Here is a 71,079-nt window from a genome sequence, read left to right on the forward strand (position 1 = left end):
TGCTTTTTTTCTTCTAATCTGCTCACAGTAGATCTGCTACCTACAAATCTAGTTGCTTTGAGAACAATACACAGAGCTCCTAAATGGAAATGAATATGAACGCAAAGTTACATGCTCAACATCAAGACGCCATGCATTCAGATGAGTGAGCATAAAATATAATGGTTATACACTGGGACAATGCTTCAGAACTCAATTCAGATACTCTCTCCCTCAGCTGGTCAAACAGGTGCCTAATACAAAGAGATATTGCTGCCTACTGATCAGGCTATACATTCAGATTACTGTCTCCTTCACATTTTTACATGCTCAGAGTAAAGTAGATCTCCTAACTGTTTGCTTGGAGAACAAACCATTGAGCTCATACAGGAAATGCAATTACCAGCCACCAATTGTACAGAACAACTGAATTTGGAACATGATTACAATGAAGTGTCTTCCCTAAAATGTAGTTCAAATGACAATCACATTTTACAAGGGCTATTGTAGTTCAGAACCAACTTGAATAGTTTGGAGTGAGTGAGTTGGGACTCATTATGTAAATGGTGCAGTGGTTAATCATTATCACCTGAAGACAAGACACACCTGTTGACTGATGTGTGCCACCATGACTGAGATCCACCTGATGCAGAAGAAGGTATTTAAGTGTTTCCCCTCCTATATCTGCACCTGTGGGAGAAGCTCATTGTAGAGGTGACTAGCTGAGTGCCCTGTCACTCCACTCTACACCTTGGGGAAGGTCTGAGACAAGAGCCACTGAATGCCCTTGCAGAGCATCTCCTGCCAAAGGAGAGTGGGTGAACAGACACTTGGGCCACAGTGAGATGCAATCACAAGAGAAGTCTGCTAGTGTGACTTACTAGCACTGCTGATGGATGTGATCTCACAGGCTTGGAAGAGCTCACGGCTGGCAAATGAGTGCAATGGATGAGGTGGGACAATGCTCCAGAACCCAATTCAGACTACTCTCTCCCACAACTTTTCTATTCTACTGATGTTCCAATACAAAGATATCTGCCTACTGATCAGACTGTGAATTTAGATCACTCTCTTTTTCTCCTGATCTACGCAAAGTAGGTATTCCACTTAAAAATCTAGTTGCTTCGAGAGGAATCCACAGAGCTACTAGTGGAAATGAATATGAACACAAAGTTACATGCTCAACATCAAGACGTCCTACATTCAGCTGAGTGAGCATAAAGTATACTGGGATAATGCTCCAGAAAACCAATTCAGACTCTCGCTCAGCTTGTTAAATAGGTGTCTAATACAAAGAAATATTGCTGCCTGCTGACTACTGTGAATTCAGATCACGGTCTCCCTCACTTTTTTCTTATCACAGTACAGTACATCTGCTAACTGGTTGCTTGGAGAACAAACCATTGAGCTCATAGTGGAAATGCAATATATACTGTCCACACACCAGCCACCATATTGTACAGAACTACTGATTTTTGAAATAGTTTAAAATGAAATGTCTTCTCTAAAATGTAGTTCAAATGACAATCACAATTTACAAGGGCTATTGTAGTTCAGAACCAACTTGAGTAGTTTGGAGTGAGTGAATTGGGGCTCATTATGTAAATGAGGAGGGAGTGGCAAATCAGTATCACCTGAAGACAAGACACACCAGTTGACTGATGTGTGCCACCATGACTGAAGTCCACCTGATGCAGAAGAGGGTATTTAGGTCTTTCTCCTCCTCCATCCACACCTGTGGGAGAAGCTCATTGTAGAGGTGACTAGCTGAGTGTCCTGTCACTCCACTCTACACCTTGGGGAAGGTCTGAGACAAGAGCCACTGAATGCCCTTGCAGAGCATCTCCTGTCAGAGAAGAGTGGGTGAACAGACACTTGGGCCACAGTGAGATGCAGTCACAGGAGAAGTCTGCTAGTGTGACTTACCAGCACTGCTGATGGATGTGATCTCACAGGCTTGGAAGAGCTCACGGCTGGCAAATGAGTGCAATGGATGAGGTGGGACAATGCTCCAGAACCCAATTCAGACTACTCTCTCCCACAGCTTTTCTATTCTATTGATAATCTCATACAAAGTAAGACTGATCAGATAATGAAATCAGATCACTTTCTCCCTCATTTTGCTTTTTTTCTTCTAATCTGCTCACAGTAGATCTGCTACCTACAAATCTAGTTGCTTTGAGAACATTCCACAGAGCTCCTAAATGTATATGAAAATGTAAATGAATATGAACGCAAAGTTACATGCTCAACATCAAGACGCCCTGCATTCAGATGAGTGAGCATAAAGTGTAATGGTTATACACTGGGACAATGCTCCAGACCTCAATTCAGATACTCTCTCCCTCAGCTGGTCAAACAGGTGCCTAATACAAAGAAATATTGCTGCCTACTGATCAGGCTATGAATTCAGATTACTGTCTCCCTCACTTTTTTATATGCTCAGAGTAAAGTAGATGTCCTAACTGTTTGCTTGGAGAACAAACCAATGAGCTCATACAGGAAATGCAATTGCTATCCACACACCAGCCACCAATTGTACAGAACTACTGATTTTTGAAATTGTTTAAAATCAACCGTCTTCTCTAAAATGTATTTCAAATGACAATCACAATTTACAAGGGCTATTGTAGTTCAGAACCAACTTGAATAGTTTGGAGTGAGTTGGGGCTTAGTATGTAAATGGTGGAGTGGTTAATCATTATCACCTGAAGACAAGACACACCTGTTGACTGATGTGTGCCACCATGACTGAGGTCCACCTGATGCAGAAGAAGGTATTTAAGTGTTTCCCCTCCTATATCTGCACCTGTGGGAGAAGCTCATTGTAGAGGTGACTAGCTGAGTGTCCTGTCACTCCACTCTACACCTTGGGGAAGGTCTGAGACAAGAGCCACTGAATGCCCTTGCAGAGCATCTCCTGTCAGAGAAGAGTGGGTGAACAGACACTTGGGCCACAGTGAGATGCAGTCACAGGAGAAGTCTGCTAGTGTGACTTACCAGCACTGCTGATGGATGTGATCTCACAGGCTTGGAAGAGCTCACGGCTGGCAAATGAGTGCAATGGATGAGGTGGGACAATGCTCCAGAACCCAATTCAGACTACTCTCTCCCACAGCTTTTAAATAGGTGTCTAATACAAAGAAAGATTGCTGCCTACTAATCAGACTGTGAATTCAGATTACTGTTTTCTTCCTTTTCTTCTTCTAATCAACTCATGGTACAGTAGGTCAGCTACAAAACTGGCTGCTTGGAGAATACACCATTGAGCTTGTAGTGGAAATGCAATATATGATGTGCACGCATCAGCCACCATATTGTACAGAACAACTGATAATTATTACAATTGTGTTCTCTAAAAAGCATTTCAATTGACAATCACTTTTTACAAGGGCTATTATAGTTTTAAAGAACCAACTTTGAATGCTTAGGAGCAGGGGGTCCGGATTTGGCTGATTAGCTTCGCCGATTAGCAAGGCACTTCCTCGTCGCCATTTTCACAAATTCGCTCATTTCCGACGCCACATCGCTCATTATGATTGGTGGGTGCGCGAGTATAGTCAAAGAGATCAGGTCTGTTGTTGGGGTTGGGCACCTTATAATACCTCCATGCATCCAATGCCCGTCTTCCATATAGCTTTCTGGTCAGTCAGTAATGTGGTAAGTAATTGGCTGAGTAAACTGGCGTCGGAAATTAGCTCCATGGAACTCCATTTTGGAAGATGAAAAATTTGTTCAATCTTGGCTGAATTCACTAGTCTAGTATTCCCCATTGAAATGACTGGGGGCAGGACTAGCATAGAGGAAGAACATAAAACAATAAAGTTTCCCAGCTGTCAGCCTTGCCACAACAACTTTTGGGAGACTGTTTTTCATTCACTAACCCAATTGCAAATGAGAAAATGACATTAGAATTGTGATTTTGCAAGATATTGAATTGCACTTCTCTCTCTCTCTCTCTCTCTCTCTCTCTCTCTCTGTGTGTGTGTGTGTGCGTGCAGTAGTCCAAATGCAGGAAGAGTGTGGAAAGTAGCCTACTGTTCTTGACTGTCACAAATGCAAGAGCAACCTGCATGTTACTGTACCCTTTTCACATCAGAACCTACTCTAGTGGTGAATAAGTGAAGTAATAGCTTATCGGTGCATGCATTTATTTACATCACAAAAAAGTGTCAAACATCCTTAAAACAGAACATTGAACAGCATAACTTAGAACACATACAACACACATATGCAGGCCCGCTGACAAGGGGGGACAAATGGGTTTGTTTTGTTTTGTTCAGGAAGATAGGATCCCCAGAATTGGGTCCCCATTACATTGTGTGCATTGGGTAGGGGGCCCTTTCAGATGACTTTGTCCTGGGCCCACCGAAAGCTGTCGGCTGCCCTGCACATGTACACATACAGATATCACTGAATCATTTCAAGCAGCATCCTCAAATTCCATCCGAAATATAAAATGAATGTTGGCTTTCACAGTATAGTACTGTGCATGGATAGCCTGGGTCAGCCCACACTGTGAAGCGGCAATACAGTATATTTCAAAGATGTAAAATGATGAAGTGGCTAGACAGGACGGGATTAGATGGGATTGGGGCAGAGCAGAATTGTATTTACTGCCACTCAACAAAAATGCCTCATGACTGTCAATGTCATCAATATTGATATACATATCTACATTTACTCCTAGAAAACAAGAAGGTTTCTCCGCTGTCAGTCTAGGCAGATGAACTTTTCTATTCAACATCCCAATTACAAATGAGAAACTTTGAGTATCATGAAAAGCGCTATATAAAATGTATGTATGTATTATTATTATTATTATTATTATTATTATTATTATTATTAATAAAATGACCTTTAAGTGGTGTTTTTATGAGATATTGAATAAAACTTCTATCATCAATGACGTCGTGCATTGCATCACAAGGCCACAAGTAAAAGGAGAGGATGGGAGATACTAGATTGGCACTAAAAGAAAGGAGCTGTGTTTACAGTTTATGGACACTGGGTGGAAGCAGTGAGTCAGTGCAAGGTATCTATGCGCATAGATATCTTGCACTGACTCACTGCTTCCACCCAGTGTGAATAAGATGTAAACACAGCTCTTTGCTCCTCACTCATCCTCAGTTTGCAAAAGGGTTTTGAGCTCCTCAAAGTTGGGTCGGTCCTCTGGTGAGTCACTCCAACACTTCTTCATGATGTTGTAAATGTTTCCAGGACATTTAGGTGGCTTTGGCATACGATACCCATTGCTGATATAATCAAATAGCTCACTATTTCCAACACCTGCGACGCACAAACACAACACAAAAGTAATTAATTATAATTATTGATGCATACGTACTATACACCATTATACATTATACAGATAGCTTGAAAAAAATGAATTCATGTTGCTATTTACTTGGGTATGGTGTTCCTCCATAGGTGAAGATTTCATAGAGAAGAATGCCAAATGACCAGACATCTGACTTGCTAGAGAACATGCCGTGGCTGAGGGCCTCGGGAGCACACCACTTGAATGGCTTCGTCTTGTCGTCCGAAATATAAAACGGGTCCTGATAGACATACAAGTTATCAGGTAAGTTTATCCACAGGCCTAAAGAAATGTTAAGTTTTGTTCTTTAGCTACATCACAGGCTGGAAATGGAATTGTCTGTCATAACTACATATAGAGCACAAAGTGTAAGTAAGTCAGTGAGTACATTATATTTAAAACGCACATTTGAAAAAAGTGCGAAGTGGCAGAAAAAGTAAAAAGTAAGTAATACAACACAATAGAGGAGTGTTAGTAAGGGTGCATTCGAGACATATTGTACACAACTAGGCACAGTGCACAGAGGCAAACCACTGCCTTCCACCTTGTTCATAACAAATCGATACTGAAACAAGTTTTGAGACTTTTTGAGATTGTTTTAATGTCGCTGGAAAATTTTGTTGGGATTTAAACCTCATCAACATTCAGTCCATTTTACACAAAATAGTAAATAAACTAAATTGTTGGACTGAAATATTGTTACTGTTTTGCTATCGGGTCACCTTGAGGACTCGAGCCAGGCCAAAGTCTGCCACTTTGCAGAGGTTGTCGTCTCCCACCAGCACATTGCGGGCCGCCAGGTCCCGGTGGACGATGCTTTCAGACTCCAGATAGGCCATGCCGTCAGCTACCTGGTAGGCTATATCTGTAAGGCAGTCCATATCCATAGTCTTCCCCTCTGGACCTGAGAGAGAGAGAGAGAGAGAGAGAGAGAGAGAGAGAGAGAGAGAGAGAGAGAGAGAGAGAGAGAGAGAGAGAGAGAGAAACATCAAGCGAGAAAAAGAGAAGTCAAGTTATTTATATTTGAGTAAAACTAGCTCTGTGTGTGTGTGTGTGTGTGTGTGTGTGTGTGTGTGTGTGTGTGTGTGTGTGTGTGTGTGTGTGTGTGTGTGTGTGTGTGTGTGTGTGTGTGTGTGTGCGTGCGTATGTTCATTTGTGTGTATGTGCCAGGGGGTGCATATACTGTGCGTAAAGTGGATAGAGTGGGTGCAATACAGTGTATACGTTGGGTACAATTGGTCAGTCCAGTTGCACAGAGTGCTGACCTCTCAAAACAGAGAGCAGGTTTCCCTTGTCCATGAGTTCGGTGATGATGTAGTATGGCAAGGAGTCTGTGCAGATGGCGAAGAGAGAGATGAGGTGACGGTGCCTCAGCTTCTTCAACATCTGGATCTCTTGCTGGAACTCATGGTGGTCCAGCATATCTGACACAGAGCACACAGTAAAAAATGCAGTATTTGAATTAACACTATTCTGATAATATATGTTCCAATTGATTCAGTGTTAAGTCAACATTAAGTTTGCTGACGACACAACCGTAATTGGCTGCATCACAAATGGAGATGAGTCGGCCTACAGGGCTGAGGTGGCGGCATTGTCAACCTGGTGTATGGATAACAATCTACTCCTGAATGTCAGCAAAACAAAGGAGTTGATCCTGGATTTCCGACACCAACACATACAACACCAGCCACACCAGCCAATTTACATCGCTGATACTGCAGTGGAGAGGGTTAAGAGCTATACATTCCGAGGAGTCAACATCAAGGAGGATCTCAGCTGGTCTCATCACAGCAATTGCATCACTAAGACGGCTAGACAGCGACTGTTTTTTCAGAGACTGCTGCACAGATATGGAATGGAGAGTAGGATACTGGCCAACTTCTATCGCTGTACAATAGAAAGCATTTTAACTGGTAATTTCACAGCCTGGTATGGTAACACCACTGCCCAAGACAGGAGAGACCTCCAGCGAGTCATCAAATCTGCTCAATGGAAAATCAAATCAGATCTACCCAACATCCAGGATCTTTACAATCAGCGGTGTCTGAGGAGGGCCAAACGAATTATAGCTGATCCGCACCACCCCAGCTACATACACTTCACCCTTCTACCATCTGCCCGGAGATACAGGTGCTTACGTGCTCACACCAGCCAACTCAGGGACAGCTTCTTCCCTCAATGTATGAGACTGTTGAATTCAAAAACACCAACATAGGAAGGAATCCACTCATCACATCTCCCCTTTCTCCAACCTGCCATTTTTTTTTTTTTTACAAAAAATGCAGCTTTCAACTTTTTAAATATATATTTTTCCTACTTTTTTTGCCTTTTTAACATTCTTTTTAACCTTTTTTGGGACTCCCAGAGCAGGGAAGCTTTTCATTGTATATATATGTTTCTTATATATACACATGACAAATAAAATATCTTGTATCTTGTAAGTCAAGTCTTAGAGTGTTGAATTACCACTTAGATAGTTGGATTTAACACCGGTTTACAGCGTATATGGCTTCACAGTGTCAATTAAACACTCAAAGAGATTAATTTAACACTGAAATCGAATGGGATCATATATTATTCTCAGAATGGTGTTGAATGTACACTGCATTTTACTGTACTGAAGAAGAGAAAGAGAGGGAAGTTTCCTTTATGGGAAAACAAAGGCTTTGTCTGAAACTGCGCACTTCTGTCAGTGTTCTGGCGTTTAGTGCAAAGTGCACAGAGTGCACTGAGGTCCCGGTGCGTAGTGTTATGGGAAAATTAGTCACTAACGTTGTGCTGTGCCCCTACTGGAAGTGATGGACTAGCATAGCATTAGCTCGCCAAAATATTGGTTGACTACTGTTACATAGCTTCTCTACATGTTCTACATTGTCTCTATAGGCAACACACAAACAGACTGGCAAACGTATAAAAACACAAATCAAATCAGATTTGACATACCTTCATACACATCTTTTTTAAGCACCTTGATGGCCACATTGGTCCTGCCCTTCCACTTCCCAATGAATACCTCAGCGAAGTTGCCTGTTCCCAGCCGCTGCCTGATTTCAAACTCACTCTTAGGAACTTCCCACTCGTCTGCTGTGCTTTTGGACAGAGTCTTTTGCTCTGGCTTCCTCTGTTGGTGAGAAGACATGAGTCCCACATACACAAACAAAATACACACAGTCCATTTTGGTATAGTGAAGGACCTACACACAAACACTTATTCTGTCAGGGATATCAAACTCAGGACTTCTAGGTTATTTGGCCCGCAAGATAATTTCTAATGTGTATTCTAGTTGGCCCATATACAGTGCTTTGAAAATGTAACTTGTTGTGTCACAGGCTACAGGTTCACACCAGTGCAACATCTCCCACTCATATACAACAGAATATGCAGGCACTTTTGAACCACCAGAGTATGAATGTTTGTGAAATGCGCCTTTGAGTATTAGAACATGCATACACAATTTTACTCAATTTTTATTTATTTTAATAATAATAATAATAATAATAATAATAATAATAATAATAATAATAATAATTGTATTTGTATAGCACTGTGTCATACAAGGCATGTAACTCAAAGTGCTTAACAAATGGGAAAAAAAACATTGTTAGAGATAGATTTAAAAGGAGAGGTATAGAGGAGAGGCAGAAAAAGCAGGAAGGCAGAGGAAGAAGAGATAGAGAGAATGTAGAGTCATAAGGTCAACGTAGGTTAGGACCAGGATTCTTAGATGTGTAAGGTCCATAGTGGCTGGGCCTATCATAGGTCATAGATAGTCACACAGAGATTGGGCGCTCAGGTGCGGCCCCTGGTGGCATCAGGGGTGAGGAAAAACTCCCTTTCGCTTGATTCATAGTTTGTAAGGGGGAAAAAAAGCTCAGTGAGGTCTGAAAAAAAAGACCCCCTATAGTCAGGAAGAAACCTCAGGCAGAGACCAAAAAGAAAGTATATTATATTTTTGGGGTGTTTATTTGGGACCGAAAAGTGAAGGATAGACAGGAAATGAGTGAGGAGACAGAGAGACGGGGACGGATCTGCAAAGGACCCAGGCCGGAATCGAACCCGGGTCGCCGGCATAGCAGTCTAGTGCCCTACCGTTACAGCCACGGCAGGGCCAATGTTACTCCATTTATTGATAAATAATGAGTTTTGCCCACGACTTCGTCCCAAATTTGATTTTGGCCCTCTGTTTGACACCCCTGCTCTACATATACCAATCCTTACATACTCTTTATACAATACATACACCAACACTTTCACAATTACAGAAAGGTAGTAGAAAATACAAGTTTATGCTCTGGTGGTAGTTTGCATGTCTCACCCGTGTGCAGGGCTTCGTAAGCTTGCAGAGTGTGGGCATCTCATGGCTTTTGTAATACGTCACCAAGGCCTCCATTGTCGGGAATTTCTTTTTGGTCTCCACATAGAACTTCCCCTCTTGGTAAATCTTGAAATGCTTTGCCTTACCATCAAACTTCACTGGTAATGTGATGGAAAAGACAGATTGGGGTATCAGATGCATGAGTATTGGAAGCAGCTTTCACACCATCAAACGCTATAGAAAAGTTGCATTTGGTCAAATGTATCACTGTGTGAGTGTATGTGTCCTATACTCTCTGTTGATAACACTGCACAAATTGCCTGTGCAGCATAGGACTAGACGTCAGGGAATTAATAAAGTCAACAGGGGCCTTTCTGATTGACATGTAGTGTCAACACACTACTTTTGCAAAGCATAATACGTGTTCACTAGGGCTGTAATGATACACTCAACTCACGATTCGGTTGGTATCACGATTTTTGACCTACTGTTCTATTCACCCGATTTCACATTTGCTGACATTATAAAACAGATGATGACTAAAAACTATGAAAGTTTATGAAAGGCTACAAGAGGCAACTAATATTTTTTTTTTAAATATAATAATGATGATGATCTGAAGCTTGGAAGCACAATCACGTCGTAACATGTGGTTGTTTTCTGGCCTGATGGATAACAGAACTTTAAAAGGGCGTATCACGATACTGCCTCCTTGTATTGCGATACAGTATCGTGACTGTGTATCACGATTTCTCAGTTCGATACAATATCGTTACAGCCCTAAGCTGTTCCCTTCAATGTCGCCAAACGAAAATACTAAGCTTTCCATATTCTTCAAATTCACCATATCATTGCAAATCTAAATGGACAGTGTTGTTGTCCTGAGCTGTGGTCCGTTTCCCGAAAGCGCCTTTGCTATCGTCGTTAGCAAAGTCCTTTGTACGAGCGACTCAACTCCCTCTCTACAGCGACGCTCACCACTAAATCCAAGGGACGGTCTTAATACGGTTAGCAACGACAAGAATCGAGAAACGGACCTACAAATATTTGTGTTCAGTTAAGCCAAGTTGCAGGCCATCACAACTGTGAACTTTGCACCGTTTTGGTTTGGAGAAAAGCCTACCTGATAAGACATATCCCACTTCTTCCTTCTCGCTGCGCCGCACCAAGAATGCCCCATCAGGGTTCTCAGCTCTGAGTAACAGGGCCTGGGTCTCTTGCCGACTTAGTTTCCCAAAATACCACCTGCGGTAAGGAAGGCAGTATGAGCTACCATAAGCAATAATGTTGGTGAAATCACACCACTGCTATTTTGCCACTTGGTAGTCTGAGTACTTCACTACTCTCACAAACTTTCACATAACTTGACTGCAGTGAAACAATAAATTAATTCAACTGCAATCCACATAACCTACACATAGCTAAAGCCAGTCGCCTCTTAATGTAGGCTACTGTAATGCAGAAGGGCCCGTTGATGGGCCTATTCACTCTTTTTTTTAAAACACTCAACTACATAAGAACATTGCTATGCAGAGAGTCTTCAGGAACCCATTAAGACTAGGTAATTACCATTTTGGTGACAATAAGGTTATAACAGAGGCTCTGCGCTAAGGGGTTAAGAAGAATAGGAAGAAAAGGTTATACGTACGGCTGAATATCTGAGGTGTCTCCTTGGACAAGGTAGTTGTATGGCACGTAGCCACTGGCCACGACCGCTCCATCAATGAGCTTCTCTGCTTTCCACCAATCCCCCACCTGCTGTCTAACTCTGAACAAATCCTTTTCCATGAAAGACATCTCTCCTTCCGACTGAGCCTCGAAAGACCACAGTGCCTTGTAGATGCCCAAGCCTTCATCTATTTGTGACAGTGGAGAATCATTGTCTAACTCCATGGCCAGGTTCTCAACGATATACCTTGGTTCATTTGTGATCTCCTCTCCTGCTTGTAACTCAATCTCGTCCTTACTATCCTCTTCGTCTGAGGAACTGCAATTAAAGCATTTTCGGCAGCAACAACAAAATGAGAAAGGCATTTTGCTTGTTACATGGTGAGTTCTGCACTCCCTTGAACAACGAACTCTGAAGTGTCGCTGAGCCAGTCATGCGTGCGCTGTGCTTTTACAATGGGTTCCAAAGGTGAGATCCGTTTACAACCTGATTCCCGCAAACATGAATAAGGAAATGAATTCAATCTCAGTTTTTTATTATGACTGCATTTTGATTCAGACTCTAACTTCCATAGTCTGCTAAAGGTTTTTTGCTGTCATGCTTCACTTTATTATTTTACTACATTTTAATTACTTTTAATGATAGGGGAAATGACATTGTTTTGGTTGGTTTGTTTGTCTGTCTGTTGGCAACATCAAGTGAGGTCAAAGGTCATAACTCTACATTCATTTTCAAAAGTCATTTCAAAATGGTCAGATTGAAATAAAAAAATCAAGTCATTTGGAGATGAAGTGGTGCATCATGCTACTAGTGCATCACATCATGAATGGTCTTGCATACCCAGTGAGACACAGAAACAAGTCCGGCCAAGGTTTTTTCCCCATCCCTAATCAATCTCTCTCTCCCAATCTCACTGTCCTATAAAAAAAAATAATGAATTCATTTTAATACTGAACATAATAAGAATGATGAATCTATTCTTTTTCTTAAGAAAAAAATTCAAAGCTCCTTAATGTATGGGAAGTGGGAAACATGCATCCCCAGCAACACCAAACACCCTAGCTTACCACCAATCAATTATCAAGTTTTCCATATGTGCTGACAAGGAAGTTATTTTTTTATTTCATCCTATGCTATTTGAATCAAAACCACCATCAGAATGTTACCTTTTCTATTTGTTACATAACCATAACCCCAATCCTAATCCCTGACCCAGGAGTGGTTTGTAACCCAGTTTGATGCGTTGGACCTACACTGTAAGAAAATTTCCCTGCAAAATAACGGCAGTTACTGGCAATTATTTTACCTGTAATTCTACTGTTATTTCACACCAAACATCAAATACAGCTCAGTGGTGTTTAATGTATCACAGTATATAAAAAAAATTTCAGCAATAATTGAACTGTTCAATAACAGTACTCTACAGAACGTTCACAGTACTAGTATTGTTAAACTAAAAGTGCTCTACAATATTTATACAGTAGTATAAGTAAAATAAGTACATTTCAGTTAAAAAGTTGAATTGTACTGTGAGATGACAGGCAAATACTGGGTCATAGTTCCATTCATGAATATGGCCATGGCAACTTCCCACCCCACCCATCATTTTCCATAACTGTGGTACCCTGGCCATGTTACCACCCCACCCTCCCATCGTTCACCATGACTAGAGTGCCTTGAGCATGATACTATGTCGCTATGCTTTATTGAGATAATGGTTTGCGTTGGTCCTTTGAAAGTGTGGGCATTAATACAATTTCAGAGTATGCAGTGCTATGTTACAATGACAATGGTGGGAGTGTGCGAGGTGGGCTTTTTACTGTATCTCTTGATGAGCCAAGTAAGGGTTAACGTTCGGCGAGAAGGTCGCTACCGTGGAATAGCAGCACGACAGAGAGAATCTTTAGACCCCGACGTGGAGCGAAGGGGTCTTGTTCTCTCTGAAGTGCTGCTATTCCACAAAGCGACCGACTCGCCGAAAGTTAACCCGCTTATTATATGGATATACTTAAATGATTCACACATGGCGGGGACATTTCTTTAGGCCTATTTAATGTTAAGTCTATTATAGTTTTTAATGTCAAAAGATTGTTGCTGCGCAAAACAAAACAGTGCTGTTGTGGAACACCGCTAGGCAACAGCTACTAGGTACCAGGACAACAGGTGTTGTCTATCACAGCAGCTGATTAGAGTCTTGTTGAAAAGTCGCTTTAGCAGTGAAAAGTCTTGTTGCCATTGACAGCGGTCTGTTATAGACCAACCCGTCCGTTATCGAAAAATAACAGACGTGCGAACGTTGGGGAGCCCCGTTGAAATGAATGGAGCATTCGACCGATGGCGTCACACCATATAATAATGATGAATAAAGCATTGGTCAGTCTTTAAAAAACGTAATTTGCAGCAAGTAGCACAGCAAACAAGCAGCTAGTGATGGGAAATTTGAAGCGAGGCTTCGAGGCGTGCTTCGAGCAAAAGTGGGCACAAAATCTGAAGCCTCGCTTCGAGGCGTTTGACGTCAAGAAATACCACGTGACAATGCCAGATGAGGCTTCACATTTTGCGAAGCGCGTGGGCGTTTCATTGCCCGCCGCTACCCAAACGAGCTTTCTGCGCCTCGGAGCACTTGTCAGTTTTCAGATTGCGTTTGTTGTGTGAATGTTGAGACTGGATATGCAGTGACTTTGATTTGGTTCCACTATACAATAAATTTAGCTCATGCCGTAGATTGACCCAAATGTCCAAATATGATATGCAATTCCCTTTTGAAGTAGATTTTAAAAGTGAGACGCTCCCAAAGACGTGGTGGAAAATTGTTTTAGTTCTACCTTGAACTAAGCTACCATAAATGAGACAGCAGTTATGTCAGCAATTATTAGTAGGCCTACTCAACTTTATACAGCTAAAGAAGAGTGCAGACATATTTTATTTATTTTAATGGGTTTTGTGCGGGTTTTAATAGGCTTTACAAGTTGTGTCATCTTGAGTACAAAAACCGAACTCAGCTCTGCCATTTGAGAAGTCAAATGGTTGGCGCAGTGGTTAAACTGTGTGCCCTGAATGGTCAGGATCATTGGTTCAAATCCCCGTGGTAACAACGTGATGATGAATTTAACTTGTTCTTAATTTCGCAGGGCAGCCTTCTGCCAGACCTGACCAAGTAAACAATGAAATGATCTGCGAGCCTGGCCTAGTGGTGAAGGCGGCAGAATGCTACCTTTATCATTGTGAGTTCGAATAGGATAGGCTAGTGGATAACTGATATTTTTTAGAATCTCTTGAATTAGGCCTACATTTCATTCACAGGCCTGTAATGTGACTCTGTTCATTATATTTCCGGTTTAATTGGCTGCTGTTGCGTTTATGGCCGACCACTCCCGGTTGCGCGCCGACCTCCACAAAATGATGCTCTCTCTCACTTCCACGATACAACCGACACATGGGTCAGCGTTAAACTTGATTTGAGTGTTCCACAATCAAGAGTCATTAATTCCACACACACACCCCATCACATTTATTGAAACGGAACGGATACAAATAAGACACAAGAAAAAAGTTAAAATGAAATCAATGCCTGCCGTGTCATTTCATTGCACACCAGATGGCGCCAGTGAGAAATGAGGCTTCGAAAAATGCTTGGAATGCTTCGAACCTTTTTTCCTGAAAGCCTCATTGGTTCAGGAAGCCTCATTTGCCCATCACTACAAGCAGCACTACAAGCTAGCTCTCAAAGCAATGCCTAATTTGCAGCAGGCACATTATATGCAACAATGCCACAAATGATGCCATATACAGCAAGCTTTCACAAAGAGGAAAGTATGCAAGCATGTAAGCAAGCTTGTAGGCAAGCAAGTGCTATGCCATGTAGGCCAGCCAGCAGGCAGGCAAGAAACTGAAGTGTTGATAGTCCAGATTTATATACAGGTGCAAGAGTACCATGTGACCAGAGTCATCAGGCCCTTGGCAGGTGAAGGTCGTAATTGAATAATGGCATAACAGCCCTACTCAGGTGAAGCCAGGCACTGATTAGCAGATTGGTTAAGATGGGGCTGCTTGTTGCAAGAGTGTTCAAGTTCTTAAAATGTTTCAGCCATTCACACTTTCATCACTATCAAAATCATAGTGATGAAACTCATCATACTGTGCTGCATCAACCATTTTTATAAGTATTGTAGTTTCCTTAGAAATTGTTTAATGCATGTTAGTATCAGGGAATCTTTAACCAGTGAGAATGACTTAAGTTCTTCAGGTGATAGGCTATTGCAGCTTGATGGCGATCACGGACAAGTGGAGGATGAATGGGTTTCAATGGTGCTGCCTAAAATATCTTGGTTGCTTCCACAACGGCCAATGCTGCTATTGTGCAGTACTTACTGTTTATGCTCAATACTTGACTCAAAGTAATATTTTCACAGTAGTTGTCTGTTTTAAATAAACAATAGAATGCTGTTGCAGAATTGCCCTAAATGAACAGCTATTTTTTACAGTGTAGAGGGCAACACCCTGTGCTAACTCCCTAACCCAGGTCACAGTTAAACATGTCACTGCATGCTCTAAACATTATTACACATTCAATATAAATATACATTTACCAACACTCAGTAACCTTTTACACAAGTCGATATAGAAGAACATAATGGATTTTATCACACTGTTAAGCTGTATATTACATTATTAAATTACACATGCTACAATGATATAGAATTAATCTCATTCATCAGTGCAACATACTGTGCAGTACACACAACTAAAAAACACAAACAACACATCAAGAATCAGCTGACATTTTCACATAAGGGTAAATGCATGTCTACAGTCCATCCACATTGATTACTGTTAATGTAATGTTAGTTTCTTCTACTGCATCCCTAGTAACAGAGAACGTAAAGAGAACGTTTGACTTTTGGTTCTCTAAAGGTTGGGGTTATTACCAAACCAAAATCTACCACTTAGAAACGTTCCCTTTGGTTACAGTAAAAACCAAGCAGCCATTGGTTCCGGTTCGGTTCTGGATACGTTTCGGATACATCATTTTTGGTTCTGTTTCGGTTCTCACTGGGTTGCCAGGAAAGTTTAATTTAAGTTCCCAGAACGATATATGTGTGGTTCCCATTCCATTCCCTCGCCGTTCTCTCACCGTACCTTAATTGCTTTTCATGTTTGTTCCCTCATCGTTCCCATATGGTTCCCATAACCTTGACGGTTACATTATAGGTCTGGTCACGTCTGGTTCCCTAGATGTGCTCCTGAAGTTCCCCCAACTTTGTTTATACTGTGTTGTTCAGAGCATAAGCAATGATGACTGTCCACCCGATTCATATACGTCTACATATTAGTAACAGCATATCCTCCAGATTTAATTATGTACACAATCTATTTTTTTTTTTTTAAATCCATTTCATTCATTTAACTGAACTTGGTTGGGTTGATCTAAGGTTTGGCTGTGCACACAACATCACACAAAATATGTGGTGAGTGAAAGAAATAACTTGAGAACTTGTTACACCTTTGCCGGTAACAAGCAGGCCCCTCACAACCAATCTGTCCATCAGCGCCTGGCCAAACCTAATTACTTAGGGCTGGTATATCATGATTCAATTGCTTGCACCTGAAAAACTCCTAATCAATCTGGTCACATGGTACTCTTGAGCCTGTATATAAACCTGGACTGTCAGAGTGCTTTAGTCATTTGCCTGCCTGCCTGCCTGCTGGCTGGTCAGCATGGCATAGCATAGCGCTTGTTTACCTGCTTTGCAAGCAAGCTAACAGCGCTTTTGGCTTATGGCATTTGTTAGCTACATCTTGTGCCTTGCTTTGTGAGCTAGTCAGTAACAGCACATGTTACATGGTTGCTCCATTGTGCACTTGATGTAGATGGTGTGGTTATCTTTAAACTTCATTAAGGAAAACATTTGGTATTAATCCCCACTAGATTGTGTTCATACATGCTCATCTGAAATTTCTCTCACATTGTGGTACAGAACAGCATAGACTGATATATAAAATATAGACATATACATGTTTTCAGCAACTTTCCACATTTTTTTAAGAGAGCAGTGTGCCAAAGTGATGCCAGGCGCAGGGTGTTTCAGTCATGTTGGAGGATGGGAGGTGCTTAAGTACCATGATCAGGGTACCTCAAATATGGTGAGAGATAGTGGGGCAGGACCAAAACACATTCACAATAATAAACAAGGTTGGGGGAACATCACGAGCATGTCTAAGGAACCAAATATGCAACCAACAAGGTTAAGGGAACCATATGGGAACGGCAAGGGAACAAACATGACATGAACAGGAATAAAGTGACGGTGAGAGAACAATAAGGGAACGGAATGGGAACTACACACAGGCGCGGAGTGGCCGTCGGGAGATCGGGGACTTGTCCCGGTGAGCCGCGGCCGTGAAATGTAATAATGCTGCCGCACTGCGTACCCAACTAGCCCTGAAGTTTGGAGATGGTTCTTCTAAGCACTGCCTTCCCACTTTCCACTTCCCTTTTCAAGAGATAAGCTGACTAGTTAGTACTTATACCGTATACCAGACGGCAATACCTCACTGACGGTGTCAAACAGTAAATTGGCCACACCCCTTCTCTACTGATAACTTTCATACACCGTAGATCGCGGAAGTTTACAAGATCTTAGTAACACAGTTTCGTTTTCAGTATTTGAAGAACCTGTGATATGTATATTGGTTACCAAAGGATGGAAATATGAATAAATTATGATTTATTTTCCGATTTCCACACGACTGTTACAGTTTACAGTCTTTCCAGTCCTGATTCACTTGCTCTGTGGTTATTGACTTGGGTTACGAACAGACTCCACCAAGTGGTAAGGAAGATAACTGCACCTAACAGAAGCAAGATAACTGCACCTAACAGAAGCAATGGGTTTTGTTTTGATTTGTTAGACCTACCAGTATATCTCCTTATAGTCGAAATAATATTATTATCATACATATATTTATATGTGGTGCATTTAGGATGTAGCCTATGTCTGAAGAAATGGAACAAAATAATTACCACACAAGATTCTGATGTGACCAGTGCTGGGTGTGTAGGCTAATAAACTGTGGATTAAAGTAGAGTGATTGCAAGAAACAAAGACATTTGCTGCGAGAAGACAGCGTTTTAAGGTAGGCCTACATCGTTTGGTTATACATTTTGTTGACTTATGGTTGTGGTTTGAAGTAGCTAAGTTTGGCTTATTTGCTGCATGGTGGGTTTATTGCACAATGTAGACAGACTTTTTGTAAGCTATAGGCTACTATACTATATTTTGTAAGCCTACTCTTCTAAAAATCCCCACACCCAAAACTTTGTGCCCATGCTCATCCTGTCTTCCTTAAACGATATTTCAATTTCAAACTGTCAAAATGACAGTGGAGTGCACATTTGCATGGAACAGTAGCGTGATGTAGCCTAACCTAGGCCTATGAATGCTTTGGACTGTGATGATGGCTCCAGTGGTGTAGTCTACTTTTTGAAGTGGGTATACTGTATATTTGAGCATTTTTTGATGTGTGTGTATAGTCTACTGTATATATTTGTGCTATTGTAAATAATGGATCAATCAATTTTAAGTGGGTATACTGTAATCCCTGAAATTTTGAAATGGGTGCGTATACCTGCGTTTTACGTAGACTACACCACTGGCTGTGCATTTCATCTACACTGTAATAAATGATATCCCATTTTTGTTGGCTCAGTTTCATTTTTTAGGTCAACTGAACTTTCAGCCCAAAACTTTTCAATGGTTTTGTTGAGCCAACACTGATAACGGTATTTCCACTCAGAAATTCCGACGCACAGTTGACATAACAATGGCATTCTTGTCATCTGGGATTGAAGTTCAAGTTCTTCCTCTGCGTCGTCACTCTACGTCATCACGTACGAGCACGTTACGTTTTTGAATCTTATCAGGAGGACTACGAAGACCGCCATTACTGGAGCGAGCATTTGGTCAACAGACGTGAGTAAACTTTAGACATTTGTATTGCCCATGCAAACGTTTTAACGCCATACTGTAAGTTATCCACGAGTTTTAGTGTAACTTGCAAAAAAAGCGGTGAATTGGGTGGGTACATTACGAAGGCATGTTTTAGGCTATGCTACTTGTCCTCATCAGGCTAGTCACAGCTGGATGATACCGGATTTGTCATTTTGAGACAGACTGCGTTTGAAAAAAACAACTACTGGAGAAATGACCATTTACTCATAGTCGTACTGAAATGTGTACGCGTAGCTTAGTTTTGTTCTTTTAAAATTGGCCAACATGTGGATGTGATGTTGACTACTGTTGTCCGGTCGGGATTTGAGGTTCAGTTAGCTACATCCGGGGCACTCTGGAGGGAAGAGGAGAACGAACAAAGGGAATACGTTGGAATCATGATGGTTGGTGGAGGGAATGCTTGCACTTGCCTCTGAAGTGAACAGAGATTTCGAAGGATTTTTCGGAAGAGCAGTGTCCGAGTATTTCTTAAGTAGCTTGTCTTCGTTTTTGGTTTTGTGTTGCATTTTGAAGGGTTAAATCAGATATGTTCGGATGTGAAGGACATCGCGGTAAGAATTTGCTATCCCACCCCCTCCCCCTCTGTGTGCACATTAGCTAGCAAGTAGACCGAGTAGTTAGGTAAGGAACCGTGTGAGCAACATGGTAAGCTTATGTTAACTTTAAAATGAGCCGAGTTGGTTGGCAAAACATATCTATGATCTGTAATATTGTACTTCACAAATGGGTTGAACTGTGTTCGTTTGATATGAGGGCCGTTCCTTTGTTACTAGCAGGTGTTTCCTCACAGCATGTTTTCTAAGTAAATTAGCAACTTGTTGCAATGCATTTGACCATTGGCTAGATAAGCTAGCTGGTTAACAAATAGTATTTTTGGAAACGGGGCTCGTGGCTGCCTAGTTGTACGACTGTCGCTAGTTTAGGGCTCTACTTTAATGTGGCACTAGAACTGCCCTTCCGAGGTTGTCCGTGTGGCTGGACTAAACCCTGCTTTGTCTGCAAGCAAAGTTGGCGTGCATGAAATAAGATTGCGTCCATAACTGCGTTATGGAAATGTGTTAGGAAATGGTTCTGAAAGTCTACTTTCGCGCCTGTTCGAGCGGGTGGCTGTAAGCGTCATATTGTAAACAAAATAGTGTTTCTAATTTTCTGTGCGTCATCTGTTGGCTATTACCTCCACTTTCTATCGATGGTTAAATTTGCACAACAGTAGTCATATATTCCTAAATGTATGGGTTGATATCACAGAAGTATGATTGACCCGGGGTTACATTGTTGTGTTTTGCCATTCCTTTTGTTTTTGTATATAATACTTTGTAGGGATCAACTAGTAGAATAGCACTATTATGGAAACGAAGTGAACTGTAATGGGAATGTCAAAACACAAGATTGTGATTGGCCTATTTCAGTGTTTTTCTAAAAAAAAAAAAAAGGTCTCTCTTGTCCCTGTTACTACTTTCGCTTTAAAGAAAGAAAAGAAACTGCCTATAACTTTGTTCAGATATAAAAGTGTAGCACCCTACATGCATGCTTAACTTGGCCTTTTATGTCTTCTCTCTTTCTGTCATGACTAGGAACTATGCGGTTTCGTGTGATCATTGCACCAGATGACATAAGAAGACTCCACATCGAAAGCCTTCCGGACACGCTTGATGCATTCATCGATATACTGAAGAGAGAACTAAGTTTGGATGGAACGCTGATAGTGCAATTTGAAGACCCAAGCTTCGGCAATGAATTATGTAATCTGACAAGCATGTCTGACCTGACAGGAGACACGACTACATTGAAGGTTTTCCAGAAGCATATCCAAGAGTCTTCAAATGTCCAGGACACCTCCAATGATGATCAGCTTTCTGATTCCACACTCGACACTGCTAGCTTGCCATCAACCTCCTCTGGAGAATCAACTCCCAAACGCAGTGGATATCTACCAGACCCTTTCATCATTCCAAAGTTCCCAACAGACATGGAGTTGAGACTACAGCGTGGCAATGAGGCATATTTCAGAGATGGCTCTCTTTTGGAAGTGTCTAAATCTATGTCCAGTGCCATCCTCGATACATTGGCAGAGGCGCTGTTTGAAATAAAGACCCACCCTAGCCCTGGAGATTGTGCCATTGTTGCGAAAGCTTTGGTGGAAAAATTTCCTTGCCTAAAAGAACCTGGCTCAACATGTGGGTGGTATGCCTGGAAATACAGCATATCCTTCAAAATGGGGAATTTCAGGCAGCAGTTACGCATTGCTGGGTCAGTGGAGCTTTCTGTGCACAAACGGTCAGCCTCCGGGGATTCCAAGAGACCACAGAAAGCCATGAGGTCAGAGGTGAATTTTCTGCCAGAACACCCTCAGAATAGAACCATGGAAATGCTTGAACAAGACCGAAACGATTTACAGAGTGAAATGAAGAAAAAGAATGTGGACTGGAAGAAAGTCGATGCCCTTATGGACAGCACCTTTTCACTGAGGAGGAAGGAGGTCATCAGAGAGGAGCCTTTGGTCAAAGATCTCAAAACCAGATGGCCAGCGTTGTTCACTGAGCGGCAGGTAGGTGCCATATGTTCTTAATGCATTACTATTGAAGTGAAATTGTAGTACATGCATCCTTTATTAATAAGATATGTTAATATTGAGCACCAAAGTTTAGTCCCTTCCTGTGGGGTCCATGACACTGAAGCACTAATCTCTAATATACTGAATAAGAATGGATTAAACATCTTCATCCTGTACTTTCAAGAGATCACTGCATAGGTCTGTCATGTAACCTACTAGAAAAGGCATAAGTTGGACTCTCTTGTCTTTGTCTGTTCTTGGCCTTAATGCAGATTGAAGCAGAATTCAGACGGATTGTCTCCAAGAACCTGAAGCAGTCATTTTTTGACGGCCTGGATTAGGGCTGGGCGGTTTACGGTTTTAAAACCGTGATCTCGGTTTCCACGACACAAGGTTTGCTTTCTGATGAGAGACGGTTTTTTTTTTTCACGAACTGCATCACACTTCCAATGTCACTCTTCTCCACTAATCCTGATTTCCCTTTCAACCAATAATATATGCACGTACACGTCATGTGACTCTACGCACGGGGAAACAGGCTTTCTCCCTAAACCAATGGAATGCATTGAACCGTACGTCACGTGATTCAGCGGTAAGCGAGGCAGAAGGAGATTATAATATTTTCGAAACGCAACAGCTTGCACGAGTGAAGAGATAGTCAGTCTACTACATGAAGGCAAATGGATAGTGTGGAAGAGCCAGGTGGTAGCGGAGAGAGCCAGGCAAGTGATTCAACAAAGTTTGTCCCCAAGAGAGGTGCGCATTCTGTTGTGTGGAAATACTTCGGCTTTAAACCTGAAGACGACGATCAATGTGGCGAGGTGTACTGCTGCATATGCTCCATCACAGTAGGAGCAAAGCAGGGCAATACTTCTAATTTGTCCGGCCACCTCAAACGCCACCACATAGTGCAATATGACGAAATTATGCCCAAGACACCTGATGCACGCCCAAAACAGGCGTCTATAACAGACACTTTACAGAACGCGACGCCCTATCCGACCAGCTCCAGCAGGCAAAAACAAATAACTGATGCAATAGCATACCACATTGCCAAAGACATGGCGCCGATGTATACAGTCGAGCACGTTGGATTTAAAAAGATGATCCAAACATTGGACAAACGTTACACTATGCCTTCGCGGAAATACTTTTCCAATGTTGCGATACCAGCAATGTATGATTCCAAGCGGGCAGATGTCAAAGCGGAATTACGTGAAGTGAAATACTTCTCGGCAACGTCAGATTTGTGGTCCAGCCGGACCATGGAGCCTTATATGAGCCTGACCGTGCACTTCATTACAAGTGACTTCGAGATGAAAAGCCGATGTCTTCAGACGAGTTTCTTCCCGGAGGACCATACCGGTCAGGCTTTAGCTCATGGCTTGAAGGAGGCGCTTGCAGCATGGGGGTTGGATGAGGAAAGGCTGGCTTGCATTACCACCGACAACGGGCAAAATATCGTCAAAGCCATTTCCATAAACAACTGGACCAGGCTGCAATGTTTTGGCCACAGACTGCATCTTGCAATCGGTAAGCATTTCGATGTCATTAGTTATATAACTATTACTACCAGTTTACTGCACAGCCAACTGCAGGCCTAGTCCTAGTACAGCAGGCTAATGGTGGACTTATAGGCCTAATAACAATGATGATATTAACAACAACAACATACGGGCTAACTAAGCCTTATTTTAAAGCGGTTTGTCTTTATATGTCTATCTTTTCTTTCTGCTATTAACAGAGTTTTCTGTATGAAATCGTATGTCTGTGCTTTTCATTTCTCCAATTGTAAACATCTAGCCTACCTATTTTGGACACCTGAGGTAAACTATGCATATTTAATTTCCCTCTGGTGTCCAAAACAGGCAGGCTACATGTTTAGAAGTAGATAAAGTAAAAGCAAAGACATACAATTCATTAATGTGCGTTAATGTGCAATATCCTGAAAAAAATAGACATTAAAATTAAATTAAAAATGTGTTTATTTGAATATATGTATATTTCTTTCCAATTTAGAAAATGCCATGAAGCACACAAAAGTTGACAGAGCAGTGGGCCTTTGCAAGAAGATTGTGGGATCCTTCAGTCACAGCTGGAAGCGCAGGAGAGACCTTGCTCAGGTCCAAAAGGAGCTCAAACTGCCTGTGCACAAACTGAAAACGGAGTGTCCAACAAGATGGGGGTCAAGGCAAGCCATGGTGCAGCGAGTCCTTGAGCAGCTACCAGCCATCACTCATGTCTTATCCCCGGACCGGAAGACGAGGCACCTGGTTCCCATGTGGCAGGACCTAGAGATCCTTGAGGCCATCAATGCCACCCTCACCCCACTTGCTGACTTTACAGATGCCCTTTCCGGAGAGCAGTATGTGAGCATTTCTTCAGTCAAGCCGGTGCTGCATCTGTTTGAGTCCTCCGTGTTGGTGGTCAAAGAGGATGACATAGAGTTCACCGCAACATTGAAGACCAAGATCTTGGGATACCTTCAAGACAAATACAGTGACCCGAATACACAGGATCTCCTCAACATGGCAACGACACTTGACCCAAGATTCAAGATGGATTACATTGGAGAGGAGGTCAAACCCACTGTACGAGCAAGACTGGTGGATGAGATGACTGGCCTTACACCAGCTGAGGTAAGATCATGTTGAACTTGTTCTACAAATGTAATTATTGACTTTTCCAAACTGTTATGAATAATATTCATAATCACGAATAAATATGATATTATTTAAGTGGCCATTTGTCAAACAAATTAAGATAAACTGAAATTATTAAACACCTTTTCAGATAGAAAAAAGAAAAAAATTACAGAGACAGGTTCATGATTTGTGGCCACCCGGTTTATAGTTTCTTTGCTTCTTTTTTTCATTTCCCATCATTCCAGATGTCCATAAACCTCTTCCTAGTCCCTGCTTACTGAATTCACTTTTGTTCTATGCACACTACTGCCCTCGTGTGTCCAAATCATATACCAGTAAATAAACCAAAGGAAAAGACTAAACCTATAAAGCAAGCAATAAGCTAAACAAATATCTACCAAAATATTAATAATATTACTAAAACATTAGTAATGAAATGCCAATGAATAATGTGATCAAATGATGAAGTTAATTGATGTTCTTTATTCTTTTACAGCAAGTTGCCCCTGACCCCTCGACTGATCCCCAGAAACCTCCTGCGAAGAAGGCCCGGAAGACGCTTGGAAGCTTCTTTAAAGCCGCAAAAAGCAATGAGGAGTCAGGCCCCACAGTTAATCGAGACCAAGCAGTTCTGTCAGAAATGGAGTCATATCTCCTTACACGAAACATAGACACTGAAGATGATCCCTTAACTTGGTGGAGGGAAAATAAGGCCCAATATCCCCGAATGTCTTTGCTGGCACGAAAGTATTTGGGCATCCCTGCCACGAGCTCACCCTCTGAGCGGCTGTTCAGTACTGGAGGGAACATCGTGACCTGTCAACGGTCATCACTGAGGCCTCAAAATGTTGACAGACTTGTGTTCTTGGCAAAAAATCTTTGAGGAAATTATGCAGGGCCTTGTATTGATCTATATTCAGCCCTTTGTGCACCATGTTAAAAAAGAATTGCACTTGTTTTTTTCACAGTGGAATTAATAGTTCTGAATAATTTCCACATTTCTGGCCAATGGTCTTTGTTTTTATTACAGTGTTCAGGCTAGCACAGTGTGTGGAGATGCCTGTTGTTGGTGAACTTCATAGAGTTAATTGCGGTTCATTTTAGAAGTGAATGGGTCTTCTGTGCTTTTTTATTTTGTATTTTATAGGTGTTCTGGCTAACAGAATGTGTGATATCTGTTGTAGGCAAATTTCTTGGAGATTACAGCCATGGACATTGTGCAAATTGCACATTACCAAAAAAAGCCTTGGCCGTATTAGGCATGCTCAGGGCTGTACGTTAAGCTTTTTCACTAGGTTTATGTTAATGTAAAATACTGTGCTTATTGCACCATTGCTTGTTTCTTCATCTTCATGCACAATAGCCTAGGCTATATGTCAGTGTTTTGTTTCCAACACTGGGGTATGGGGTCACCTGGAATTCCAATGGGCTCCCCTGAAATGTCTAGGTGTGAAATAAAAAAAATACCAATAAATATCACTCAACAATCCATAGCTATTGTAGTCTTATACTGTCAGAAATATCCACTGTTTTTTTTTTTTTATAGCCAGCAAGTTTGCTCAGTCATGGTTTTGGTTGTGAAAAAATGGGGTCCCCAAAAGTTCAGGATAAAATGGTCCAAGTGCAAAACGTGTTGGGAACCACTGCTATATGTCATAATAATAACAGTTCCCATAACTATTATTAGGCCTGTTGTTGTTGTTATTATTATTATTATAACTTCGTGATTAAAAGCATGTAAATCACATGCTTACTGAACCGATTGACTAAATCTTAAACATAGCCTACAACACGTTAATCCAACGGGCTTTAATAGCCTAGTTTTTGTTTCCTCAAACGCATAACTTGGAACGGTGTGAAATGAAACTGGGAGCAGCATAATTATCTCACTGTGTTGGCTGCTCTTTTTGATAGCCTACAGCACCGGTAGCTACTGGACCAACTAGACTTTAAATTTGCGCGCACTGCACACTACTTGTCAATGCTCCTCGAATTATATTTTGACTTGATTACTTTGATTGCGATTGCATTTTTTGCTTAGTCATTGCGAAGGCAGCGGTTTTGGAAACGCCAAAACAGCTCTAACAACGACGTCTTTTAAATCCCATGAGCTAGCAAACCGAGTGGCTGTTTCACTATCGTATTCAAGAGGTTTCCTGTTAGCAATGCAAACTCCCGCATTTGAAAGTTTTAAACAGCAGTCCATTTCGAAAAGCTGTAAGAAGTTTTGGCACAGAACATCCGACTGGGAGATGAGGCATGCGCGCCTCGTAACTCTTGCCACCAGGGAACTGTGCGAAGCGATTCTGTTGTTGTTTTCTGAGCTACGGGAGCAGAGATGGCTCAATCTTATCCAACACGGAATTCAAGCAACATTGACCGTCTTTTTTGAAATGCGTTCCCAATGGAGTTTGATGGTGTCTATCATACAGGCTGTGGAAAAAATGAGCAGCTCTCACAATCATGCACTCGAACTCAGGAGCAAAATGCGAATGAAAGGGTTGAAATGCATACTCGTACAGGTGCGCCCGTTTTATTTTTCTTTCTCGCACAGTCAAACATTTAGGCTCAATATGCGACCAATTGGTCTTAATACAGCCCTGGGGCATGCTGCACTTTTATTTACGTTAAATATTACTGTTTTGTTTTGTTGAGCAAACTGAATAATAGCAAAAATTGGCGTTGGATTTGAGTGAAATAAAGATTTTATTTATTTATTTATTTTTTTTTAAACCGTGCAGAAAACCGTGATGTCATTTTTTATGGAAAAAAAAACCGTGATGCACATTTTTTCCAAAACCGCCCAGCCCTAGCCTGGATGAGTTGGTCCCAAGATTTCTGCGTGTTTACAGACAGAGGCAGACAGTGAAGGAACTTCCGGCTATCCTCGCCTCTCTTGATGATGATGTAAGTAATTCCTGGCATAAGGCCTATTGACTGTCAGTCTTTTTAGGCCAAGTCTATTCATTCAACAGAGTTGTGTTGTCATCAAAGGTAGATTATTCTCCATATCGGCTTTTTGAATTACCAGTAAAGACATATTGGCTGCATAGCTTACTATTAAGCTTAGACCGGTAAATATTTATTTTACCTCGTAAATCTTCCCTAATTTGATCTTTCCATGAGTATTGGCTAAAGAACTAGAACTGATATTTTACTGTTCTGACCCTAGTATAGTAAGTTAAGCATCTAAATATGTCTTTTCCTGGTAGTTCATATCTAGTAGATCTACACACCCTTCAGCGGCACCTTTGGCTTTTATTACTGCACTCAGTGTTTTTGGGTTCTGATTTCTCATGTACAGTATATCCATGATGTCCTACTAGGTAAACGTTGTGTTATAATACACGAATACACCATGACTATAATCACTGCTATTAATAAAAAGATTGTAATCACCTTTCTATTATTCAAAACACATTGTCTGTTTAATCCTACATACAAAATGTGTTGCCTTAAGCCAGTGTTTCCCAACCAGGGGTACGTGTACCACAAGGGGTACGCAAGCACACTACAGGGGGTACGTAGAAAAATGTAATGATAAAAAATATTTGGAGCGAAGTCGCACTGAGATAGAGGAACCGATATAGAGCATGAATGAGAGGTATACTCCTCATGTGATGAAATTAAGGGGGTACGCAGGACAAAAAAAGATTGGTAAACACTGCCTTAAGCTACCCTCCTTTTGCAATATATTTGCTATTTGACTTGTGTATTTCAATAGAAAACATCAAAATTCAAGGTGACTCCACACTTTCAAAATATGAATAACCAGTAGACCCTGTGCACTTGTCTTACGATCAGCAAACTCTGCAGTGGTTTGATCAAGTTTGTGGAGGGTCCTTACGTTTTAGTCTTTCTATCTCATGTGGTAAAATGGTGTAACAGTTATGTAATGCCATGTGCTAGCGTTGTACTTGCATGACAAATTGACTTTTGCTTTTGACACTGCTTGTGTAGCACTGATTTCCTTTCTGGTTTGGATTCCTATTGTTTTGTACAGAACTCAAATCAACAGAAGAGAGCCGTTGTTCTCCTTGCCCTGCCCTATTTTATGAAGGAGGACCCTTCCAATTTCTTCAAAATCTGTAAGGTACATGAGAAATTATCACTTGCTGATTTTTTTTTTTTTTTCATCCAATTGAAGCAATGACTTGTAGTTATAGAATGTGTTAATTGTACACTCCTGAGTGAAATCTTTAAACCAATTGAAAAATGACAAGCATTTGATTTAGACAAGGTTTTGGGTATAGCTTCAAATTGCTAAGTAAAGTAGTGAAGGCTCACCACTCATTTGTTGGTGCAAAGGTACATGATTTATCAGAGACGTCTTAAGTAAAAGGGAAAACATTTGCATACTCTGTATTCCTTTCTTCCTTAAAGGGGTATGCCACTATTTTGGGGCTTAATACAGTTAAAATCGTTGGCTGGGGTTTATAAAGGTGGTTAAGTGTCTTATTTTTCATGTAAGCCGTTGTCTTGCTTTAAGACAAGTTAAGAGGGACTATGTCGCTAAGCTAATGAAAGTCAATGGATCCGTGTAGCATGCTACAATGCTACAAGGATCCATTGACTTTCACTAGCTTAGCGACATATTCCCTCTTTTAACTTGTCTTAAAGCAAGACAACACTTAACATGAAAAATAAGACTCTTTACCACCTTTATAAACCCCAGCCAACGATTTTAACTGTATTAAGCCCCAAAATAGTGGCATACGCCTTTAACAATTGTCTCTCCTCAAATATTTATATATTGAAATGCGTTTTATGTATCCGTATGCATCTTGAATGTCAATTTCCTGAGGAATTAATGCTGATTGGCTATGTTGTTCCTATTTCTTTGCTCTGTCACCAGCCAAATGAGGAGAGTGAAGCGGTCAAGGGAATGGACGTGGGAATCCTCATCCTTACAGAGAATGAACAGCGCCCTCTCCCCAAGGAGGTGATCGATGTCGCACTTGCACTGGAGGAGGATGTCGTTCTCCGAAACCTCAAAGATGTGCCTCACGCGTTTTCATTGCTGATGGGTCTGCTTTATGGTCTCAACATCCACTACCCAAAAGGACTCAGGTACATGTTTGAGGTCATACAGAAGGTGATAATGAAGATTGGTGCAGAGTCTTGCTCCGCAAGAGTTAATAGTGTCCGGAACAGGCTCATGTCCACACGCATGTGATCGGACACGCATCTTTAAGTGATATGCCTCACGCGTTTTCATTGCTGATGGGACTGCTTTATGGTCTCAACATCCACTACCCAAAAGGACTCGGGTACATGTTCGAGATCATACAGAAGGTGATAATGAAGATTGGCGATGAGTCTTGGTCCGCAAGAGTTAATGGTGTCCGGAACAGGCTCATGTCCACACACATGTGATCGGACGCGCGTCTTTAAGTGGAGTTGTATGCCGTTTTCTCTCTTTAAATGGTTTAGTTTTTTATACTTCGAGTTTGAAAGGTGAGGGTAGCAAGTCTGTTCAAATGACTGGACTATGTTTTTTTTTTTCTGGCCCTTGTAGACGTGTATTTTGTACATAAGCTGGATGTGGGTGAATGCCAACCAGTGTGAGTAATTTCAGTATATATTGTGGATCAGACGCTGACAGACGTGGACACAGCAGCAGTAATAGTGAGGCTTACATTTTTGATCTCTCATTTTTTTATTGTCACACAGATGTGAGAACCACCTTCTGTTTAATTACGACTGTCTCAAACACTTTGGCTTGCACACACACACACCAGACACTCAATTGCACTCACTTATGGCCAGACACTCAGATATACTTAAAGAGACAAACTTGATCAGTCATGCACAAACAGTTACAGTGACTCTTATTTCCATTTATTTGTTTAGGGGGGATAGCCCCTTGAGAAGATATCTCGTTGTCGAGGGTCCCCAATGTTTGTTATACCCCAAGTGATGATGCACAGGTCAACTTTTTGAGTGAGGTTGCCTGGCAACAAACTGATTGTCCACTGCTGATTTTAAGTTCTCTTGATCAAGGTCTTGTATTGATGAACCGCCCAATCTTGCGGTTTTTTTCCCCCAAAAATGTTGCTCAAAAAGTTGCCTTGTGTCTTACCTTTACCCACTATTGCCAGAGATACTTTTGTGTTTGAGAGGTGAGGGTTGCAACCTGGTTCAAATGGCTTTGGAGGTTGCCATGTTTTGATCACCTTCTCTAGACAATTATACTGTAAGTTACATGTGCTTTATCTTTTGATTAATTCACCCACACGTATATCGCACATATGTGGCACAGCAGCAATAATGGTGACACTCATGTGAGGTCATACAGAAGGTTTTAGTTTCCATGTTGACTTAACTGGCCCTTGTAGACGTGTATACTGTATATAAGCTGGATGTATGTTGTATGTGTGGCTGAGTGAACCAAAATATATACTGAAATCACTCATACTGGTTGGCAGACACTGACACAGACGTGGACACAGCAGCTGGAATAGTGAGGCTTGCTTTTTTGTTTTCGTTTAATGTTTTATTGTCTCACATAGATGTGAGTACCACCTTCTGTTTAATTACGACTGTCTCAAACACTGGCACACACACACACACAGACAGACAGAGACACAGACACAGACAGACAGACAGAGACACAGACAGACAGACAGACAGAGACACAGACAGACAGACAGACAGAGACACAGACAGAGAGAGACAGAGACACAGACAGAGACACAGACAGAGACACAGACAGACAGAGACACAGACAGACAGAGACACAGACAGACAGAGACACAGACAGACAGAGACACAGACAGAGACACAGACACAGACACAGACAGAGACACAGACAGAGACACAGACACAGACACAGACAGAGACACAGACAGAGACACAGACACAGACACAGAGAGACTCGGACGCACACACAGAGTGACTCGGACGCACACACAGAGTGACTCGGACGCACACACAGAGTGACTCGGACGCACACACAGAGTGACTCGGACGCACACACACACAGACAGACAGACACACACACACACACACACAGAGACTCAGACAGACACACACACAGACACTCAGACACACACACACACACTCAGACACACACACACTCAGACACACACACACACACACACACAACACTCGGACGCTCTGTTACAGTGACTTTTATGTTTTTTTTTATACCCCAAGTGATGATGCACAGGTCAACTTTTTGAGCAAAGTTGCCTGGCAACAACATGATTGTCTACTGCTGATTGAAGTTCTGCTGATCAAGGTCTTGTATTGATGAACCCAAAAAAAATATCTTGCCGTTTTGTTCCCCAAAAGTGTTGCTCAAAAAGTTGCTTAGTGTCTTACCTTTACCCACTTTTGCCAGAGATACTGGCTGCAACCTGGTGCAAATGGCTTTGGAGGTTGCCATGTTTTGATCACCTTTTGTAGATCAATTATACTGTACATGCACTTTTATGTTTTGATTCATTCACCCACACATATATCACAAACAGATGTGGACACAGCAGCAATAATGGTGACACTCATGTGAGGTCAGAATGTGAAAATGAACATTTTTGTGAACATTCCTCCTCGAGACTGAAGTGAATGTTGTCCGGAACAAACTTATGTCCATCTGTGATGGCAGACGCGTATATTATACATAAGCTGGATGTGTGTGTGTATGTGTGGGTGAGTCAACCAAAAGAGAAACTGACCTCACTTCAACTGGTCAGCAAACACTGATGCAGATGTGGCTTAAAGTGTTACTGTCCCACTTTTGGAAATGAGCTCATATTACACCTCTCCTTGAGTTAAATAGTCGAGTTTTACCTTTCTCCTGTACTTTCAACCGTTCTCTGAGTACTGCAGTGCAAATTTTACCTCCATGCTAGCGGTTAATATTGACTCCTATGAGACCAGTTAGCCGCCAGCTGGTCTCATAGTATAGTACTCAATGTTAACTGCTAGCATGGAGGTAAAATTTGCACTGCCATACTAAGAGAACAGTTGAAAGTACAGGAGAGGCAAAACTCAACTATTTAACTCAAGGAGAGGTGTAATATGAGCTCATTTCCAAAAATGGGACAGTAACACTTAAAGAAATTGCTGTTTTAGTGCCTCTTGTAATCGTGTAAGCTTATACATGCTATCTATGGCATCGTATTGTTTTCAGAAAATATGCCCTTTTTTTCTTTTTTGCCACTGCTTGTATTGCACAATTGGGTATACATATGCCGACTTAGTCAGTGTCATGTACAGTGAAAGTGTTTAATAAATGTGGGTTGTTATTCATGAGTGAGTCTTGTGTAATTTTGCTGTACACCTAAAAAGAAGTTGGAAGAACTTCAATTTTGAAGGCAACCAAGGTAACACCTGAAAAAAAGTTGGAAGAACTTCAATTTGTTAGCTCTATGAACATATCAAGAAAGTTACCTTGGTTGCCTTCAAAATTGAAGTTGAGATAAATGCAAAACTTGAGTCAAGCCGACTGTATAAACATGTTGTACTGATGTAGAATAGAGTGGAGTCAACATAACCATTTGTTCATACAACATACAATTAGAAGTTGGACTGATGTAGATTACAGTGGGGTCCACACAAAAGTGTGTCCATACAACACACAATTAGAAGTTGGACTGATGTAGATTACAGTGGGGTCCACACAAAAATGTGTCCATACAACACACAATTAGAAGTTGGACTGATGTAGATTACAGTGGGGTCCACACAAGAATTTGTCCATACAACACACAATTAGAAGTTGGATTGATTGAAATTGTTGTTCAGTCCACAAGACCATTTGTTCATACAACACATAATTGGAAGTTGTTTGGAAAGCAAACATCAGTTCACCTGACATGTCATTAGTTCTCCGAACTTTCAACCTTTAGCTGAGCGAACTGGTTTCCTTTTTGTGCCAACTTAATGTATCATTTCCATACAACTTCAAATTTCAAGGCAACCAGGTTACACGAATTTTGAAGTTGAGTCAACACATTTTTTTTTACAGTGAAGGTGTAGGCTACAATTCTCCACTTCAGGTTGATATTTTGACAACACTAATGTCCACATGTAGTACGACTGCAGATTTCGTGGCTTTTGTCTTTTTGGTTAGGAAACCATGTTCGCTTTGTTTTTTTGTTTGTTTTTAAAGAGGGCCGCCAAGGGGAAAATTCTCCCGGTGGGAAAAGGTGGGCCACTCCGCCCCTGACTACACATATAACATTCTAGGAATGAAAATTAAACTTTCCTGCCAACCAAGTGAGGAACGGAAAAATAACCAAACATGACTCTCTGGGGACGTACCCAGAACTAAACTGGAACCAAGGGCTTGTGTTCCAGGAACCTTCGTAGAACTAAAAATTGTTAGTAGGGATAATTAAACATAATATAGCTTACAGTGTTTCTTACATGGGAATGATCTAGAGTCTGAATTTAGGCTAATGTGACTGTAGGCCTATGTAATGAGTAGGCGAGATGTACAGAGTTTGTTAGAACTTTAGAACTTTATTCTCCCTATGTGGCAAGTCCTTTACTCATATATTGGCCTACTCACATATTAGCCTTGAGTATTCTGAAATAAAAAAATGAAATTAAAGCAAAATGTATAACTATTATTCTTATCATCATTATTATTATTATTATTATTGCTACTTTTATTATTATTATTATTATTATTATTATTATTATTATTATTATTATTATTATTATTATTATTATTATATACACAGATCTAGACAACGGTCTCTGGGCTCCTCTCTATGTAGTTGTCGGGCTTCAGTTGAGATTGGAGTTCCTTAAAGCTGGGTCGGTCTTCTGGTGATTCGCTCCAGCACTTCTTCATTATGTCGTAAATAGGCTGAGGACATTTACCTGGGCGTGCCATCCGATACCCAGTCATGATCTGATCATATATTTCCCCATTGTTAAAACCTGCAATGCACAAACAACATACTGTACTCTACATGTAGTAAGCATGATATACTTAGATGATGGCGATAATGACAATTCCAATCATATTAGTATTCATTTGTGATATTCCATCGTGAATTTAAGGCTGAGGCTATCGCAAGATGCATAGGCCTATATCCTTGACAGTAATGGCCTATAAAATAATGTAACTTGCTCATCTGTTGTCTTGCCTCAGAGACATTCATATTTGAACACTCAACTTTTCACTGATGTAAATATTACCTGCGTATGGTTTGGCTCCATACGTGAAGATTTCATAGAGCAGAATGCCAAATGACCAGACATCTGACTTGATGGAAAATCTCCCATGGCTGAGTGCTTCAGGAGCAGTCCATTTATATGGGATTTTCTTCTCATCCGACACGTAAAACGGCTCCTGGTGGATTCATATCATGAATTACGTAACTATACGACAGATATGCTCGTCCTGCTAAGACATGGCCACTGCTATAAATGTGCTGTTACCATAATGGCAGTGACCAAGTTCTAATGCATTACTAAAAGCCCTGTGTGATATCATAGTGTATTAGTTAAGTCTTTTCAACAACCACTGGCAGAATGGAGTGCATTATGTCTACATACTAAATAAGCTCCTTTGCTTGCAGGAATAGGTATCCACTGCAGATGTGCAGTTGTAAAAATGAAATCCACACGGTGCATTTGAAATATCGGCTGTGGCATGATATGGGGTCTACATTGTGTATCTCAAATGGTAAAGTAGTTCATTTTTATAAAGTAAAGCTGATATGTTTGATGTGGTTATGTTTTACCTTGATTACTCTGGCCAAACCAAAGTCTGCCACTTTGCAGATGTTTCCCTCTCCTACTAGGACATTGCGGGCCGCCAGGTCTCTGTGGATGCTGTTTTCTGACTCTAGATAGGCCATGCCATCTGACACCTGAAAGGCCAGATCTCTGAGGGAAGTGACGTCCATCACCTTCCCCTCTGGCCCTGAGAGAGAGAGAGAGAGAGAGAGAGAGAGAGAGAGAGAGAGAGAGAGAGAGAGAGAGAGAGAGAGAGAGGGAGGGAGAGAGGGAGAGAGAGAGAGAGAGAGAGAGAGAGAGAGAGAGAGAGATATTGCCTTTATTCTACTTGCAACAAGATACAGTAGGTAGACACTGAGTTCAACGAGTTTGATCATTTTCGTGCAGAAACCTCAAGAATCACATTTTTTTCATATACTGTTCCATGCACAGGGCCAGAATAAGATGATACAGGGCTCCTAGGCTGAAGGTTGAAGCCCCAGGTTGAAGCCCCTGCATAAGACAAGTTCCGCAATGTACAAAGTAATTAGACAGTGTCATACTTCCGAGCCAGGAATGAGTAGTCTGTTAACAAAATTGAACACTCAAACTCAACAGCAGTAATTACGTATTACTTAATTACTTTTTTCTGTGGGTGGCAGCGATGGAAAATTAGAGAGAGAGAGAGAGAGAGAGAGAGAGAGAGAGAGAGAGAGAGAGAGAGAGAGAGAGAGAGAGAGAGAGAGAGAGAGAGAGAGAGAGAGGGAGAGAAAGAGAGAGAGAGAAAGACAGACAGAGAAGAACAGCAACCTTTCAGGAAGTCACGTAGGTTTCCCTTCTCCATGAGTTCAGTGATGATGTAGTAGGGTAAAGACTCTGTGCAGATGCCAATGAGCGAGATGAGGTGGCGATGTTTCAGTTTCTTCAACATCTGGGTTTCCAGCTGGAACTCACGGTGGTCCAGAGCATCTGGCACAGGCATATAGACATAGTGGTGGGTGGGTCTGCTCAATTTTTTCATTAATCGTTCATCCTGTTCAGTGTCTAATGCAAATGTGACACATAGACTAAAGAGGTTCATTAGGCCTGTTAGTAATAATTCATGAATGGTTTCATTTTCAAAGCCAGTTGAAGATAAGAGTTTTATACGTGACAAGTTTCGGCTAGGCTTACTTTGCCTCTGCACAGCAGCCTTCATCAGAGGTGCCACATAAGGGTCAAAGAGGGGAAATTAGGAAGTGTGCAGCATGGACAGCAGTAAACAGGGATGAAGGAGCCCACCAGCTCTCCCACACCTGGGACACTCCAGCAGCCTGATACACCAAATACACCATCAACTAGCAGAGGGCATACCCCAGCCCCAGCCCGAGCCGGGGCACATCACCATCCCATCACATCAGGTGAGATGGCACATACAGTACATACGGTATAACCACCACACAAGATGTCGTACCAATATCACATGACACATCTGATGAAAGCTGCAAGAGCAAAGTATCCAAAACTTGTCAGATATTAAATTCTTACATTTTAAAGGATGAAGAAAAAACAGTTAATCAAATATGAACACTATATCAGTGGTTGGCTGTTAAGTTCAAATGTGAGTTAAGTGTAAGATAAGTGTAACAGACAATCTGTCAGATGTATCATCGTACATATCGCATGATGAGATAGAAAGATAACCAAGAGAGGTAGACAGATACACTCTTGCAAAACATCTGACGTACCATTCTTTTTTAGGATCTTGATGGCAACATTTATCCCGCCTTTCCACTTCCCCCGGTACACATCTGCAAAGTTGCCCGAGCCCAGCTGCCCTTCGCGGGTGAACTCACTCTTGGGAAGTTCCCACTCGTCCTCTGCAACATGGACCAGGTTCTGCACCTCTGGCTTCCTCTGTTTGGAATACAGCAAGGAACATGGTCCACTTACAAACCCAGTACATTCTGTATGTAAGTTCTCTAAGGTCCCTTCTCTCATCAACCAGACTTAACTTGCATGGATATACAGATAATGTACTATATGTAGGGAAAAAATAAATGGGTCACTTATACAGTATATGGCTGTAGCGAAGGGGAATAGCGTTGCCCTGCCGGGATTCAAACCCCAGCCTTCTGGGTACTTAACTGGGGCTCTGACCACACATAGCCTCAGTTTACTACCCCAGAAGGTCTGGGTTCAAGTCCTAGCTGGCCAACTTTACTCCACTTCCCTACAGTGGCATATAAATAAGGACACATACACATTCCATGTATGTTGCGACATAGAATGTGCTTTACTTACTTACTTTACTTATGGGGAAATGAGTATGGGCCACTTTTATAACATGCCATATAAAAATTGTTTTGCTCTTTTATGAGTCATTTTGTACATTTTATATAGATCTTTTTTTCTATGGGTGATGGTATGACTTCACATTTGAAAACAGATTTATTCAATAGAGGACATGTGTGGAAGTGCAGGGCAGCAGCCTCACCCGTCCACAGGGTTCTGTGAGTTTGTACTGGTTGCCTATGGAGTGGCTGCTGTAGTAGTTGACCAGGGCCTCCACAGTGGGGAAGGTCTGATTCTTCGCCACATAGAAATGTCCATCTTCTCCCTCATCAATCCTCAAATGCTTCACATTAGCACCAACCTTCACTGCAAGGGTGCAAAAGACCCGTTACTGACTTGTAGACACATCCGTGGGAAAAATATGAGGGAAACATCAAGTTCAGAATACAAAGTCAAAGTTTCTCAGAAAAAAAACCCACAGTTATACCTATTGGCTTATCTTAGAGATAGTAGAAGTAGAGATTACAATGAACTCATTAATAATAATGTACTTTATCCAGCATTATCAGCATTCTATAAATGGGAACTGGACACTGTTTAACTATTGTTCTTCATACATACTATAAATTGCTCATCAATAAATTCGCACTTTGTCATAGATTGTAACTGCAAGCTCAGACACTGTACCAGATAAGACATATCCAACGTCATCCTTGTCGCTGCGCCGTACCAAAAAAGTCCCATCAACATTCTCAGTTCTCTGAAGAAGCTTTTGGGCCTCAAACCGATTTAGCTTTCCAACAAACCACCTGAGAAATGCACCACAGAAACATTGGTTGATTTGCATCATGAAGTTACATTGGGATGCACCATATCATAAACCTGGATTTTTTTTTCACACTCCTCAGCTGACAGGTACCATATGTCGGAGATGGCCCATGGGTCGCTCAGCAGACAATTTGAAAAAACTCCCACACTGACCATTTTTCTTTAATAAGCGACATTTCAGTCCTAGACCTTCATCAGGCGAACCTGATGTCTGATGCATAATAACGTTAGTTGAACTGCATGTTATTTATGACATTGGTTGAAACCAGACATACAGTATATCATGAAAGTGAATACACCCCTCACAGTTTTTGCAGATTTGTGAGTATATCTTTTCATAGGAAAGCATTGCAGAAATTTCACTTGGACACAATGATTAGTGACCTTTTAAAAACATATTTAACCACTTAAAATGTCTTGTTCACTCAGAAAAAAACAAAATACAGCCATGAATGTTTGAACATGTACTCACAAAAGTGAGTACACACCAGATGAAAATCCGGTAGAGAAGGGGCTGTGTTTGCTCAAATCATCTCGAAATGAAGCTAAATGAAAAGGGATGAAAAGGGAGGTCATCAGTGTGCGTTTCAACCTTTCTTTGCATTGAACTTTTCCATTTTGAGTCTGCATCTGGCTTAAATGGATTGGTGTGAGATTTGAATGCAATCCTATGGAGAATATCAGGATCTGCTTCAGTAGTCACAGTGCATGTTTTAGGTGTATTTCAGATTACCAATGTTGACAGCATTCATGCATCCCCAAACCATGCCAGTCCCACTACCATGCTTGGCTTTTGATAGGATACACTTTTTCTGTAAAACTCACTTGTTTACCACAACTCATGCTTGACACCATCTAAAGTATATTTGTTTATCTTGGTCTCTTCAGATCACACGACAGTGATCCATATGTTTGGTCTGTTCATCTCTCTTGAGACCAAGATAAACAAATTTGCTTTAGATGGTGTCAAGTATGTGTGGTGGTAAACAAGTGAGTTTTACAAAAAAGGTGTATCCTCTCAATAGCCAAGCATGGTAGTGGGACTGACATGGTTTGGGGATGCATGAATGCTGTCACCATTGGCAATCTGAAATACACCTAAAAGAAACATGCATATCATCATGCACTGTGACTACTGAAGCAGATCATGATATTCTCCATAGGATTGCATTCAAATCTCACACCAATCTATTTAAGCCAGATGCAGACTCAAAATATAAAAGTTCAATGCAAAGAAAGGTTGAAACGCACACTGATGACCTCCCTTTTCATCCCTTTTCATTTCGTTTCAATTCGAGACGATTCGAGCCAACACAGCCCCTTCTCTACCGGATTTTAATCTTGGGTGTACTCACTTTTGTGAGTACATGTTCAAACATTAATGGCTGTATTTATTTTTTTTCTGAGTGAACAAGAAATTTAAGCGGTTAACCCTATCCAGACTGGGGGGGGGGGCTAAAAGTGCCCGCACCAACTTTGATGTCGTATAATTCCTTAACGACTTAAGCTATGACTACGAAACTTTGTGACTTTTCCTAACATTTAGTTGGCTACAGTTAGGTACCAAAAGATTAGGTTTATCATTTGTGCTGTTGCCATGGCAACGGTTTTCTGACAGGTATGTCAGACCAAAAATCACTTCACCATATCTATGACGCCATATATTTTCATATTTTTTGTTATTTCCATTAGCATCAAACAACTTTGTGAGCATATAAGTGGTTTGAAGCAGAAAATCATTAAAATTTAAGTGCATTACCTAAATTAGTTGGAAAATCCATTATGGCAAGATTTTGGGCATAATAAGATAATGATGTCATAATGACGTCATAATACCAGATAATTACACAAAAATTATGTCATTCATAGATGTCCATATGAAGATCATCTCCCCCAAGTTTCGTAGTCATACTGTATTCCGTTCATGAGTTATGAGGGGGGGGGGTCAAAAGAGCCCCCCCCCAGGCCCAGGAAAGCCAAAAAAGCCCAGTCTGAATAGGGTTAAATATGTTGTTAAAAGGTCACTAATCATTGTGTCAAAGTGAAATTTCTGTAATGCTTTCCTATGAAACGATATACTCAAAAATCTGCAAAACTGTGAGGGGTGTATTCACTTTCGTGATATACTGTATTGTGACATTTGCTAGAAATAGCCATTACTTTTTATGTGCCGTAGTAATAATAAAGTGTTCTTCTAGAGCAGTAGTTCCCAACCAGGGGTACATGTACAGTACCACCAGGGAACATGAGCACACTACAGGGGGTACATGGAAAAAGTGTAATGATAACACATATTTGGAATATATAGTATTTTCACACCTGGTCCCTTTGAATTTTTACCAATTTCCTATTGTCCTGTTAGGCTTTAGAGGACTGGAGGAGGACTGACACACCACAAAAGCCTAACTGGACCAGAAAGAGCAGTGGGTTCTTTTCATAATACACTTAAAATATGAACAAAAGCAGAACTGAGTCATTTTGCTGTCTGTTCACGTTTTGCTCCACTTAAAGAGGACTGGGTTCGGTTCATTTAAAGAGGACTAGGTGTGAAAATACCCATAGTCTCATTGGGATAGAAGAAGAGATATAAGGTATCAGTTAGGGGGTATACAGACAAAAAAGGTTGGGAAACACGCTCTAGAGCAGTGATTCCCAACCAGCTCAACATTTACATTAGGCCTATATTATATTATATTACATTACATGACATTACATTACATTACATTACATTATATTGTATTATGTTGTATTGCATTGTACTATGTTATCATCGCTGTCCAGCAGAAACCTTGTATCTATTACTATTTTTCTTTTAATGTTGTGTTTGTTCTTTATTCATTATAAAATAGAAATACTATACTACTGGTCAGTCTCCATGAGTAAATGTGTCTGATAAATTATTAAATAACCAACTGTAATGTTTAAATGATTGCATACAGTATTTAGAAAATAATGATTCATCGTAAGTTAATAAGTTTAAAAAAAGCAATTGAATGAAAAGTGGAGATACAATGTTTCTGTCTGACGGCGATATCACAATATATTATATTAAAGGCTATTGTAATGTATGTATTAAGTCCAACTAAGCCACTTACGGTTGACTATCCATCACATGTTCCTTGACCAGGTAATTGTTTGGTACAAGACCGCTGCTGACGACCACTCCATTGACAAGCTTCTCAGCTCTCAACCAGTCCTCTAGCCACTCAGTTACCCTGAATACATCGCCTTCAAAAAAAGACATTTCTTCCTCCGTTCGAGCGTCAAAGGAATACAGTGCCTTATAGATCCCCAAATTTTCATCTTCCAGTACTTCTGCAGACTCGTACAACGAGCTGGAATCTGCTGCCACTGCCGGGTTCTCAAAGACGTTCAGTTCAGTCTTAGTTTCTTGCCCATCACCCTTACCACCCTTCAGTTTAGTGTCATCCCCATTATTCTTGCCTCGATTCTTTAAACATGGACAACAGTCGCGAAATAACTTAAGAGGCATGCTGCCGGTGGAATGGTCTGTGTTGTCTTCGCACAGACAAGACTATACCATCACTAAAATGTGTGCCAAAGCTTTTTACGATGGCGAGCAAAGGTGACATGCTTTTACACAGAGGCGGACTTTCCATTTGGCAAATCCAGGCAATTGCCTGGGTCCCCGACCAAATCTGTCCTCCATAGGGGACCCAAACACACACACACAAAATAGGCTTGATCTTAATTTGTCACATATGTGAAGTGATCGAAGATCTACAGTACATGAGACAAAACACTAAAATAGCACAAAAACACAGAATTTTAAGTCTATAATGTCTTTTGAGGACCCCACGTTTATATTTCGCCTAGGGCCCCAAGTGCTAGATATGCCCTTGCTTTTACAGCACTGTTTCGTGTAAATCTGCAGGAAGCTAGAGGAAATTGATAGCAGCCCTTATACAGTAGGCTACTTGAGAGTTGAGCAGCCATATATTCTTATCTCAAAAGCTGTTTTTCTTTTTTGTCAGGTAGGCCAAAGAGGGCAGAGGCAGTAAGTCGCCCAACAGTGATGGCAGACAGTAACTTGTAACCATGGTGACAGTAACCTGGATGTCACTCCAGGTCCAGATTACTTCTGAGGAATCCCCCGTATGGGTCATGGAGTGGGTGCACCTCCCAAAGGCCTCAAAGCAAGCCGCTCCACTCCTGACACACCACACACTTCTATCACAGGGGAAGAGAGCTGCCCCTCCTGGCTTTCAACACAGGCCTCCTGGATACTAAACATGACACGATTTGACTTCAATTTACCAAGGAGGCAGGTTTGTTGACCTGACAAGTAGGGCTTACTTCTATGGTAATGGTCACATAAACACAGTTATACTATTGGGATAATATTAATAATAATAATAATAATAATAATAATAATAATAATAATAGATCGGTTTTATATAGCACTTTTCTTGGTACACAAAGCCGCTTTAGAGAGAAAAAAAATCGCACATACTGGCACGCGCGCGAGCGCCCGCGCACACACACACACACACACACACACACACACACACACACACACACACACACACACACACACACACACACACACACACACACACACACACACACACACACAGAGAGAGAGGGAAATAACAGATAGACAATGGACAGCAAGGTGATGAGTTAGGTGTCATATGCGGAATTGAAGAGGTGGTTCTTGAGATGGCATTTGAAGGAATGCAGGGAGTCAGAGTTATGGATAGTCAGGGGGAGAGAGTTCCAGAGGGTGGGGGCAGCAATGGCAAAGGCTCTGTCCCCAATGGTTCAGTATTTGATGAAGCCTCACCGTCTGAGCCTACACTTAAAAGTTCCCCAGAGGAACCAGGAGTTGGCCAGTGTGAAGGAACCTCTAAAAGTTTTATAGAAGTTTGGTCTTCAAAGAACACTTTTTTGAAGGTTCTTAAGAATCCAAGGTTCTTAAGAAACCAAGGAGCCCACAGGTTCTTTGTGGGGCCTTCAGTTGACACTGTGTGAACCTCTAAAAGGTTATTTGAGTAACCTTGTAGTTCTTTCCAGAATGTTTCAGTTCTTCAGAGAAGTTTTAGGTTCCCCATAGTGCAACTGAAGGTCCAATGAGTAGCCTCAGGGCTGCTGCTAAGGTTGTGGAGGCCCTAAGCATAGCTGGTCAGGAGCGCCCCAGCGATTCAGTATTCCTTTTAAATGCTCCACATGAGTAAGAAGACCATAACCAAGGTACTACTGCACCCTGTTACCATCATATACCCTGTCTTTTAGACTGACCAGTGACCACTAAATGCAGTCATGGGTGAGCGGTTAGGGCGTCAGACTTGCATCCCAGAGGTTGCCGGTTCGACTCCCGACCCGCAGGGTTGGTGGGGGGAGTAATCAACCAGTGCTCTCCCCCATCCTCCTCCATGACTGAGGTACCCTGAGCATGGTACAGTCCCACCGCACTGCTCCCCATGGGGCGCCACTGAGGGCTGCCCCCTTGCACGGGTGAGGCATAAATGCAATTTTGTTGTGTGCAGTGTGCAGTGTTCACTTGTGTGCTGTGGAGTGCTGTGTCACAATGACAATGGGAGTTGGAGTTTCCCAATGGGCTTGCGTTCACTTTCACTTCACTAAATCAAACTGAAATATTAATCTTCTGTGTCACCTGCACGGTGCATGACTGAAATATTTTCCGTTCTGTAATCAGAGGCCAGTTTCACATGTCTTCTGGGTCCATCTAGAATGATCTTTGCCACGTGCAACAAGGTTAAATATCTGTTTCATGTGCATTAATCAAGTGTTGTGTTTATGGTAATTTTTTCATCAGCTGCCTGTCATTGTTTGAATGTCATAGTGTGCTTATTGACAATGGGTATTTAATGATCTCATAATTCATAAGATGATTTCACAGAACTCTATATTACACAAATAGGTCTTATATGCCTGTAATTTGGATAATTCACTCTTTCTGTGTAATAGATCTAGGCTAGCGAGCTAATTTGCGACCACTAGGGGCGTCTAGATTTCTAGGCTATAATAGATCAGTAATTAGCCCCTCAATTTATTCACTTCTGAGTGATAGCTTCTCTGTGATGGTCTTTTATTTCTGCATTCATGTTGGAAGCCAGTATAGCTCCTTTTAAAATGTTCTTCCTTGTGTATTTTGTAAACTTATCCAACTATTACAACATGTTTTGACCCTGTCCCAACATTTTTGAGATTTGTTGCACATATATATATATATATATATATATATATATATATATATATATATATATATATATATATATAACACATACCCTAGATTTCCCTATAATACTGAAGCCTGGCTTTAACAGTTGATATGTTGACCTTGTGCTATTGTCCATGTAATGCATGGATTGAATATTTTGAAAATGGCAGCATTTTACTTTAATCCACAAAATACCAAGTGTCACAACTTTTTTGGAATCTGCTTGTAGTTAATATGTCATCATATGCTATTTGAATCAAAACCACCATCAAAATGTTACCTTATATGGCACATTCAAAGTACATAAACTTTACCACTACTCAGTGACCTTTTACACAAGTCAATACGGATGGACAGAGTGATTTTTATTACATTATTAAGATATTAAACCATGTTATTACATTACACTTAGCTGAGGCGTTTATCCAAAGTCACTTGCAGTTAGGCCTACCGTATGTACAGGGTATTATTTACAGTCCCTGAAGCAGCATGGGGTTAGGTGCCTTGCTCATGGGCACCTCAGACATGGATGGAGGTATAAGGAGAGGTAAGGGTGGGATTTGAACCTGCAACCCTCTGATCATAAGACAACCTCTTTAACCATTAGGCCACGGCTGCCCCAATTATTAAATGACACACATGCATACAATAATACTGAAAGTGCAAAAAAATCAGTGCAAAATACTGCAACAGCATACTCAAAACAATAACAGCAAACAATGCATCAATAATAAAAAGGTAATTCCTAAGCCTTAATCTGGACTTGCTCCTTTGATGATATTTCATGAGCCTGCATAGGCCTATTGAATGTGGGCAAATAACGAGCACTTTGGCTCCCAGTGTAATAACTGTGGACATTTTCCACATGAGTAAATCACACATACACAGTAATACATAATGTTGTGTTTCTTATGCTGCATATTTAAACATGTTTATATGCATGTGGAAATTATCTTTATGATGTACTGTGTAATGCTGTTTAAATATACTGTACAACAAGAAACAAAAGATGTGCAAGATGCAAGCATTGTATGTGGGGTATGTACTATGTGTGTGTTCCAATATGCGACCTTGCGTCCTCCACTTGTGCTTGTGGCCTCGTACCAGGAAGTAATATGTCATGATGACATCACTGACAACAGCATTATTTCAATATCTCTCAAAAGCTCAATTGTAAAGTCATCTTCTCATTTGCAAACTGGATGGTGAATGAAAAACCCCCCCCCCCCTCCCAAAAAAAAAAGTTGTTATGCTGACAGTTGGGAAACTTTATTGTTTTCTCCACGTAGGAGGGGTCAGGAGGCGAGGCGAGGCCACAAGCACAAGTGGAGGATGCAAGGTCGCATATTGGAATGCACCCTATGAGTGCTTTACTCATGTAATGAGGGAGATGAGAAATGGACCACTTCACTGTAATGGTATGTGCCATGCAGTGGCGAAACAACTGCACACAGAGCCCCAGGGCAAAACACTTATAGGGCCCCCTATACAGCCTGCCAAGGTAACAATAGGTCTTCCACCACCAATGCAAGAGTGCTCTGGGCCCCGGAGCCAATGCCCTACTCGCCCTCCCTATAACTCCGCCCCGGGTGCCATGGAGTAAGCCATAAACCATTTATTAATCACGTTATAAGTTTCATTTGTGTTTCATACGGTAATGTCTATACACAGAACTCTTCTGGGGTCTCTTGACTCCAATCCATGAAGCGGTCAGGTTGCAGAAGGGATTGAAGCTCCTTAAAGGTGGGTCGGCCCTCTGGTGACTTGTTCCAGCACTTCTTCATGATGTCGTAAATAGACTCAGGACATTTGCTTGGGCAGGTCATCCGATATCCTTGGATGACTTTATCGTACACCTCACCGTTGTTCAAACCTGCAATGCACAAACATACAGTGGTAGGCTGCTTTATCTACCGGTACTTACATGATGGTGAAGAGAACACCTCCAAACACTAATTATTTATTTCCCCAAAACATGGAATGTGACTTTTTTACATTCCCAAAATGTGATGCTTAGGGAATATTGTGGTTTTTCGCAGACCATTGTACTAAAAATGTTCTGTTAGATATTTGAATAGGTGGATGGATTTCGTTCAAATTTTAGCGACTGGAAACTATTACATTTTGGAGGGCAACACTTTCCAGATAGACGACTTTTTGTTTATGCAATTACTTGAAATGGGTGGACGTATTTCCACCAAATCCTGTGTGCTAACACTGTATAATATAGGTACATTAACTGATTAGACTTGAAGCCAATTTTGTGTGCTCACACATTATAATAGCTTCATGAACTGAAAACATTTTTTTGCTTTTGGTACTAGAGGATTGGGGTGGTTCAGGGATGTATGGTAGTCAGAACAGCTGGTTAGGCCTAATTCTATGTGACACCCTGCATTACGAACCTAGCCAGTTTGAGATTACAGCAACACACGATTGTCTGTATGTAATGTGACATACTCATATAATATGTTGTGTTGCGTCATAGATGCACACATTTATTTCACACATCCATATTGTAATAGATGTAAATATTTACCTGGGTATGGTGCTCCTCCATACGTGAAGATTTCATAGAGCAGAATGCCAAATGACCAGACATCTGACTTGATGGAAAATCTCCCATGGCTGAGTGCTTCAGGAGCAGTCCATTTATAGGGGATTTTTCTGTCATCCGTCACATAAAATGGCTCCTGGTGGAAACATTTCAGGAGGTGACCAGTTTGACAAAAAAATTGTAAAAAATTACACAAGAGTGACATGAAAGATGGAGACTGTGTGTTTCAATTAGTCCGAAGTGTAATATTTTCAAGGACCACCCAATAGTTCACCTTAATGACTCGAGCTAAACCAAAGTCTGCCACTTTGCAGATGTTTCCCTCTCCTACGAGGACGTTGCGGGCCGCCAGGTCTCGGTGGATGCTGTTTTCTGACTCCAGGTAAGCCATGCCGTCAGACACCTGAAGGGACAGTTCTCTGAGGGAAGTCAAATCCAAAGCCTGTCCCTCTCGACCTGGGATGGAGCGATGAGAGAGAGGGAGAGAAAGAAAGAGTAATGAATAAAGAGAGAACAAAAGAACGAAAGGAGACAGTTACAGTAAGTGAGTCTTTACACACCATGATTCCAAAGCAATAGCACCAGAGACCATTAAAAGCCTATTTGTCCCCTGCACTACCCATTGTCAGCTAGCATTTTTTAGTATTATAAGAATTGTTGTCAGGCTCATATGACTGTAGGATGAAAATAGTAACAAAGAAGATGGATGAACAGGAAAAACCATCCACCTCTTAGGAAGTTGAGTAGGTTTCCCTTCTCCATGAGTTCGGTGATGATGTAGTAGGGTAAAGACTCTGTGCAGATGCCAATGAGCGAGATGAGGTGGCGATGTTTCAGCTTCTTCAACATCTGGGTTTCTAGCTGGAACTCGCTGTGGTCCAGAGCATCTGGCACACAGAAGGAGAGGAAAGGAGAAGATGCTGTTGTTACATGACTGGAATCTGAGTTATAGACATAGACTTGTGGGTTCTCATGTTATCATTCACAATCCCATTTAGTGAGCAGACGGTCAGACATTTCATTAGACATACTGTATATCACAAAGATAAGACAGACAGATAGTCAGACTGATAGACAGACCTACATGCATTCTTGCTGAACATCTGACATACCATTCTTTTTTAGAATCTTGATGGCAACATTAATCCCGCCTTTCCACTTCCCACGGTAGACATCAGCAAAGTTACCCGAGCCCATCCGCTCTTTGAGAGTGAACTCACTCCTAGGACGTTCCCACTCGTCCTCTGCAACATGGACCAGGTTCTGCACCTCTGGCTTCCTCTGTTTGGAACACAGATGTTCCACTTACAAACCCAACACACATGCAAGTTTTCTGTGTGTGTGTGTGTGCGTGTGCGTGTGCTGTATATGGCTATATATATTTTTTTTAATCTAATGCAAGTGTAAGGTGCAATATGTGTGTATGTGTTTAAGTTTGTTGCCTTGTCATGACTTCACCTATGCACCTATGCAAAAGGGGTGAAAACACATTAATGAATAGATGGGAAGTGTGAAAGTGCAGGCTGCCTCACCCGTCCACAGGGCTCTGTGAGTTTGTACTGGTTGCCTATGGAGTGGGTGCTGTAGTAGTTGACCAGGGCCTCCACAGTGGGGAAGGTCTGATTCTTCGCCACATAGAAATGTCCATCTTCTCCCTCATCAATCCTCAAATGCTTCATATTACCACCAACCTTCACTGCAAGGGTGCAAAAGACCAATTATTGATTTGGAGATACACATCCGTGGTAAAGATCTGCTTGAAGCATCAGATCAGAAATTAAGGAATACAAAGTCAAAGTCCCGCAGAAAAAAACACAATGTTATCCCTATCACTATGTAGAGGATAATATGAGCTTATTAATAATTAACTTTATACAGCATTATATCAGCATTCTATAGATGGGAACTGGACACTGTTTGCCCTTTGTCATAGATTGTAACTGCAAGCTCAGACATCATACCAGATAAGACATATCCAACGTCATCCTTGTCGCTGCGCCGTACCAAAAAAGTCCCATCAACATTCTTAGCTTCCTGAAGAAGCTTCTGGGCCTCAAACCGATTTAGCTTTCCAACAAACCACCTGTGAAATGCACCACAGAAACATTGGTTGATTTGCATCATGAAGTTACATTGGGATACATCATATGTATCATGGCACATGGGTTGCACCCCATATAATAACATTGTTTGGACTGCACCTAATCGTAACATTGGTTGAAACCAGACATATTGTGTCATTTACTAGAAATAGCCATTACTTTTTTATGCAGTAATGAAGTGTTCTTCTAGAGCAGTGATTCCCAACCAGTGGGACGTGTACCACTAGGGGAACTTGTGGTAGAACAAAAAAATGGTTAGGGGGTCCACATGACAAAAAAGGTTGGGAAACAGTTGTAGAGAGGCCTACTAGGAAGGCATATTATATTTTAGCCTTATTGATATATTATATTATATTATATTATATTATAGTATAGTATATTATATTATATTATATTATATTATATTATATTATATTATATTATATCTGTCCGACATAAACCTCATATCTATTACTATTTTCTATTTTGTATTTGTTCTATTTGTTTTGTATTTTTAAAAATAGTGAATTATAAGTTAATAAGTTATAAGTTAAGTAAAAAACAATGAATAGTGGACATACTAGGTTTCTGCCTGACAGTGCATCACATTCATATCAATATCACATTATATTATATTAAAGCGTATTGTATTGTATGTATATATACAGTTTAACCAAGCTACTTACGGTTGACTATCCATCACATGTTCCTTGACCAGGTAATTGTTTGGTACAAGACCGCTGTCCACGACCACTCCATTGACGAGCTTCTCTGCTGTCAACCAGTCCTCTAGCCACTCAGTAACCCTGAATACGTCGCCCTCAGCAAAAGACATTTCATCCTCGGTTCGAGCCTCAAAGGAATACAGTGCCTTATAAATCCCCAAATTTTCATCTTCCAGTACTTCTGGGGATGCGTACAACGAGTTGGAGTCTGCCGCCGCCGTGTTCTCAAAGACATATCTATTTTCTCGTTCAGTCTTCGTTTCTTCCCCATCACCCTTACCATCCTTCAGTTTAATGTCATCCCTGTTATCCTTGCCTCGATTCCTCAAACATGGACAACAGTTCATACGTGAGTACAAGTTGCAAAATGTTAACTTTAGAGACATGTTGCCTGCGGCATGGTCTGTGTTGTCTACACACAGACAAGACGATACTGTCACTGAAATGTGTGCCAAAGCTTTTTACGATGGCGAGCAAAGGTGACTTGCTTTTTACTGCACTGTTTTGTGTAAATCTGCAGGGAGTTGGAGGAAATTGATAACAGCCCTTATACAGTTGGCCAGGGGTTCCCAAACTTAACCATGGCAAGGGCCCCCATATACCAGTAGATTTTAGCCAAGGCCCCCTGACATCGGCCGTGCCACACCTTTCCTGCAAAAGGATACAGTAGGCTACAAGTATATGTGTGCCCCCTTTACCACTCGATGGAGTTGGTGCATCCCAAAACTCATCCAAGGAAATCAGGAAACATAATAAATATATTGTAAAGACGAAAATGATAACACAGTCACTGTAGATCCTTCATCAGAGATGCAGCCTATTTAAATGCCGTTATTAACTAATAAAAGTATTGTTTAGTTTATTTTTGGTTTAGTTTGTTTTACTTTAGTTATTTATTTCATTCAGTTATTTACTTTTGCTTTGCTAATACTTCTCTTGCCAACTTTCCGCGGCCCGCTTAGCACTACCTCGTGGCCCCCTAGGGGTCCACGGCCCCCACTTTGAAAACCATTGCAGTAGGCTACTTAAGTCTTATCTCAAAAGCTGTTTGTCTTTCTAGTCAGGTAGGCAGGGCTGGCCTGGGAGAAAAAAATCAGGCTAGGCATTTTCAGCCAAGACCGCATTGAGAAGGCATTGAGAGAGACAATGAAGCCTGTGACATAATTTTTAGTCTCTGTCTCAAGTCTTTTGGACTCTATCTGTTTTCTATTACGAGCTATTTTGACCACAACAGCCAAAATAAATATTTAAATCTGACTCTGAGGTCTGCTGTAGTGGCATGAGGACTGATACATTGCAGGGAGGGCCAGGCCAAAACGATCCCCGGGCAAATGCCCTGTATGCCTTCTGGCCAATCCAGCTGTGCAGATAGGCCAAAGAGGACAGAGGAAGTAAGTCGTCCAACACCGATGGCCCATAACTTGTAGCCCTAGTCACAGTAACCTGGATGTCACTCCAGGAGCCTAATGTACAACGACCTCTGAATATCTCCTACTCCATCTTTACATAAGTGAAAATCAGAAAGAGATACATTTGCACCTAAAATTCTAATGTTTTTTAGGGGCTTTTATGCCTTTTATTTGACAGGACAGTCGAAGATGGTGACAGGAAGCGAATGGGACAGAGAGACAGGGGAGAATCGGGAAACGACCCTGGCCGGACTCGAACCGGGGTCCCCGTGGGTGGGCATGCAAGCCCAAATGTGGGGGGCTTAGCACGCTGCGCCCCAGTGCCCCCTGCACCTAAAATTCTAAATGTACTGTATCAGTCCATGCATAAACAGATTTTCATGCAGATTTGTGTGGTATGTCCGATTTCACATTAAACTTAGTACACATGCACTTTTTCATGTTAAGTCAGTAGCCTATTAGTACATCTGAAAATGTGTGTGAAAAGTTACTTACTTACTTACTTACTTTTTGTGCGTAAGCAAGTTTTGTACATGAAGCCCCAGGTCCAGGGAACTTATCCTGATGGATCCCCTGTATGGATCATGGAGTGGGTGCACCTCCAAGGGCCTCAAAGCAAGCCCCACTCCTGACAATGTACACTTCCATCAAAGGGGAAGAGAGCTGTCCCTCCTGGCTTTCAACACAGGCCTCCTTGATACTAACCATGACAAACATGACATGATTTGACTGCACCTATTTACCAAAAAGGCAGGATTGTTGACCTGACAAGAATAGCTTACAAGCCTGATGGTCACATCATCACAGCTATACTATTGGGAGGAAGCCTCCACGTCTCTAGGGAGAATCATCAGTTTGGATGATTCATGATTGTGGAGGAACCCTTGAAAGTTCTCTCAAAGTTTGTTCTTCAGGATTTTTTTTTTTTTTTAAAGATTCCAAAGAGAACCAAAAAGTCCAAAGGTTCTTTGAGGAAACTTCAGTTGCCACATGTGAGGGAACCACTAAACGTTTTTTTTGAGTAACCTGGTAGTTCTTTCCAGAACTTTTAGGTTCTTCAGAAGTTTTATGTTCCCCTCAGTGCAACTGAAGATCCAATGTGTAGCCTTTACAACTTTAAAGTGTAGGATGACACTGCATTACGTGCATTATGTGCATCAGGTTTATCAATAACTAGAATTGTTCTAAAACAATTATCACATTGCAATGCTTATTGATAATGAATACATTGTATAATTATAACACATGAAATGAGGTTACATCTTGGGAATTGTGTCGCCTGGTTCCTACCAGACCTGTGTGTGTGTGTGTGTGTGTGTGTGTGTGTGTGTGTGTGTGTGTGTGTGTGTGTATGTGTTTGTGTGTGGCTCTGGAGCCCCCTGGTGGTGCTCAACACACACTTGTGGAGCTCATGAAGCTGCGCGGAAATACAGGTCGGGCACGAGCCAGGCAAGGAATTATAGGCTACTAGTGACAAATTATAAATACCCTATGTTTGGTATGTGCCTTTTGTCTCAAAACTCACATCTTACCACACAGGACAAAACAGAATGACAACCAGACATTGTTTCCTTATCTCAGCGCACTGTTTTATTCATTTACTCAGCTCTGTGACAGACACCTCACAAGGAAAGAACCTAGCAATGCTGCTGTTGTTGGGAGACCAACATTTTTTTTTAACTGTAGCGTCAACATCACACTGAAAAGTCAAAGTGTCACCTCAGAAAGTGTATGAGTCTCTCATTTAAAGTGATATGTAGGAGGCAGGCCATTCTTTAGCCTCTTTTTCATTTTTTGTTTGTTTTGTTTTTTGATTTCTTCATCGTTTTTCTTTACATGGAACAAACAGACATGAATCTTCCCGCCATTTGCGCATCACATATATTTATATTTATATATATATTTATATTTATCAACACTTTTCTAAAGAATTAAAATATTCAGCCACAAGTACTGGAAAAAAAGTTTCACTTTTAAATCACGATAATAATAAATATAAAAAAGGAACAATAGTAAATCCAATACAAATGACAAAATGGAATCCGAGAGAGAACGTCGTGGACTGTTCAGTCAAGACAAATGTGCCTCGATTATAAAACAAACTCAGAGATTCAACATTTCCTGAGGTTCTTGTGTTCCCCTGCTAAGACTATCCGAGGGAGGGAAATGGCTTTTTTTAAACGTCACTAAGGAGCTTTTACGAGAGGTCAAAGCGCACGCTGCGGTCATGCCTCTGCCATGGCATCTAACAAACCCAGGGAAAGCTTTGGTTTGACATGCAGAGACAGCGCGTCCAACTCATTATCTAACCTTGCGCCCTCTCCTTTTCCTTGTGGCCTTCACTGACACCCCTCTTCCGTGGAGAAAAATGTACATTTTCCCCACTGTCAGCCTACATCCCAATTGCTAATGTGAAAATGAAATTTGAATTATACTTTTGCAAGATATTGAATACAACTTCTATCGTCAATGACATCATGCCTCACATTACAAGGCCACAAGCAGAAGGAGAGGATGGGAAGGTAGATATTGAAAGGGACACATAGATTCTTCGAAGGCTATTCCACTTAATACCAGAACCCCAAAACACACAAAAAGTCCACAATATGCCAAAAACACTACACAGAAAGTATTTCAAAAAACTACACTTTTGTTTTGTTTTTCTTTTCCCCCCTCTTCATCGGCAGGTAAAATTGAGTATCTTGGATGAGTTGCCGAAGCGTTAATTGTCTTCACATGTGTCTTGGTTGCATTTGTGTGTTCATATAATGTGGGCAGAGGTATGAAAAGTGCACTTTGACACCAAGTGAAGCTCCTATACTCTCTCAGGTCCCCCAGTTTCAGTTTAGTGCCATCACCCCAAAACATTGGAAGCCAGAATTCGCTGAGTCAACTGTAATGGCCCTTGCACAGGCTCCAGATTATCTATAAGCGTTACCTCCCCTGACCGCTTCACTGGTTTTGAAATGCCTCTACGCTGAATGCCATCTTGTCGAGAGGACTTGCAAACACAAGGCGCTAAGAAGAAGAAGAATGACTTTGCCTCTCTCAGAACTGAGGAGACAAAGCCCCTGTGGGAATTGTGTTGGGTGTATCTGTTTGTTTGTTTGTTGTTGTTTACAGCACTTCACAAAGATGTCTGCGTACGTGTGTGTTGAGGGGGGGAAAGGCAAGCTGTGACCACCCCTGACCAGGTCAGCTAACCAGATCTCCGGGGTTTTAAGTCAAATGCTTTCAGCACATCTCCAAAACAGACAGGCTTGTTGGTGGCTATTGGGAGACATGCTGAACTGTAGCTATAGCCTCCATCAAAATCTGATGGAGTCCAGACTTGTTGTGTGTGAGATACATACAGTAAGATTCTAGAAGGCTCTAGAAGAGAAGTGTGTGTGTGTGTGTGTGTGTGTGTGTGTGTGTGTGTGTGTGTGTGTGTGTGTGTGTGTGTGTGTGTGTGTGTGTGTGTGTGTGTGTGTGTGTGTGTGTGTGTGTGTGTGTGTGTGTGTGTGTGTGTGTGTGTGTTTCGCCTTGTCAAGCATCAGCACTCGTGTGCTTTTTTTGTAGTTTTTGTGCAAAAGTAGACTAGAGTGCAAGGGCCTCAACTGCAGTAGTTCAATAACATGGACATGACCTCTCTGCATCTAGAGAGAAGCCACGTGTCTTTTTCAAAAGCTCAAAATAGTAGGAATCTGATTACAGTTACACAGGCTGGGTGAGGAGAGAGATGAAGGTAGCAGTGGGGTGGGCGCACATACAAAGGAGGAGTTGGGGGGAAATCAGTTTAAAATCTGTACATGTAAACATCACACTTTCACTGAGTCCAAAACCAGAAGGGAAAAAAATACAAAGCTTCACATTGGTATACAAAGAGAAACTGAGCATAGATCTGCTAGACCTCCTAGAAGGTACAGGAGAAGAAACAAATAATAATAATAATAATAATTAATTATAATAATTATACAATGCACCACGAGAGAAATAAAACAAAACAAAAACACACACAAAGAAAAACAACACAGGCAATGGTTAGAACCATAATTAACTGCTGCTGCATACTGCAGTAATAAAACAAACAAACAAAAAAAACAGTTTTAACCTTTTTTATCTCTTCATTTGAAGCTTTTTTTTGTCTGTGGAGATAACACTTCGAATGTTAAATGCAACGTATGTACACAAAGGGCCTAACCTCTCTTAAAAAATGTTTACATTACATCTGTCATCAAAATGGAAATCTCACTGGCAAGTAAACTAAATATGAAATGACATGAAAATAGAAATGAACAACTACTTAAAAATAACTACTTAAAAAGACGCTCAGAAACCCGAGGGTACGTATTCAATTGGACTCAACACGGCCAACATACACACGCACAGTAACATTGATGTGCCTTACAAGGCTGATTGAGAGATGAATAACAGTGTGGCCAAATGAACACTTTCCCTGGGTTTAAGAGTTTTTCTCCTTTCAGAGGTTAAGCCCTTGGTGCTGCTCTCCACTGCAGTGCTCACTGGAAACCCTCCTGGCCATCCCCTCATAAACAAATCACTGCCAGAATGCAAATTTGTTGTTTATCTATTTAAATAATGCACTAAAGTAAAGGAGGTCCATTTGAAATGATGTCATTTCATCTATAGCCAACGAAATGAACGCAAACACTCCATTCCACACACAAAAGTCTTACTGTGGGGGGTTCAAAACAATAGTTTTCTAATTGTTTATAATACAAAATTGTAATTGTCACTTGACATATTTTCCATTTTAGTGTTAAACCAAACAACATGTTTTTAATTTCTTTGTGCAGTGGGCTCAGTTAAACTGCTTAACTGTAGGGTGCAGAGGTCAAGGTGATTGCCAGAGAGTTTCAAATGCTGCTTTAAATGCTGACTTGTGAACATACAGAGTATAATCATGAATGCGTCAGTGATGTACAAAAAAGCTTGGAGAAGACCACTTTACTTTACAACAACAAATACAAAATAACAGAAAAAGGTCTTAGTAGTAATGCCAAATATCCATTAACAAAAATAGAGCTAGAAGTCAGATACATGTACACGACTATTCAGTGATGAGTGCTCCGCTGACAACACCCCCATCCCACCCCCCACCCTCTCCCATAACCCCCAGCCCGCCCCAATCCCCCCCCCCTGACACTTAATATGCTGGGTTAGTCCCATTCCAGTCCAAAGCCTAACCAACACACCATTTCAAACAGACTTCGAGGCCGCCCTAAACCAGTTCGCTGTTACCTGGGAATTTCATCTCTCATAAACTTACTCATATTCCAGGATTGTCTTTTGCTTCTGTTTTTTTTCTTTTTTTTCTTCTTTAATTGTTTTTTTCTTAAATGCAGGGTGTGTTGTGCTATTATGTATTCAGAATATCAGAATATGTGCAAACAAAGAGGAGAAATGACAGTGTGTCTCAGGAGCGCCCTCTACCTCACATGTAAGATACGACACCTGGCCCCTATGACAGAACAGCAGTAATGGAAGACCTCACCTGGTCTAGCATTGCAATGAGCTACGCCACAACAAATCAGGGACTACAGTATAATCACTCACGTCACGAGGTCATAGGGTGCTGCAAAAAGCTACCAAATGATATTTGGTGGTGATTAAGACTCATTTTAGTCTTATCTGAAAACCAAATGCATGTGCTTAACAACTCAACAACTCTTGAGTGACTCTTACACGACTGGTCCCATATTTTTTTCTTTCTTGTTTGCTTACTATTTTGCGAATGAAAGTGTCTCAGTTATATGAGGTCAGAGAATAAGCAGCTTTCACAACACAAGGATACACATAATATTTGCAATGCGTCAGGGAATCTGAAAAGTCCTTTCTGTTTTCTTTTCACACGGGAGGTGTTCTCGGGGGTGGGGGGAGGTTGATTGTGTCCAAATTTCCATCTTCATCATTGGAAGATAACTGGTGCTTTTAAAAGGATTGAATTTCACAGTGTTTTATGAGAGTACTACTCTTGTCTGTGATAGTTCGATGGGAATTTGAGGTACTATGACACTAAAACCTGTTGATGCAGTTCCTTTTGCATATAACTCTTCTAGCCTAACTGACCAACAGAGTAGACCAGCAAAGTCTACCAGCACACAAACAATCATAGACCCACTAGCTGTGTGCATGTGTAAGTACAGTATGTGTGTGTGTTTGTGTGTAGCTACCAATCTGATTGTAGGCAGGTAAGTGTGTATATTTTGTGTTACTAGCCTGGATATCATCAGTTACTAGTCTGGTGTGTATGTGTGTGCGTGCGTCCGTATGCATTCATTGAATATGTATCCGCTCTCCACTAAATCTCTCTTGATTAGCATCTGGATTGCACTGCACATGTCGTTCTGCAGCAATAGCATTGACGATCCCTGGTGGTTCAATAGAGAGAGAGGTGGATGTATACTTAATGTTACAGCATGGCCAAAGACTCCCCCTGCTGAGCACAACGTGTCAAAATTCCCAGTTCATCCTCTTCTACCATTCTACCCTCATGCATGTACGTGCATCCTAAGATTTGCCAATCAAGGGGGCAACAGTGTCTCTCACCCAGCACAGACATAGAGTAGCGTGCTCACCTGTGGACCCTTTAACCTTTACTTGGTTTAAAAGAAAACATTTTTTTAAAAGTCTAAAACCACTGACTAATCACTGGCAAACAGAGTTAGTGGCTCACAGACTGGACAGTGGTGGTGTGCCTACAGTGGTAAATATTGACAGAGTTGGCTGATGGCTGTGAAGAAGTAGTAAGTGAACAACAGATAGTTTAAAAAAAGAAAGAACGACGGCTATGAACATGGCACTTGGGCGCGTGGGACCCACCTAGGGTTATGCTGAAGATGTGGACAGGTGGCGAGAGTGGAACACACTGCCACAGAGTCCTACTGATGACATCATCACCTCTTCCTGCAGCTTCAATGGTTCTTAATGACATGGAGGTCTCTAAAGGACTCGGACACATGGACGGACATACAGTAAGAAAGAAGGGCTGTGCTACAATCGAAAACAGTATAACAACATTTCTTCCCAGTTATGGCATTTTGGGTTGAGAGAGAAAGAGAGGGAGGTGAGAGAGAGAGAGACAGAGAGAGAGAGAGAGAGAGAGAGAGAGAGAGAGCGATAGAATAGAGCAAGATAGTCTTGACTTGTGGTATGGCAGCAGTTAACCTTGGAGAGCCGGGCACTTGGAACTTGCTAATCGCTGCGCAACGGTGCGGTTTCAGTCAGGGTCCAGACGAGAGCAGTGGGTGGGGGGCTTTCTTAAGAGTCCATTTCGCCTTACGTACATGTCTCGATTAAACTTCTCTTGCAAAAAGCCCTTACACATGCCCTTTGCATTCGGTCTTCTCAGGATGGCGATGGCGACCAAGGCGGGATACAGTATAGTACAGCGGACGAGTTAACGAGAGAGATTAGACCATTTTCCAACAGCCAAAACAGGTAGTAAAATGTCCATCCTGCTCTGACAAGAAGGGTGTGAAAGTCCATAGTCCTGAAAGAGTGGCACAAAGACTCCGGCAGCTGCAAGTGTACTGTTACAGTTAAGTGCTGCTGATCTGTCCGTTTTTTTTTTCCACTTGTTTTTTTTTTTTAATTTGTGGTCTTTTGTTTCTTTGTTTGTTTTGGAATGTCTCTGGCATTCCTTGGTTAAGAGGCTTGTTTGTGGTCCGAATATGCGCCAGCTGTCCAGGTTAGTTGGTAGCAGCAGAGTCCAGAAAGAAATAAAACAAAACAAAACAAAAAACAGCAAAAAGTTGAAGACATGAATTAGACATCAATCCAAAAAAAAAGAGATCAATTATCAAAAGCAGTCACACACTGTGAGGCGAGAACAAAGAACAAGACTTAGACCTGACATCACAACGCCTCTTCAGAGGAGAACAGTGACAGTGATGATGATGAGGATGATGATGATGATGATGATGATGATGATGATGATGATGATTGGTTAGTTGGAATGGCGTGTTAAAGGGATATGGGTTCCATCTTGTGCTACACAAAGTCTCTTCGCTCCTGGTTGGAGAAGGCCGTCTTGCTATAAAACCTTCGCTACAGCTCCCCGTTTTGGCTCTGGTTACCATCTGTCTGACCTCCACATTTCCTTCCTTGATCCAAACACCCTCAATGGTGCTTTCTTCTGTTTTTTTCTTCTTCTTTGTTGTCAAAGTTTGCACAAGGATCTGGAGTGCTTTCTCACTCCTCGTGTGTGATGGTGGGGGGGTCTCTTGCACCACAGCTATGCTACACATACAGTATGAGGAGATGGGAGGATAGATGAGCTGCCAAGGGATTGTCGGAACAGCGAGCGGAGGGTGTGTGTGTGTGTGTGTGGTGGTTGAAGAAAGTGTGTTGTGGTATGAGTGTGAGTGTGTGTGTGCGTTTGGAGGGGAGAGGGGGGAGGGGGTTGGTTGTGATTCAATCATAACGGTGCTGAGTGCGATGCATAGGTCCACGAGAAAAACACCTTCCATCCGTCTCTGAGCCCAGCTGGGAACCGAAAAAGGAACGCGGTGACTGGGGAGAGTGTGGAAGTGTGCGAGTTGAACAGTCGAAGTATCTTTACAGAAAAATAAAAACTAGGAAAACTTTTTTTGTGTCTTGAGTGAGTGTCAAGTGTGAGAGCCAAGCGACACCTTGTTCTCCCTTCTACTCTCTCTTTTGCACTTCTCTTTGTGTGCACTCCTCCCTCCATTCCTCCCAGAAAAAAATAAAATGCGTGTCTGGTTTAGATGATCATGGTGGTGGTGGCAAGGGTAGAACAGAGAGTGGGAGAGAGTGGCGGAATGTGTGACAGGGAGAGACTGAGAGAAAGCTAGAGAGAGAGAGAAAGAGAGAGAGATCGGAATGTGTGTGCGTCTCTGTGTTGCTTTCGTGTTTCCGTTGACTCTTGTCTTTGTCACACGTACAGCTGATGTCCAGGCAAGAACATAACAATAAAGTCAGATAGTGGTGAGAGTGAGTGAGTGTGTGAGAGAGTGTGTGGAGCGAGAGGCAGGCTGACACCAGGTCACTACCAGGTTCGGTTCGGCACGAATTGGCTCGGTTTGGTCCGGCTTGTATGTGTGTGTGTACGTGTGTGTGTGCGCGCGCATGACTCTTGCTGTCCATGTATGAGTGTATCTCTGTTTCTGTGTGTATGTTTGTGTGTGTGTGTGTGTGTTTTCATGTGTGTGTGTGGTCGTTTGTGTGTGAGGGAGTGTATCTGTACGTGCATCTGTGTGTATGTCTGTGTGTGTGTGTGTGTGTGTGTGTGTGGGTGTGTGTGTGTGTTCATGTATGTGAGTGTGTCCATGTGTGTGTGTCCATGTGTGTGTGCCTATGTGTGCACATGTGTATATATGGCCATGTGTGTGTTTGTGTGTACGCCCGTGTGTGTGTTTGTGTGTACGCCCATGTGTGTGTGTGTGTGTGTGTGTGTGTGTGTGTGTGTGTGTGTGTGCAGCCATTTCAGGTGTGAGTTAGTTCTGCTGGAGGATGAGGTTCTCCAGCTCGTCTGCCGAGCGCAGCAGGAAGGCGGCCGACTCGCGGTAGCCGGCGATCAGCTGCCGCACGGCCGTCACCTCGGGCGCGCTCAGTTGGGCCGAGGCCCCGCCGCCACCACCACCACCCTGCCCCCCGTGGCTGTTGGAGCTGGAGGAGGCGCAGGAGGAGTTGGACGCCATGGACTTCATACTGAGGTCTGTAGGGCCTGCAGACAGTGGAGGGGAGGGAGAGAGGGAGGGAGGGGAGAGGCAGATAGAGGTGGAGGGAGAGATGGAGAGTGGGGAGAGGGAGAGGGAGGGAGAGAGAGAGATATAGAGAGAGAGATAGAGAGAGAGAGGGAGAGACAGATAGAGCGGGAGGGAGAGAGAGAGAGAGAGAGAGAGAGAGAGAGAGAGAGAGAGAGAGAGAGAGAGAGAGAGAGATGGAGAGGGGTGAGAGGGAGGGATGGATGGGAGAGAGAGTGAGAGAGAGATAGAGATGGAAAGGGAGGGGGAGAGAGAGAAGGGGGCGACAGAAAGAGAGAGATTAAGTGATAGAGAGATGGAGAGAGAGATACATAGTTTCAGAGAGAAAGAAAGAGAGAAAGTTGGATAGAGAGAGAGACAGAGCTGGCAAGGGAGCGAGAGAGAGATAGAGAGAGGCAGACATATGAGAGAGAGAGAAGGCGGGAGACCGAAAGAGAGAAAGAAAGAGAGGTAGATTGATTGAAAGAGATGAAGGGATAGATAGACAGATTGAGAAGAGAGGGGGTGTAGAAAGAAGGGACAAGTTAACAAACATAAATAATAGCAAAAAATGACAAAAAAGTAATATATTGTATTTGGGGTGAAAAAGGGGGAGATAGAGGGTCGTATTAGCCAGACTGGAAACAAATTTTAGGGATTGAGAGAGAGCCTGGCAGAGAGTGAGAGGAGAATTTGAAGAGATTCAGGGGTCGCGAGCTAACGCTAAATTAGAGTCACTTGCTCTGGTGGCAGAATTACAAGTCAAATGTCATCCTTGTCAGAAGACGACAGATGACTATGGCCACCCAGTCACCTACTCTAAACACACACACACACACACACACACACACACACACACACACACACACACACACACACACACACACACACACACACACACACACACACACACACACACACACACACACACACACACACACACACACACACACACAGAGATATACATTCACACAGGTTCACATACTCAGACATACTTTATGTTCATCAACTCACACAGACACACACCCAGACACACACCCAGGCACACACACACACACACAAAGACAAACACTCTCACACACACACACACACACACACACACACACACACACACACACACACACACACACACACACACACACACACACACACACACACACACACACACACACACACACACACACACACACACACACAGGTACTCAGACATACTTTATGTTCATCAACTCACACAGACACACACCCAAACACACACCCAGACACACACACATACACACAAACTCAGATATACATTCACACAAGTTACATTCACATATTCAGACACACTGTATGTTTGCCAAGACACACACACACACACACACACACACACACACACACACACACACACACACACACACACACACACACACACACACACACACACACACACACACATCATCATCGCTTCCCCCTTCCTCTTCTTCAAACAAAACCCTCTTGATTCCCTCCTGCCGCCTGCCCGCCAGGCTCCGGGGAGGGGAGGTATACAGCCAATCCAATCACCATTGCTCTGTGCTGTGGCGCTGTTCTGCAGGCCGGCGCCTGCACCGAGGGGCCCGTAACCACGGAAACTGTAATTGAGCCCACCGTTGGTGTATAGCTGCGGCTGCTGCTGGTCCTGCTGCTGCTCCTGCCTCTGCTGCTGCTGCTGCTGCTGCTGGGAGTAGGCAGAGGCGGCCAGAGCAAAGCCAGAGTGGGCCAGCACCGCAGAGCCTGCAGCAGAGTCCCTGGAGCTGGACTTGTCTATGGAGAGGTGCTCCTCCTGGAGAGATGGAGGGATGCAGAGAGGGAGAGAGAGCAGAGGGAGAGAGAGAGAGAGAGAGAGAGAGAGAGAGAGAGAGAGAGAGAGAGAGAGAGAGAGAGAGAGAGAGAGAGAGAGAGAGAGAGAGAGGGAGAGAGCAGAGGGGATAGAGAGAAAAGGAAAGAGTGACAGAGAGTGTGAGGGAGACAGAATGCACAGATAGAAAGGTGGATGAAAGAGGAGAGAGAGAGAGGGGGGGAGAAAGACCGATTGTAAAAGATAAAAGGGAAGGACAGAAAGATAGAAGGAAAGAGAGCGGGAGAGTGATGGTGAGAGAGGGGAGAGAGAGAGAATGGGAGATAGTGGGAGAGCACACAGATAGAGAGATGAGGATAAGAGCCAGACAGAGGAGGAGAGAGGACGACACACAGAGAGAATTATACATTATATACATACATACAATTATACATACAAGATGGGACTTCAATATGACTGTGGCACAACTGCAGTGGAAGTAGCTATAGCACAAGTGTGTAAATGAGGTACGTAGGGAAAAGCTATGGGCTTGAAATTGTATATGTAGGGACATACTCATACACAGAACTTACAAGGCTGAATACAGACAGGCCTGAATGCGCGCACGCACACACACACACACACACACACACACACACACACACACACACACACACACACACACACACACACACACACACACACACACACACACACACACACACACACACACACACACACACACACAGAAATGCATTCACCCACAACAACACCATATACTCTGCAAGTCTGCATACTTCAGAGCATGAAGAAAAAAAATCCACAAGCACACACACACACAGCACAAATCCACAGAGACTCACATTGCAACACATAATCATCCTCACACACACACACACACACACACACACACACACACACACACACACACACACACACACACACACACACACACACACACACACACACACACACACACACACACACACACACATGGTGCGGCACAGCACAGCACAGCACAACATAACACAAACCCACACAGACACATTCATAAACAGCACAAACCCACACAGACACTCCAGACTTACATTGGCCTGGTAGATGTCTAGTCTCATCCTCTTGGCAGCGTTGCGTGACTCACTTTCACATGCAGCTGCCAGGATATTCTCAGCCATGGCGGAGGTGAGGTGAGGGGGTGTGGGTCGAGTCTGGAGTGGGGGGTGGGGTGGGGTGTAGTGATGAGAGGAGAGGAGAGGAGAGGAGAGGAGAGGAGAGGAGATGAGAGGAGAGGAGAGGAGAGGGAAGAGGAGAGGAGAGGAGAGGAGAGGAGAGGAGAGGAGAGGGAAGAGGAGAGGAGTGGAGAGGAGAGGAGTGGAGAAGAGAAGAGAGGTGAAAGGACAGGAGAGGAAAGGAGAGGAGAGGAGAGGAAAGGAGAGGAGAGAGGGGGTGTAATGATGGCAGAGCAGGAGAGAGGGAGGTGAAGTGGGGGAAGTGAAGGAGAGGAGACATGAGACAGGAGAGGCATAAGAATGGCAGGGAGAGAGGGAAAGAGAAGGATAAGAGGGGGAAATGGAGTGAGGATAATGATGAACAGAACAGGAGAGAAAGGAGTGATGAAGGAGAGAGGCGAGAAGAGAGGAGTGGAAGAGGGGAAGGGGTAGACACATGAGACAGCGAGAGAACAGAAGCGAGAGAGGTGAAGAGGGGGATGAGAGAAGGAAAACGGAGGGAGGGGAAAGAAAGAAAGAACGTGCATGTCAAGCAGAAGAGGAGAGAGGAGAGGAGTAAAAAAGGGGACCAGAGACAGACAGCGAGAGAATGAGACAGAATGGAGAGAAGAAAGGCGAGAGAGGGATGGAAAGAGGTGGAAATTGGAGAGAAGGGGAAGAAAAGAAAGAATGTGCATTTCAATGATGTGCTATGCAGAAAAGCAGCAACAACAACATCAACAACAACAGCTCCAAACAACAGCCATTACTGTGCGTCAGTGGGAGTGTGGAAGTGCACTTCACTGAGTTGGTGAATATGCCGACGAGTCTCAGCTGGGCCAGGGCTACCCTCCTCCACCACATCGTCATGTGTTTATGTGAGTGTTCAGCCACAGACAGCGCATGGCATGTATGACTGTGTGTGTGTGTGTGTGTGTGTGTGTGTGTGTGTGTGTGTGTGTGTGTGTGTGTGTGTGTGTGTGTGTGTGTGCGTGCATGCGTGCGTGCGTGCGTGCGTGCGTGCGTGCGTGCGTGCGTGCGTGCGTGCGCGCGTGCACTATATTATGCTAGGGTGTTTGGGTACTCCCTGGCAGTACTGAGGCTACAATACTGAGACAATGTCCAAAGCTACCATAAGGGGGCAGTAGTGGGCTTTCCAAATGACCAACATTTGGAAAGCCATGTCCACACTTATATATACAGTACAGTACGAATAACAAGTATGGGTAACACTTTACTTAAAGCCCATTCTATAGTGCAATATGTACGTATTTATAATGAATTATAATGCGCATCATAATTAGTCACCATGCATTATGGCTACACTCATAATGCTTCATGATGTATTATATCAACAGCATAACCAAAGATTCTTTAATGCATTTAGATTGTCTCTGGTTATAACTATACATCTACCTTATAATGTCTTATAATAAATATAAATAAATAAATATATAAATACACAAATAAATAAATAAAAAAACACCCTTGTATTTATAACGCATAATGAGCTAGATGTATATTTTTAACTGTTGATATAATACATCATGAAGCATTATGAGTGTAGCCATAATGCCATAATGCGCGTTATAATTCATTATAAATACGCTCATAATGCACTTTGGAATGGGCTTCAAGCAAAGTGTTACCCAAGTATGTGACACCAGTGTACGTAAGAGAGAGTGAGATGGAGAGAGAGTTTCTTCAAGCGATGGCAAGGCATGAGGTGCGTGTGTGTGTGTGTGAGTATCTACCTCAAAGCCGCTCTTCTTCATGCGGCGGCAGGACTTGAGGTAGGTACGAATGCGCTTGCGGGCGCGCTCCTGGAACTCGGGGAACTGGCGGCTGCAGGACTCGATGATGGCCTGGATCTTCTCCTTGGGCTGCTTGGAGATGGGCACCATGCGGTCCAGATTCTCATCCACGAACAGGCGCACAAACATCTGTACACAGTACAAAAAAATGAGTTGTCAATATAACTCTTTATCGAAAGCAGCCCAATAATGCACACCGTTCCACTAGTGGAGCGCTGCAATAGATACGGAAGAGTTAATTACCATAGTACTACACTTTTATGACATAACACAAAACCTTTAGTAATGCACTACAATTTGGTAATTGCCTTTCTGGTAATGGCAAATTGTATAATGCCATTTCATAAAGTGATGCTGTCCCATTTTTAGAGATAAGCTATTTTACACCTCCCCTTGAGTTAAATAATAGGGTTTTACCATTCTCCTATACTTTCAACCGTTCTCTCGGTATGGCAATGCAAATTTTACCTCCAAGCTAGCAGTTAACATTGAGTCCTATGAGACCAGTTAGCCGCCAGCTGGTGTCATAGGACTCAATGTTAACTGCTAGCATGAAGGTAAAATTTGCACTGCCATACTCAGAGAACTGTTGAACGTACTGGAGAAAGGTAAAACTCAACTATTTAACTCAAGGGGAGGTGTAATATGAGCTTATTTCCAAAAATGAGACAGTATCATTTTAAGGGGCTAAGTATTTCTGCTGCCATAGTGTTTTCTCCAAAGAGTGAATAGGGCTAAGAGGCTACACGTTAGACTTTTGGTATGACATCCTCAAGCTCCTAGAAACAAATCCAGTTGCTTACAACTGGAATGTTGATAGTTCACGTCATCTACAATGAGTATTAGAATGTATTATTATTCTCTTATTGTTGGTCTCAATTTTGTTTAGCTTTTACTAGAATTTACTTTCTAGTAATTGTGGTCATGCATATTATGGTGGAAGACACCCACTATAGCTACAACTACAAAATGCACTGTGCTTTCAGGGTATTTCTTTTACAGTAAGAGTTATAAATATCAATTTCTTAATATCCATTGCATTATACATTGCATCAGTCTTCTCTAGAAATACTTTTGATTACAGTATATATATACAGTATGTGTAAAATAACTTTGAAATGTTTACATCAAATCTATCTTGCATGTGCATGTATTACAAGGGCAAGGGTTGTTAAGGATGTGGAAACTCATGAGAGAGAGTGGGCTGGAAAGGAGGGAGAGAGAGAGAGAACGAGAGGGAGAGAAGGGGAAAGACTGAGGAAAAGGGGCGAGGAGCAAAAGGATGTGAAAAACAAAAGAACCTAGCACTCTTCTGCGCGATGTACGATGTACATCACAAAGAGAATAACTGTGATGTTTTTTTAATGACCCTAGTACAACATACGCACACAACAGTACCACCACAAAAAAACCTGCAGCACTCACATCCCTTAAAAACGCTGCCTTGTATGAACATGGCAACATCAAACAAAAAACCTTTCAATATTTTTACAACAAGCGCTTTGCACATGCCCAATAAACCTTCCCCCTTCATAAATTGCATGAAGGACTCCTCTTTTAAGACCAAGCTACAATTAAATACAATAAATGAAACTCAGAAACATCTGTGCTGAGAAAAGGAGAGGGTGAACGCGCGTGCGCGAGAGAGAGAGAGAGTGGTTTGAGGTAGAAGCCTTGACATAGCTCTTCTTCTCTGTGTACGATGAGGAGCGAGAGAGGAGACGGAGAATACAAAGAGGTATTCTGCAGGGGCCTGGCCCTTGCAACCCAATGCTTGAAAGCCAAACTTGCACGGTGCACAAATCTATTTTTAATTGAAAACTCTACTGTAAAACATGCTCCCTTATGCAAAAAGGAAACTCTTTTTTTTCTTGTTCTTTTCCTTTTGAGCCTTTTCACCCTCCTTTTAATATTAGCGAGGGCTTCGTTTGCGCCTCAGAAATCAAATAATGAAAAAGAAAGTCTTGGCATGCTGCGCAAAAATAGGCCAGACTTTCATGTACAGATTCCTGACCACAGAATTAAAGACTTCTCATTTAATTCACAGATTTAACAAGGGAGGCTCTCTCCAAGCGCATCTATTGAATGAGGCAGCCTCTCTCTCTCTCTCTCTCTCTCTCTCTCTCTCTCTCTCTCTCTCTCTCTCTCTCTCTCACTCTCTCTCTCTCTCTCTCTCTCTCTCTCTCACATACACAAAAATTCCCTGCGATGATTTTTAAATGAGTTTGCATTAGCTAGTGAGGCTGCCTCTCTTTTTCCCTCGGTGTATTTCGGCCCATTAGCCGTGTGCCGCATGCCTGGCTGCATTAACGCCGTGAATGTTAAGACATGTAAATGTTTCAGCACACCGACACTACTGGTGTACAGTATGTACAGTCCTTACATGAACTTGTAATTAGGGAGGCGAATGGGAGTTGTGTACGAAGTGACAGAGAGACGATAGATAGAGACAAAGAGAGGGAGAAAGAGAGTGAGAGAGAAGTAGTGGTAGAGAGAGAGAGAGAGAGAGAGAGAGAGAGAGAGAGAGAGAGAGAGAGAGAGAGAGAGAGAGAGAGAGAGAGAGAGAGAGTGAGAGAGAGAGAGAGAAAGTCCAAGAAAGAGAGAAGGGGGAGAGACTCAGATAAAATCAGCAATCTTTCAGTATCTGGTAATCAGTAGGAGAGAGCAAGCCTGGGCAGGGACAAGAAAGGCCCAGGCCTTTTGGTGCAACTCCCTCGAAATTGTGGGCCAGTCAACAAGAACCTAAAAAAACACCACCAACCCCTGAAGAGTGTTGGTCCAACAGCGAAAGAGAACGAGAGAGAGAGAGAGAGAGAGAGAGAGAGAGAGAGAGAGAGAGAGAGAGAGAGAGAGAGAGAGAGAGAGAGAGCACATTTCATTGGTATTATTGTCTTATAGTATATGTTCTGTACTATGCTTTGGCATTACAAAGTTTCTTTTGTTATGCCAATAAAGCACTTTTGAATTGAATTGAATTGAGAGAGACAGAGACAGAGACAGAGACAGAGACAGAGACAGACAGACAGAGAGCATGTCCTGAACGGTGTGTCAGTCTGGGGTGGCGGAGTCATACGTTAAAGGCTTTGAGTCTCTCTGGGTCCAGGCCCTCCGGGATCTTGTCGCTGTCATCGTGATCGTCGTGGTCGTCGTCGTCATCATCCAGGGCCTGGGCTCGGCCGGACGCCAGCTCCTCGCCACACATGCTCACTTCGGTCTTCACTGAGTCATAGCTCCCTGAGCTGTACTGAGGAGACTGCCGGAGAGAAAGGGGAAACACATAGACACAGACAGGCAGACATGGGCACACAAAGACAGATGCATGGACAGACACACGTACACAGAAAAACACATGGACACACACACACACACACGCACATGCACACGCACACACACAAACAGACATATTCATACAGTTAAAAGGAGGACAAAGCATGCGATCTTGAATCTTGAATCTTCTTGTTAAGGCAGATACGATATGGCCACATCATAAAATTCTATGCTTTACACCTTTCTGAGCTTTTCGTTTTGCCTGATGTAGAGCCAATGGCCCTATGCGATCCAAATTTTGCTTTCTATTTTTAAATTCAGCTTTAAATAAAAAAAGACTTGGAGGACATAAAACAGTGTGAGGACTTCATTTATCCTAACCTGTACGATGGCAGTTTTTTTTCACAATTTCTTCTTTCAACATTTCACACAAGGTAAGAATCACATTAACAGTGACTGTCGGATCGACATAAAACTTAGAAGAATTAAATTAAATTAAAGAAACAGCCCAAAACTCATCTGCTGTTGCTCACAAATAATGTGCATTTTGGCATGCGTCCCGGTGCATTTGGCCTCACCTTGCTGCCATACTCTGTCTTGACCGGGTACTTCCTGACGATCTCGGGCTGGTAGGCCTGCACCAAGGTCTGGGCGTGCCCGTGCCCGTGCCCACCCGGCAGCAGCCTGTCCGTCATGTTGATGGGCGGCTGGTCTTCGGATGAGGAGGAGGAGGAGGTGGTGCTGAAATCTAGCGGAGCTCCGCCCACGGTTCCGTTGCCGTTTACCTCGCGGAAGGACAGGGCGCCCTCCGACGTCGCTACGGCGACTACCCCGGACACCACGCCGACCGCCCCTGGGGGGGTCAGAGCGGGAAGGCCATTGGCACTGCCGTTGTCTGAGGATGAGTCGTCTGGAGGGAGAGAGAGAGAGAGAGAGAGAGAGAGAGAGAGAGAGAGAGAGAGAGAGAGAGAGAGAGAGAGAGAGAGAGAGAGAGAGATGGGAAAAAGAGATAAGTCAACAGATTGCTCCCAGAAGGTCAAATGCTCACCTCTACTGTCCACTGGTGTTTCATCTCTATGGAGCTAAATAAATTCAAGGTTCAATGTTTTTTTTAACTACATATGTTACTGTCAGTGGCATGTTTAAATACATGCACACATGCATAATCTTGGGAGAGACCTCTGGCACGGATTCTCCAAGAACGAACCACCCGATAGAAAAAGAAATAAACGGATAGTCGTCAACAGTTTGCTTGGAGATCACAGTTCCACGTCTAGAAGTCTCCATTGGTGGTTCGTAGATATGATGTCTCCTCAAGTCGTGGCGTAAAATATTATTAAAATGTTCTTTATTGTTGTTTAAAACAACCTATGCTATGGATAGTGGTGCTTTACAAACACAAGTGGTAAACTGGGGAGGTTTCGGCAGGGAGAGGCCATTGCCACTGCCTTTCTCCAAGGGCGAGTTTTCCCATGACAGCCAGATGAGATAGCCAGATAGCCATCAGCAGATTGGCCACAAGGTCACAGCTCCTCCTCTAGTGTCACAGCTCTAGAGGTACATCTGTTGGATAGGGCTAGGCAATATGACCCCAAATTGTTTATTTTAAATCACAATATATGTTTTTGTCCATGTTGTGCATTATGTTTTTGCTTGGTTTTACAGCAACTTGCAAGTCGAGCTACTGTAGATCAGTAGAGAGAGGTTGGTAGAGGTGCAGCAGAAGTTGACATTTCCACAATTCCCTAGATTGCAGAGATTTGACTAGACTGGAGAGAATCACGTTTTAGGAAACTATGCATGACATATTTGAATGCACAAAACATAAAGAAAAAGTTTAAGAAAATTAACAATATTGATAGTGATAAACAATACTAAATGGATTAAAATGAACGGTAAAGCTTTTCGATTCGATTTATTTTTCTACTAACATCTCAGCCCTACACCTGGGTCTCTGAAAACCAGTTTATGAAGTGAATGTGCCTTTTTGGAAGGACAGACACCCTGAAGATAACTGAGACCTTTCAC

General features: G+C 42.2%; 6 protein-coding genes and 1 long non-coding RNA gene across 7 annotated transcripts in view; 3 read left to right on the forward strand and 4 right to left on the reverse strand.

Moving 5' to 3' along the window:
- Positions 1-5,065: 5,065 nt before the first annotated feature.
- On the reverse strand, positions 5,066-11,511 carry LOC134457445 (protein-tyrosine kinase 6-like). The gene is made up of 8 exons (XM_063209456.1): positions 11,267-11,511; positions 10,742-10,863; positions 9,619-9,776; positions 8,246-8,423; positions 6,565-6,723; positions 6,022-6,203; positions 5,387-5,540; positions 5,066-5,268 (listed from the first exon to the last, which is right to left on the reverse strand). Exons 1-8 carry the CDS (start codon positions 11,509-11,511, stop codon positions 5,096-5,098), a joined length of 1,371 nt encoding a protein of 456 aa, XP_063065526.1. The 3' UTR covers positions 5,066-5,095.
- A 9,308-nt stretch (positions 11,512-20,819) lies between these two features.
- Positions 20,820-22,194, forward strand: LOC134457446 (uncharacterized). The gene is made up of 2 exons (XM_063209457.1): positions 20,820-21,847; positions 22,126-22,194. The coding sequence occupies exons 1-2, from the start codon at positions 20,879-20,881 to the stop codon at positions 22,192-22,194; spliced, it is 1,038 nt and encodes a 345-aa protein (XP_063065527.1). The 5' UTR covers positions 20,820-20,878.
- Positions 22,195-23,343: 1,149 nt separating this feature from the next.
- Positions 23,344-25,658, forward strand: LOC134457447 (zinc finger BED domain-containing protein 4-like). The gene is made up of 4 exons (XM_063209458.1): positions 23,344-23,386; positions 23,873-24,492; positions 24,995-25,131; positions 25,646-25,658. The coding sequence occupies exons 2-4, from the start codon at positions 23,881-23,883 to the stop codon at positions 25,656-25,658; spliced, it is 762 nt and encodes a 253-aa protein (XP_063065528.1). The 5' UTR covers positions 23,344-23,386; positions 23,873-23,880.
- A 1,653-nt stretch (positions 25,659-27,311) lies between these two features.
- Positions 27,312-29,893, forward strand: LOC134456979 (uncharacterized). Its single transcript, XR_010036392.1, has 3 exons — positions 27,312-27,405; positions 28,502-28,591; positions 29,354-29,893. It is a non-coding gene; the product is annotated as an uncharacterized LOC134456979 (long non-coding RNA).
- A 4,302-nt stretch (positions 29,894-34,195) lies between these two features.
- LOC134457448 (tyrosine-protein kinase SRK3-like) lies at positions 34,196-41,773 on the reverse strand. Its single transcript, XM_063209459.1, has 8 exons — positions 41,376-41,773; positions 38,140-38,261; positions 37,655-37,818; positions 36,906-37,074; positions 35,989-36,147; positions 35,205-35,386; positions 34,657-34,810; positions 34,196-34,395 (listed from the first exon to the last, which is right to left on the reverse strand). Exons 1-8 carry the CDS (start codon positions 41,771-41,773, stop codon positions 34,196-34,198), a joined length of 1,548 nt encoding a protein of 515 aa, XP_063065529.1.
- Positions 41,774-46,114: 4,341 nt separating this feature from the next.
- LOC134457449 (tyrosine-protein kinase SRK2-like) lies at positions 46,115-50,195 on the reverse strand. The gene is made up of 8 exons (XM_063209460.1): positions 49,810-50,195; positions 49,004-49,125; positions 48,575-48,738; positions 48,155-48,323; positions 47,771-47,929; positions 47,317-47,498; positions 47,025-47,178; positions 46,115-46,358 (listed from the first exon to the last, which is right to left on the reverse strand). The coding sequence occupies exons 1-8, from the start codon at positions 50,193-50,195 to the stop codon at positions 46,147-46,149; spliced, it is 1,548 nt and encodes a 515-aa protein (XP_063065530.1). The 3' UTR covers positions 46,115-46,146.
- Positions 50,196-60,718: 10,523 nt separating this feature from the next.
- Positions 60,719-71,079, reverse strand: part of nol4la (nucleolar protein 4-like a) — a 90,379-nt gene continuing 80,018 nt past the window's right edge. The window contains exons 6-11 of the mRNA XM_063208667.1: positions 69,630-69,961; positions 68,858-69,037; positions 65,725-65,913; positions 63,851-63,970; positions 62,510-62,768; positions 60,719-60,948 (exon numbers count right to left, since the gene is read on the reverse strand). Of these exons, the coding sequence (XP_063064737.1) occupies positions 60,719-60,948; positions 62,510-62,768; positions 63,851-63,970; positions 65,725-65,913; positions 68,858-69,037; positions 69,630-69,961 (1,310 nt within the window). The remainder of the gene's footprint in view (positions 60,949-62,509; positions 62,769-63,850; positions 63,971-65,724; positions 65,914-68,857; positions 69,038-69,629; positions 69,962-71,079) is intronic.

The sequence above is a fragment of the Engraulis encrasicolus genome, chromosome 10 (assembly GCF_034702125.1).
Source record: "Engraulis encrasicolus isolate BLACKSEA-1 chromosome 10, IST_EnEncr_1.0, whole genome shotgun sequence".
NCBI classification, from domain to species: domain Eukaryota; kingdom Metazoa; phylum Chordata; class Actinopteri; order Clupeiformes; family Engraulidae; genus Engraulis; species Engraulis encrasicolus.

Excerpts from the sequence above, each read along its gene's own strand:
- LOC134457446 (XM_063209457.1), top strand. The coding sequence starts at position 20,879 with ATGCGGTTTCGTGTGATCATTGCACCAGATGACATAAGAAGACTCCAC. Across the intron at positions 21,848-22,125 it reads CGTTGTTCACTGAGCGGCAG|ATTGAAGCAGAATTCAGACG; the intron begins GTAGGTGCCATA and ends GCCTTAATGCAG.
- LOC134457445 (XM_063209456.1), bottom strand. The coding sequence starts at position 11,511 with ATGGAGTTAGACAATGATTCTCCACTGTCACAAATAGATGAAGGCTTG. Across the intron at positions 10,864-11,266 it reads GACACCTCAGATATTCAGCC|GTGGTATTTTGGGAAACTAA; the intron begins GTACGTATAACC and ends TCCTTACCGCAG. Across the intron at positions 6,204-6,564 it reads CCTGCTCTCTGTTTTGAGAG|GTCCAGAGGGGAAGACTATG; the intron begins GTCAGCACTCTG and ends TCTCTCTCTCAG.
- LOC134457447 (XM_063209458.1), top strand. The coding sequence starts at position 23,881 with ATGAAGCACACAAAAGTTGACAGAGCAGTGGGCCTTTGCAAGAAGATT. Across the intron at positions 24,493-24,994 it reads CTGGCCTTACACCAGCTGAG|CAAGTTGCCCCTGACCCCTC; the intron begins GTAAGATCATGT and ends ATTCTTTTACAG.
- LOC134457449 (XM_063209460.1), bottom strand. The coding sequence starts at position 50,195 with ATGAACTGTTGTCCATGTTTGAGGAATCGAGGCAAGGATAACAGGGAT. Across the intron at positions 49,126-49,809 it reads CATGTGATGGATAGTCAACC|GTGGTTTGTTGGAAAGCTAA; the intron begins GTAAGTAGCTTG and ends TGCATTTCACAG. Across the intron at positions 47,179-47,316 it reads GTTTAGCTCGAGTCATTAAG|GAGCCATTTTATGTGACGGA; the intron begins GTGAACTATTGG and ends TGTTTCCACCAG.
- LOC134457448 (XM_063209459.1), bottom strand. The coding sequence starts at position 41,773 with ATGCCTCTTAAGTTATTTCGCGACTGTTGTCCATGTTTAAAGAATCGA. Across the intron at positions 34,811-35,204 it reads GTTTGGCCAGAGTAATCAAG|GAGCCGTTTTACGTGTCGGA; the intron begins GTAAAACATAAC and ends TGAATCCACCAG. Across the intron at positions 34,396-34,656 it reads TGGAGCCAAACCATACGCAG|GTTTTAACAATGGGGAAATA; the intron begins GTAATATTTACA and ends TGTGCATTGCAG.